The sequence below is a fragment of the Lynx rufus genome, unplaced genomic scaffold, assembly GCF_022079265.1.
Source record: "Lynx rufus isolate CCGP_SWC_20201006 ecotype Redwood Valley unplaced genomic scaffold, mLynRuf1.p SCAF_5, whole genome shotgun sequence".
Taxonomy (NCBI): Eukaryota; Metazoa; Chordata; class Mammalia; order Carnivora; family Felidae; genus Lynx; species Lynx rufus.
The window spans coordinates 103,845,484-103,917,572 of record NW_025814867.1 but is presented as its reverse complement, the minus strand read 5'-3'; the positions used below and the strand labels follow the sequence as shown (position 1 = coordinate 103,917,572).

At 37.2% G+C, this 72,089-nt stretch overlaps 1 protein-coding gene across 1 annotated transcript; it reads right to left on the bottom strand.

Annotated features, from left to right (window-relative positions):
- Positions 1 to 11,645: 11,645 nt before the first annotated feature.
- IFT57 (intraflagellar transport 57) lies at positions 11,646 to 65,038 on the bottom strand. Its single transcript, XM_047098624.1, has 11 exons — positions 64,726 to 65,038; positions 62,084 to 62,246; positions 61,145 to 61,263; positions 58,669 to 58,759; positions 54,099 to 54,167; positions 37,634 to 37,756; positions 17,998 to 18,069; positions 16,985 to 17,116; positions 15,564 to 15,626; positions 13,821 to 13,887; positions 11,646 to 12,828 (listed from the first exon to the last, which is right to left on the bottom strand). Exons 1-11 carry the CDS (start codon positions 64,935 to 64,937, stop codon positions 12,650 to 12,652), a joined length of 1,290 nt encoding a protein of 429 aa, XP_046954580.1. The 5' UTR covers positions 64,938 to 65,038; the 3' UTR covers positions 11,646 to 12,649.
- Positions 65,039 to 72,089: the final 7,051 nt, after the last annotated feature.

The window sequence follows — 72,089 nt, the reverse complement described above, 5'->3', positions numbered from 1 at the left end:
TTTCTCATCCATAAAAGGGGATGGCCAAAGAACACTTTTTCAATGCTCTGCAAAAGCCGATTTGGAAACCAAAGGCTTAACTCTTTTCTTTTCTCTCACTGTTAAGCCTGTATGTAGAAATCAACCACATCTAATTTAATCACACCTGCTTCTATTTTGATGATAAGATCAGATTATAAGGTAAGGAATAGAAGCCCAGGGAAGGAAGAAGGTGGGCCAGAGGTGGTGCGTTTGAGCACACATTGAACACCTAATACGAGCAATCACATACATTATCCCATTGTATACAGCCTCCCCAGAGGGAGGAATCATTTACCATCATTTTACAATGAAGCGAGTTTCCTTTTTGAAGGTTTGTTCCAATTACAAATCAGTGTGTAAAATAAAACTCATACACAAGAAATGAAGAAGGAGGAGAAAAAGGGAAACATTGGAAGTTTATTCTCACTTACTTATAATTTATTTGATTAATCCTTCTTAGTTTCCTTCCTCTGGCCAGTTCTTAAAGGTAAGCATTTCCGTACATTGATTTTGTATCCTGCAACTTTGCTGAATTCATGTATCAGTTCTAGCAGTCTTTTGGTGGAGTCTATCGGATTTTCCATGTGTAGTATCATGTCATCAAGGTAAGCATTTCCAAAATCGTTGGTCCCTTCCCCAGTCTCAGTTTCTGCTTGAGGTACAGCCTCCTGGTAGATGATTCCCATCTCTGGTCCTGATTCTGCCCTACATTCTAGAGCCACATCAGCCTTGCCCGCTCCCAGCTAGCCACCTGTACGTGAAAACGAGTGGGGCTGACCTGCTAATGGCCAACTGGTGTGTATTGGGCTAAAGTCACTCCAGCCTTGTCCATAATCCCAGTGATATTAGGACTAAATATCATCTCCCCAAACCAAGAAATAAGAAATCTGACGGAAGGGAGCCGTTTTAGATCAGCAGCACCTTCTGGAAATAATACTTGGAGGCTGCTGACAGGTTTCTGAAGGGCCATGAGGTTTTCTGGTATCTTGGGCTTTGGGGATTTCCCTCCAAGGTGTGGTCACTGCAGAAAGAGTCCCACCCAATATCCCTACCTACTTCCGCTTTCCCTACCAGCCCAGGCCTGAGGAACACCAGATCCTGCTCTCACTCTCCGTGACCTGACATTACCTAAGTTAGCGTTTGGTATCATACTAACTCTCTCTGATCCCTGGCCTGCAGCCCCTGGATGACACTCAAAAACTGCCACTTCCTGATTCCAGACTGGACTAAATCTTGACATCCCTGGGCAGACTTGGTCTTTGCCATCCTAGTCCCCTCCAAGGAAATAGAAGCTTGGTCCTTTTCTCATATTCCGTTTTAGTTTCTAGGCAGTTTCCTCCACCATCTCCCATTACAAAATATCCCATGCCAAATTTGACTGACAGTTTTTGCAGCTATTTTTTTGGGGGGGGGGTTTACTTATTTATTTTGAGAGAGAGAGAGAGAGAGAGAGAGAGAATACATGAATGGGGGAGGGGCAGAGAGAGAGGGGAGAGAGAGAATCCCAAATGGGCTCTGCACTATCAGAGTGGGACTTGATGTCACAAACCGTGAGATCATGACCTGAGCGGAAATCAAGAGTTGGACACTTAACCGTCTGAGCCACCCAGGCGCCCCAGCAGCCGTCTATTTAAGTGTATCCACATGACAGTTTCAACATGCTTCAAATACAACAGGGTTCAGAGCAGCTACGGTCTCTGTCCTGACCTTGAATCTGGCTCCTCCTTCACATGTATTATGTAAGAAGGGTCAAAGGGAGCAGGCATAGAATAGTGTAGTTGTCAACACCACTGCCAAACTTCCTTGCATTTCTTCACTGATGCTTCTCTGCACAGTCATGCCTGACATCCTGTCTCCCTGCTCTTCTCAGCTCCCTCTGTACTTTTTGTGTGGCAAGAATTACTAAGGTTGCTACTAACTGAGTCGTTTGGGTCCATTTTTTCCTTCAAGGCACTGTGATGAATCATGTATTAACTTCCTTGCGACATAGTAGCTGGTCAATAAATGATAATTGTGATTTTAAAAATTATTGCACTCTAACCACCTTGATTTACTGTTACCCTTCAATGTCATATCATATATCATTATATTTCTCAGATTGAAGGTTTATGGTATAGTGCCTGAGTCCACTACTATGTGGCTTTGGGCCTGTTACATGGCTTCCCTGGATCTCAGTTTCATATCTATGAAATGGAAATATTAACTCACTCAGGAGCAAAATAAAATGTGATAATATAGATAAAATGCTTAGCACAGTGCTTGGCATCCATAGTGATAATGCTAGTCATCATTACCATCTTTGTGCCTCGGCTCACGTTGGCCCCTCTTCCTCGAGTGCTGCTTCTCCTCTTTTCCATTTTGCAAAATTCTGAAAGACCTGGATGAAACATCCTTTCCTCTCAGTGGATTCGTGTCTCCTCAGTTGTGTTGCACTGTATCCAGGTCTGTTATTAGGTTTTATTGTATCATGCCTACTTGATTTACCACTTCTCCTGCTTGATTCCTTATCTTGACATTCAAAATCTTCCGTTTCATCTTCCCTCTTTTCCTCCTGGTGTACCTTTAATCCTTCCTCTTTGTCACCTGATCCCTTAATGCCCTTCTGCACCCCCTGACTTTGTGTCTTTCCCTCTGTGTGTGTGGCATGGCCATTCCTCTTTTAACTTGCTCCTGGGTTTTTACTCATCCATCAAGGACCAACTCTATAAATTCTTCTTTGTTTTCTCCAAGTTAGAATTACTTCTTCACCCAACTTCAGTACCATTCAGTTTATTTCTCTATTATGAGACTTACCAGTATAACATTTTAGTTAATGCATAGATCTTTCCCGTTAGACTGGGAGCTCTTGACGGGAGAGATTATGTCTGATTATTTGTTTCCTTCAGCACCTACTATTATGCCCAAAATATAGTAGTTATCAATCCCATTTTTGTTGTATTTGTATTCCATGAGTATACTAAATAGCATCTGCCTAAACCAAGTGGTCGGAAATATGAACGAAGGTAGCACTTCCAGATCATCAGCACCTTCCGTAAAGCTCATGGATTGCTGAATGGTTTCCAAGAGTCAAATGAATAAGTAGTTTAAAATCTGTCACAATCTCTATCTGAAATAAAATATCCAGTCATGAACGTAAGTATAGGCTAGCATTTAATGACTAATGAAGCCCAGGAAGCATAAGAGAAATCAGGTCATATGCAAGGGAAATACGTCAGTGAAACCAAGAAAAATGTAATAAACTCTGGCTACGATTTTTAGTCTCTGTGTATTATGTAGAATCATTATTGAAATTTATGGTTGTGGAAAACTGGCCAGTTTCAGTTTCAGCATGGTTGAGTCAGGGACATTTCCTGTTATCAATAGGAAGCTGCTATACAATTAAATGGATCAATGATGCAGTGAACTGAATTAGTTGTTTTTTTTATAGCAAGTAATTGGACTAGTTGTGCATTCTACATTTTTTTTTCAGTTGTACAAGCATGATCTTTGAATCTATCGTGAGGGAGGATGCTTGGGCTGCTTTAGCCTATTGATTTGAGAGGCAGTAAAAGGAACTGGGTTTAGTTAGAAAGGCAGTAAAGTTACATCAATAAAATGGTACAGGGGATGCACATTTGACACACTGAGTGGCTTTATGGAGACTTAATGATTTTTTAGAACAATTTGCAAATCTGATCTAATTCAATTAGTACTATAATAATCTACCTTAAAATATGGCGGAACATTCTGTTATGTATTTACTGCATTTGGTTCTGGTCTAGAGAACATTATGATACTGCCTATAAGTGGTGTGCTGGTAAACCCGCTTTTTGTTTTGTTTTTGTCTTCTTTTTAAAGCCCTAATTTTTAGTGTTTTCCTATTTCCATGGTGTAAATACTCCCATTATGTGCTGGCTTTAAGCTACCAACAGTTTAACAACTTCTCTCAAAGTTTCTAAATATCTGACAATCAGCTCTTAGGAATTGGTACACCTTTGCAAATTATTTACTATAGGAGAGCCTGCTAAAGGTTTAAATTTGCACAATTTTAGGACTAAAATCATTCAGAATATTCTAGTCCTACTCCTAACTTTCCACAAAACAACAACAACAACAACAACAAAAAAAACCTGACACTGAAGGTAAGTGATGTCCTAAAAGTCATGCAGAAAGTTACTAGCAGACTTGTGGTTGGAATCAAGGTGTCTGGATTCCCCATCCACTATTCTATGCAAAAGCCTTTGTATAGGGACTAGAGAAAAATAAGTACTCATTGGGCATGAATGGAAATGTGACTGTATACTGTTGCTTTGGGATTCGGATAGGAAGCATACGTGACAGGAGCTGTGAACATGAAGTTCCCATAGAGTTGCTCCAAGTGCATAGAGAACCAGTTAGGAAACTGAGGTTTACAATCTTGGTTTGAAAATGGGCAAGCCACTTAACCTTTTTGGACATTGGTTTTATGATTTTTTTTAATTGGCAGTTTTTAATATTCGTATGTCTCAAACTCTAGTATCTTTTAAATAATCTCAGGTACCTATTAAAAGTCACCCCAAGTAGGGCTAATGTTAAGATAGTCCACGGGCCAAACGTTAAGAAACACTACTTTAGGGGCACATGGGTGGCTCGGTTGGTTAAGCATCAGGCTTTGGCTTAAGTCACGATCTGTGACTCACAGCTCATGAATTTGAGCCCCACATCAGGCTCTCCATTCTCAGCACAGAGCCTGCTTTGGATCCTCTGCCTCCTTCTCTCTCTGCCCCTCCCCAACTTGCACATGCAATCTTTCTCTCAAAACTAAACATTAAAAAAAAGAAAAGAAAAGAAAAGAAAAGAAAAGAAAAGAAAAGAAAAGAAAAGAAACACTAGCTTAGATCTCTTTTAAAGAGCTCTTCAGACCTAAGATGCTTTATCTGTTTACTTGTAGGCAGGGACAATTTTTGCAGTGATAGCTCCCCAAAGTAGTTCTTCGATTAGCTGCATCAGAGTCATCTGAGGAGCTTTTTCTTTTTCTTTAAAATGTTTATTTTTTTGTATTTTAAAAAAATTTTTAATGTTTATTTATTTTTGAGAGAGACAGAGACAGAATGCAAGTGGGTTAGGGGGAGAGAGAGGGGGAGACACAGAATCTGAAGCAGGCTCCAGGCTCCGAGCTGTCAGCACAGAGCCCGACGCGGGGTTTGAACTCACGAGCTGCGACATCATGACCTGAGCTGAAGTCAGACGCTCAACCGACTGAGCCACCCAGGTGCCCCTAAAATGTCTATTTTTTATATTTTTTTTTCAACGTTTATTTATTTTTGGGACAGAGAGAGACAGAGCATGAACGGGGGAGGGGCAGAGAGAGAGGGAGACACAGAATCGAAACAGGCTCCAGGCTCTGAGCCATCAGCCCAGAGCCCGACGCGGGGCTCGAACTCACGGACCGCGAGATCGTGACCTGGCTGAAGTCGGACGCTTAACCGACTGCGACACCCAGGCGCCCCTAAAATGTCTATTTTTGAGAGAGAGAGGGGGCAGAGGGACAGAGAGAGAGGAAGTCAGGATCGGAAGCTGACAGCAGAGTCTGATGCAGGGCTCAAACTCATGAACCATGAGATCAGAACCTGAGCTGAAGTCAGGTGCTTAACCAACTGAGCCACCCAGGTGCCCCTCACAGTCATCTGAGGAGCTTTTTAATATATCTGACTTCTCAGTCCCACCCAAGAACTATCAAAGAACTATCAAGTAAGATTGAGGGGTAAGAGGGCTGGGAATTTTTTTTTTTAAGTTGCCTATTTGATTTTGATGTCCAAGCAGAGTCAGAAACTTCAGAGGTTGCTAGCCTAGAAAATGTTTTGCAGGGTAAGAAAGTTGTAACTAGTTAACTCTGACCCATAGAGATGGGGCTATGCACAGGAGCTTGGAGCCTCTCCAGTAGCATCTCAAGTAGGGGATGGGAAGGAGCAGGTGATGGATTCTGGGGTACTGATGGTCAACTGGAAAGGGTCCTTGCAGTATGAAGCAGTACAAGGACAAAGTATGGAGGGGCCCAACACAGCCCTGAAATAAGGTGCTGATGGTGAGTCAGTGAATCACAAATTTGAACTTTGCATGTCTGTATCAAACGTGCACAAATATGTAAATCTAACACTTGGGACACATTATTTAGGACACATTTAGATGAGCCCGGTTCTTATTCTCCTCTCTCCTGTATTTAAAAAAAAAGTCTTGTCAAAACAAACAAACAAACAAACCAGTGAATCCAAATTGTTTTCACTCTTTAAAATGCCATTTCTCCTTTTAAAATATAAAGTTTTAGGATTTAGACTTGGTTGTTAGGCACATTGTTTTGAAAAAGGTAAAGCTATGATAATGGTTACTATTTGACCACAAAATAGAGCAGTACATTCTAACTACTATAATTATGTTGTTATTAAAGACTACTTTAAAGGAAAAACAAAAAGCTGTTTTGGCCAGCATAGAAGAGTTTTAAGAAGAAAAACATTGGGCCATGTAATCCTAGGTTCTCTATAAAGTCTCCCAAATCTTCAAAGTCTACTGACATTCGAAGAGCATTGCATGCATGTTATCATCCATGCAGGAGAGTTGTGAACCAGGGTGACATGGGTCTCCTCGTCTTCCTAACAAAAGGTTGAAAATAATCTTAAGTTTGTATACTGATTTTCACATGCTCATTTACCTAAATCTGCACTCAAAGAATGTTCTTGGATGAAAAGGTGATTACATATTTAAAAAATAATAATAATGGAACTATATTTGCTATTTGCAGATTCACAATGCAGATGAGAAGTTCTAAAGGAAATGAAACCCGTTTTTAACATTTTCAAATTTACTGGTTACAGAAATTTGTTTTTGTGTAAAACTCATGGGAAATGCTGACCTAGATAAGCTAGAGGGCAGGAGAAAAAACTTCTTAGAATTGTCAAAAACTATTCCTTATGAATCAATGATTATGAAGATATAAGATGTGTTCAGTGGGCCATATAATTTTATTGGGGAGTTCATATTATTTTAACAAGTTGATTTTCTTTTTGATTCAGGGACAGGCTAATTTCTATATAGAGCATATAATCTCCAAGAACCATCATTTCTTAAGCTTTATATTTTAAAATAACTTCAGCTTTATAGAAAAATTGGTAAAAAAATACAATGGAAAGGGTTTAATATCCAAAGTGTATAAAGAACTTAAACAATTCAACATCAACCCCCCCCAAATAATCTGATTAAAAATGGGCAGAGGACCTAAGTAGACATCTTTTCAAAGGAGACATACAGATGGCCAAAAGACATAAGAAAAGATGCTTAACATCACTAATTACCATAGAAATGCAAATGAGGTAGATACCACCTTACACCTGTCAGAATGACTAAAATCAAAAACACATGAAATAACAAGTGTCAGTGAAGATGTGGAGAAAAAGTAATACTTGTGTACTGTTGGTGGGAATGCAAGCTGGTGCAGCTACTGTGGAAAACAGTATGGAAGGTCCTCAAAAAATAAAAAACAGAATTACCATATGACTCAGTAATTCCACTACTGGATATTCACCCAAAGAATAGGAAAACACTAATTCAAAAAAAAAAAAAAAGATATATGCACCCCTATGTTTACTGCAACATTATTTACAATAGGCAAGATATGGAAGCAACCCAAGTATCCATAGATAAATGAATGGATAGAGATGTAGAATCTATATCTATACACACACACACACACACACGCGCGCATGTGTATATATACACACAATGGAATATTACTCAGTCATAAAAAAGAATGAGATCTTGCCATTTGCAACAACATGGATGGACCTAGAGGGTATTATGGTAAATGAAATAAGTCAGATAGAGAAAGACAGATACCTAGGATTTCACTCATATGTGCAATTTAAGAAACAACAATAACAAAACAAACAAAGAAGAGACTGGCTAAAAAACAGGGTCTTAAATACCAAGAACAAACTGGTAGTTGCCAACGGGGGCACAGAGAGAGGGGACAGGTAAGATAGATAAATGGGATTAAGAGTACACTTGTCTCCATGAGCACTGAGTAATGTATAGAATTGTTGAATCATTATATCATACACCTGAAACTAACATAACACTATATGTTAATTATACTTCAATTAAAAGCTGCACCTCCTAAAAAAATACAATGAATTTCTATATGCCCTTCCCTCAGACTTCCAAAATGTTAACAATTCACCCATTTTCTTTATCACCCTCCTTCTATTCATATATATGTGAATATACAAACGCACACATACATTTACACTTTTTTTCTCTGAATCATTTGAGAGCAAGTTGCTGACAGGATGCACCTTTACCTCCAAATACTTCTATATATTGGTAAAAACAAGGATATTCCCTTACATAACCATAGTACAAATATGAAAACGTTAACATTAACTTGATACTATTATCCAATCTACAGAGTTTATTCAAATTTTACCTGTCATTTTACAAAATGTTTTTTCTGGTCCAGGAATCCAAACTGGAATGGTTTGTTGCATACAAGTATGTCTCTTTTGTCTCTAATTTGGAGCAGTTTCTCAGTCTTTCTTGTTTTTCATGACCTTATCATTTTTGAAGAATATAGGCCATTTTGTACAATGTCCCTCCACTGGATTCCTCTGATGTTTCCTCATGATTAGATTCAAGTCATGCATTTTCAGAAGGAATCACATAAGTGTGTGCCCTTTTCAGGAGACACCTGGTGTCTATTTGTTCCACTACTACTGATGTTAACTTTTGATCACTTAAAGTGGCGTCTGCTAGGGTTTTTCTTTTGTAACGTTACCATTTTTTTCTTTGTGGAATAGTTTGAGACTATGCAAATATCCAGATTTTCATTAAACTTTTACCTAGTGGTTTTAGCTTTTGTCAACTTAAATAAAGAGGTAAACTGAAGCAAACTCAAATGACCAGAAATTGAGTTTATTCAGGAATAGCAGAGGAACTACAATTCAAGACACACATGCAAGCTACAGGTGAATCTGTTGAGAGTTCAGGGAGGGCTGTATTTTTGAACAAGGAGTGCACAGACGGGAAGGCCAGAATCTGAGCAATCAGTTCACTGGCTTAAGGATGGGGAGAGACTCTTGGCATATGTTCACTGTTCAGGAGATAAGACTGGGTCTTCTAAATTTTTTAATGTTTATTCATTTTTGAGAGAGAGAGACAGAGACAGAGCACGAGTGTGGGAGGGGCAGAGAAAGGAGACACAGAATCTGAAGCAGGCTCCAGGCTCTGAGCTGTCAGCACAGAGCCTGATGTGGGGCTCGAATCCACAAACTGTGAGATCATGACCTGAGCCAAAGTCAGACACTTAACCAACTGAGCTGCCCAGCTGCCCTAAATCTGGGTCTTCTATAAATCAGGCATTTAGGAGAAATCATTCTCTCAGTTCTTAAATTATGTTCTGAGGGTGCATAGCATAAGTGAGAGTCCTGTTTCATATCCTCTGGCTTTATTTATTTATTTACTTATTTAGAGTGCCTGTGCATAAGTGGGGGGAGGGAGGGGCAGACAGGGAGGGAGAGAATCCCAAGCAGGCTCCATGCTGTCAGTGCAGAGCCCAACCTGAGGGTTTGATTTCACCAACCTGAGATCATAACCTGAGCCAATACCAAGAGTCAGAAACTTAACTGACTAAGCCACCCAGGTACCCCCTTCTGGTTCCATTTTAGATTGAAATACTTTCACATATCCTTTGATGATTCTTGCCTGAAACAATTACTATGGTAATCGCTAGATGGCAATTTCTAAATGTAGTATTCTTTTTACATTAGCTATCATTCTGTTGTAAGGAAGACCTCTCTTCTATTGATTCATTCATTTTGTCAACATTAAAAATAAAATACCCACTTATATTACTGGAAAAATGAGTGTATTTGGAAATAGCAGGGGAATTGCAATATGGGACATGCAAGCTATGGTGAACCACAGGCAAATCTGAAGAGACAAAGGGAAAGTCAGCTTTTACTAGGTTAGGAGGAAATTGGGGAGGGTTGTTTTGAACAAAAGTTCATTGCAAAGAGCAACAGTTTAAGGTTGTGGCAGTTTCTCACTGGCTGCAAGCAATGGTTAGTGCTTTGTTACTGGGCCAGGAGAGATTTTCCTTTTTTTTTCTTAAAAGCAGAAAATGAAATTCCTGTGTGAAAAAAATGTCTTTCCTTGTCAAGATAATTCTTATCTTCCTTCTCTCTGCTGATCATGCAGGCTGCAACAAGTGGGATGTGCATGAGAGCTCCCCCCTTCAGGGCTTTCTGATTCCATTTTAAGTGAGGTTTCCTTGATTAATTTTCATAATTTCTATCTGAATGGACTCACGATTTCTTGTTTTATTCTGTGGGCTAGAGTTCATTACTATCATTATGTAATGTCCAGTTGTCCCAGATTGGCTGGTAGGACACCCCTCAATCTGTGTCCTTTAGCCATTTTCCCATCATTCTTTGAGCCCTTCTTTACTTTCTGGCAGAACGAAATATTCCCGATTCATATTGTGCTTTCCCTGCCCCAGCCCAGAAATCTTAGTTTTTCTAAGAAGGCTGTTTTTGGTTTTTTTTTCAGTAGAAAAATTAAAAACCAAGATCTGAGGGAAACATTCTGTTACTGAGCTGTCACTGATTCTAGGCCCTCTTAGACACAGAAATCGTAAATGCATGCATATATGTACACATGTGTTTCTATATATTTATATATTTGTTAATCTGTATGTATTAAAAAACCATGAGTCCATACTGATGCTTCCAACTCCAATCTAATACCACAGGGTAAAAAAACCCCATCATTTACAGTTACTATCTCAAAACTGTGTCAAAACTCATAGGCTTAAAGTCATTAAATTTGCCATGTTGTGGAATAGGAACTATGAGACATTCTGGCACTGGGTAATGCCTGTCATCCACCCATTCCTTTACTAACCTGTGCTCCGTGTGCTAGGTACTTGAGTAGAATTATGGAAATGAAAAAGACATCCTCCCTCTCCTCAAGCAGCTCGGACTATTAGGGTAGAAGACAATAGATAATCCCAATGCAATACAATCAATTCTGTATCAGAGGTATTCAGTGTTCTATGAGAACACAGAGGAGGAGTAACCAGCTCAAATGGAGTAAACTGGATTATTTCAGAGAAGAAATAAAAATAGGTTGCTCACACTACTTATTGGAAGAGTTCTTAGATTACTGCATGTTTACACAAAGTGAAGAGTGTACTTTGCTTCTGAGCAAAAGTATATTTTATGGAGAGCTCTGATTTATTCAGAAGGATTCTCTGCAATTGATTGAATTCACCAAAAAACTGTGCAGCCATGACAGTACCTATGCGAGTAAGCTCCAAGGGACTCAGTGTTAGCTTGTGGGACCAAAGTTTGGGTTTCCCTCTTTCTTCTAGGCCCCACTCAATAACCATAAAATAAGGGAAGGAAAATTTTGGAGTTTTTCAAACTATTATCCCAAACTAAATGAACTGACTTCTTTGTCATTGTATTGATTATCACCCTCTTGGGTCATAGAAAAGTTTATACATACTCCTTTTCTTTTAACTAAACTTAAACTCAAGAAGAGTATGAAGAAAAATATTTGCGCGCGTGTGTGTGTTACCTATAAAGACTAAGACAAAAAATTGGGGAGATAAAATATTACGATAAAAATTGAAAAGGGGATTTTATTATTTTTGTTGTCCTATACAAACATAGTACTCTTATCAAAATTCACCAGATTTTCTTTTCTTCTTTTTAAAACATAAATGCAGGCTATCTTCTGGTTTGTGCTCTCCTCACCAGTTTCCCCCAGATGTTAAGTCTGGTCATGCTAGTATTGCTTATTTTAGCAATTTAGCAGTCCCAGAGTAGAATTTTGCTCAGTAAGATGTGTAAGGAAAAATCACTGACACTGGGAGGCTGATCTTCACGTGTCTTGCTGTCTCCCATTCTGCTTTAAATGATTCTTTAGTACAGCCGATACCACAGAAAAAACTAGAACTGAGACACGTATATACTTTTTTTGTCACTAGAGTCAAACATGCCTGAAATGTTTATTAGGTGACCTTAGATCAGAGAAGATACAAAATCATTTTAGTCATGACATACTCATGATAGATAATAAGCTTCAAATGTTAATAAGAACACTGAACTTTTTTCATATGCTTTTTAAAAGAAATGTGATTTTAGGTAACCATAAAGCTGAGGCAAGGGTAGTCTGGGTTCTTAAAAAAGAATCCCCAGCCATCACTAGCTGCCACTGGGCACAGAGGCAACTGTGGTCACTGCAGAGGTGGACCAAACTGAAGGTGCCAGGCTCGTGTCAAAGGTCCATGTGGTGTCAGCAGCAGCCGCACTACAGAAGGCATGGGTCATGGACATTGGCTTACATAAGGAACAGTAAGAAAAACATGCCACCAGGTGCGGGCTTTTACATACGTATTGATTAGTGAAAGTTTCTTTCAAAGTGAGAATTTTTAATCACCTTATTATGTTCAATTTAAAGGCTTTAACCATCCATTATCACGATACAATAGGTATGTGTACATATGTAAAAAAACACCCACTGAACGTGCTTTAATTGTGTTTTGAAAATCTATGCAACGTGAAATATACTTTGATATAAAAAAACAACTAATCAGAAGCATGAAAAACAGTATATTTTAATAAGAGCCTACTGCAGATTCTGGAATGACTGTCGCATGCATGTCCCTAGTCATGTTAGATTTCTCTTTCAGTTTTGATTGGAGTAATGTGTGTTCTACAACACCGATTCTGATGTCCATCTGAACAGTTTCTTGCTTCAGCTTTGTTAAACTCTGTTTAATCTTCACCAAGGGAGCTGCAGAATGAAAATAACATGCAATAAAAATGTATATTTGGAGTATCAGTGTATTACAGAATTGTATGACATTTTCCTCACTTTGAAGACAAAAATGGGGTTAAAAACACAGCCGACAATGTACTGGCATTCACACAGTTTTGCGGTGGTATTTTAAACACCTGAGATTTTTAGGAAGGGAAATGATGCAGCATTTGATGTGCTACGGCTGAATTTCCTTTCTTTTCTAGGGGAGGAGTTGTTAAAAGGGTATTTGAGGATGTCTTTTAATATTTTTTATGGGCTAGAATATTTGTCTGAAGGAAAACAGATACAACTGGAGAAAAAAGAAAGAATTACCTGTGAGACACAGATAATGGGCTCATTCAAACATAGCAAAATCTTCATACATCCCCTTTTAAAGGATCCCTCAGTATATACAATTAGAGCTCTAGAAAATCTTTCTAGAGCACAGAAGGGCCTTAGGCAATCACCCAGGGCCATGTCAAAGTCACTAGCTCATGATGGAGCATGATTAGTAGAGGATTATTAATTCTTCTCTATTTGACCCCTGCCCAGTCAGGTCTACCAGGGGGAGAGGAAGAAAAACAAAGGTCGTCCCGTCCCTGCCTCCAGGCCGTGTGGGCACGCACTTAGTGCTCTTTTGTACATAAAATGGAATAATGAAGCTCATTTGATGAAAGCAGAAAATATTATTTTCTAAAAACTGGAATAACAAAGTATATACTAAATATTTCCCACTCTATCTCTGAATCAGTGCAGTTTGAATCAAAAAATCTTAAATGAGAGTAAAAAAAAAAAATGACTCTTTTCAGCTGATTTATAAGGAAAAACTGATTATCAGATGCCATCTCTGTACCATGTACTTACCTCTCCTCAAATTCACTTTAAAAAGCAGATTCCCTATTTTCTAATACCATTTTGTTAAACAGATTTCTTGAAGACATATTCTCGTCTTGCTCATTTTCCCCTTAGGATGAGTGTGCACTCACCGCCGTCAGTCATGCTGCTGCCTTTTTCTTCCATTTCCTGCTTTACCTTTTCTAGTTCTTCTGTAACCTTTAATTGAAAAAAAAAAAAAAAAAGTCTTCATGAGCTCTGAATTTTAGTAAAATCTCCAAAATTACTGAATGATGTATTAAGAACATTTGGATATAATACATCTGTAAAGGGATATAAAGATCTTAGGACTCTTCTGGACATAATTAGAATAATAAGATAAAGTATGCAGACACACTAGGCTTTTTATCTTCTGAGAGTGCTTCTAACATTAACTTCACCAAATGACTGTCTCAGATTGTCATGTGACAATGCAAATGGTTCGGTTGTCATTAATGGCTTGTAAAGCTTGCCGTTATCCCCTTGCATCTACCATGCCAGTCTTTAATAATCAGTTACTAATTAAAATAGTATACACATCCAGAGAAGATTTTGGATTTCCGAGGTTTACTAGGTATCTTAATATTATAGTCTTATAAGAAAAGATGCCACTTTTTCCTGTACAGGACACTAAAAATAATGTTTATAACATATGGCTGCATATAAAAATATGCTAACTGCTCTATCCAAACCAAGAACTCCAAGAGGCACATCGTGCTGTCATATTGGCTCTTATCTGTACTCTACGTCATACTCAAAATTATACTACTGTAACTTCTATTAGCAAAATTCTAATCTAGTACGTTATGTTTAAAAAATCAAAAAAATTTTAAATGACTAGAACTAAGCCATACTTATTGTAACTTAGTAGGCTTTATTTTTATCATACTGGTGAGTAAAAACTTCCTTGGGAATCAAGTGCTCATTCAAGTAAAGCAAATTAATTTTTTTTAGGCACCTGCAATGTTACAACTGGGGATAACTACCTCCTGCAAAAGAACTAAATGGTTCCCTGGACTCCCTTCAAGTGTTAATTTACCTAACATTAAGTGAGCACTTTACTTCTACATAACGTTTTATTTGCCTAGAGGCACCACAGGATTAGAGTCTAAATATTTCTAAAGTTATATTTTTAGTATTTTAAAATAACTATTTATGCCTCAAATAATCCCTATAAAAGGAGCTTAATTCTATTATATAGAAAAAGCCCATGACAATTACACTGAACTGTAACCAAAGATAATCTTGTACACTGGTTACTGATCTTGTAAGATTTTTTTTTCCTCTCAGCTCTTCATTAAAAAAATTGGAATATATATTAGATCTTACTCTCTTGCAAGATAATGAAAATAAATACAATAATATATGCAAATGTTTCAGAAGTTCCCAGAAGGAAAAGGTTACAAGCCACTTCTAGTTTGTGGGTAGAGAAATACTCAGGGTCACACACATCAGGAGCGATCACTAAAAACAAATCTTATTATCTTACAGACTAACATTAAAACTTGTTATAAGCCATTTAAGCCAGTGCTTTACCTACGCTTCTATATATTAATTATAAATGTTATGTTTTTAAAAAGATTAAGGAGGGTTATAAATGTGCTAATATTATCAGCACGTCCTATGTTCAAGTGAATAAAACAACTTCAGGCATTTTATGGAAATAAGTAGTACATAAATACATCACTGGATTCACTGATAAGAAAACTAGGGATTTTCTCCTAAAGAAAAGGACTTAAAGCCACAGGAAGCAGTTACTCAAATAACGCACGGTTGTAGCAGTATTAAACTACCAATGGCTCTGAACAGCCAGGGCTCGGCTGACAGTGGGAAAAGGGCAAGGGCACAGTGTGTACCTCAGACAGGAGCCTGGTCCTCTCTGTTACTCCGCCATTACCCTGCTGGTATCGCTCCCTTGCCTAAGGGAGAAAACATTTTGTTTAATGACAAATTCAAGACAGAAGCAGATTACTTAAATATGACCTCTTTGTGTTTGCAATTTCTGCATATCATTTTATGACACCCCCCCATTTGTGAATACATTTGTGAAAGTGACATTTAACTGTAGCTATTTTATAGCGCTAATAGGCACCATGTACTTAAACTAAAGTACTATAAAATGATGAATGACCTTAACCTTCACATACTGATGGTGTAACTCACATGGGCATGGTGCACAATAAAAACTGTCCTCGGCTATTCCCAAACAGTTTAGGAGAGTAGCTCTTGGTCGATCTAATTTGCATGCTATGCAGAGAAAACCAGTTCTAAAAAATCAATCATAATAGAGCATCAGGATGAGCTATTAATAAGGATTAACAAATGGTATGACAGTATGGAATATGTTCTTGGGAACTAATCTAACAATTATTTAATATCAATGCTTGACAGATACACAGTGGTTTTAACCAGAGACTTTTACAGCATTTTGGAAGTAAAAACATCCATGGGTAGTTGTGTATATCAGGGAATCATTTGTTAAATAAATAACGTAATAAAAAAGTGAAGATTATTTTGTTTGGTCTTTGAGAACTTCTGAAAGTACAGAAGTTATCTCAAGTTTATTTCCATTTTTTTCCTTCTTTTACCCCTTTTTGCTGAAAGAAAAAAAAATGTCTTCAACTGACATTTGCAGGTGTTCTTACTAGTCTCCCTTCAACAACAGAAAAGAGGGGCATCACTCCCAAGGAAAGCCTTGAGATCCCAACTGGGGTACAAAGGACTGCTGCTTTCAAAGGATGAAGGTTTTATTTTATTTTTTTGGTGGAAATTCTAAAACCTTGAAAGGATTAAAAAATTTGCTCATTAAATTAATTAAACTGCTTGTCTTTGAACGTGTCTTGCTTTCATATTCCTTATTATGTGGCTGTAAGCCATTAAGGCAAGGATGTCTTTTCCCTCTGACACATGTAAATGCATACTATTCTTTTTCCTCCTACTCATACGGTAAATTAACGGCAGACTTAGAAACAAAACCAGGTGTCCTGACACTCTGTTCCTGTTCTAAGTAATGTTCCCCAACAATACATGCCTTCATTTATTTAAATCAAATGAAGAAACGCATTTAAAGACTTCTAGGAGATAATTTCTATTTCATGTAACATGAAGATGACAAGTTCTATTGCCTCACGTGGCTTCCTAAAGTAGGCAGAGAATCCATGTGTTGCTATTTGTGAAAAGCATTTCACGATTCTCAAATGAAAAGTGCTGTATCAAGTTTGGGAATTGGGGTCACCAACTGAAATAAATCCCTGGGGATCTATCATTCCTAAGTTACCTCACTCAGTTGGGCTTGAGCTGCACGATATTCTTGAACCAAGTGCTCAAGCTGATTGTTGATGTACTTTTCTCGGCTGCCGATCTTTTCCAGAGTCCTGCTAATTTCATTATGAAGTTTATCCAAAAATCCCTAGAAATTCCATAGGATTTTAGTAGATAAAAAAATTCACAAATATATTTTTCAAAAACAGTATGAGGCGGGCTAAATCTCCTTCAATCCATCCCACAAATTCTCAACCACTTGTGAAAAAGATAGCTTGTAATTTTCAATAGCAAAAGAAGTCTGTAATGAGAAATATTTTAGTCACACATGGCAGAATGTTAAAATAAAAAGGCACCTGGTAGTGTTAGTCAATTCATTAGTCCTTATGCATATCTATATTGTACGTGAGTGGAATCTGCTTTATAGTTCACAAAGTAGGTAATGGAATAGCATGACTTTCTTGTAGCACAGCTCAAAGACGACTAGAATGTTCCAGTTGGAGGAAGGTCCTTAAATTTATAGTTCTAGCCTGGGACCCATAACTTCTCATTCCAACTTTGCTTCTTTGTGACATCCTCCAAAAAGTCCTTATTTCTGGCCAGAGCAGCCGCAAGCCTATGGAAGTTGGAGGTTCTAAGCATTGCTGGGCTGGCATTCTGTTATCCTTTGGGATCCAGAGAGGAAAGAATGATGAAATGTTGAAATGATGAAATATATGTGTGTGTGTGTGTGTGTGTGTGTGTGTGTATGTGTATATACATATAGTGTGTATATATATATGTGTGTATATATATATAGTAGATATATCTCTAATGTGTAATATAGTATATATTATATTTCTTTTGAATAAAGTTACCTTTCTTTCTTTAGTTAGTTTAAGTGTTAGGGCTGTTGAAATGTAATATGGTACAATATGTAAGATCCTCTAAGGCAAGGATTGTCTTTTTTTCCTTTCACGTTTTCCTTTAGTAAGTGTTCAACAGATGATTAAAGTACATTGATTGATTCACCTGAAGTAATTCACATACCTTGGTCTCCTTTAGAGCAGATTCAATTCCACTTTTATGTTGGTGCATTTGGTCAACATGAATTCTCCAATCCTATGGGCACAAAAGCATATAAAAACAAGTAAAATATATATTTCCTTCTTTCCTCTACTTTTTTTGTCATCATATCCTTTATTTTAATTACTTTGGTTGTTGCCCTATTTCAGGTAGCAGTGTCCTATATATAGCTTGCAATCTGATTATAAAGGAATATGTGTAGAGCACTTTAGGATAAAAGGCTCTAAATAAATGTAAATTATTTTGTGTGTTCACAGAGTGATGTCTGACAATTTGAATATAAATTATTCCTGCACTGCTGGTGGTTAATATTTATGACTACCCATCAAAATGAAAAAAAAAAAATCTAATTACTAGAAAAGAAATACTTGTTTAAATAGTAACAACTGCCAGAGGCAACTCTGGAATCAAGTATCATATATCAAGGATTAGTTTGTCCCCTGAAAATTAAGCGGGGGCCCTCTTCAGGAAGACTTTTCCTTCTTAAAAAAGGAAATCTATAATGATTATTAGAGTTCATATATTTTGAGATAGATCGGAGTACTACTAGGCTGACCCAAATTAGTGTGTTAAAATCTATGCCAGTATTTTAATTACAAGATATCTTTAAAATTTTTTTGTTTACATTACTAAAGGTAATAATTTTAAGACTGGAGAAACACCCATGATGAGAAAAAATACTATGGTATAAGCTGAAGTGATGGAACCAGGACATTCCTCAATTACACATATCTGTTTGCATACCCTGATACTCCACTTTGCTATCTACACTATTTTGTGAAGAGAAAATTATATTGTGAATTGTCCTGTTCTACTGATTCCTTAACTTTGAAACATGGGCTAGTGACTATAGGGTAAAACAACCTTTGGATACTTCACACATACCTATTATAAAATTACAAAATATTAGAAAACCTCAAAGAGCATCTAGTGTCACCTTCATCATTTCACAGATAAACACTAACAGGCCCAGTGACAGAAGGGGGCACACCCAAGGCCCCACAGGTAGTGGTGCACCTGGATCAGAAGCCAAATGCATTCATTCCCACACAACACATTTTGGCAGCTCAGAGTTAATCAAAGGAGCAACTGGCTACTTGACACCAGTGAGGGTGCTACAGTGGAGAACAAATCAGCACTTTCTTTTGTCCTTAAGCATTTTTCTATCTCATGAGCAAAAAATATCTCAGACCATGAGAGCCGGAAAGGACCTTAAAGATCATCTACTCATCCATTTAACAGTCATCTGGTGCAACGTTTTCATTTTACAGTTGAGGGGATTGTTCATCACCCGTGACTATGACTAGACAGATTTGGCAAGGAAACAGGCCTCTCCAACTCAGCCAGTCAACAGTGGAACAGGGAGGAGACGACACTGCCTGGCCTGCTGCACTGGACCAAAGATGGTTCAGCCTCAAAAATGGAAACCTGTTTAAGCCCAAGCAAGCATCCTTATGAAAGAAAATGAACCTAAGAAGTTAAAATTATATTAGTAATTTTTCTTAAAAAGGACTCATCCTGCCTGATTCCAAAAAAAAATTTGTAAGCTTAATAAACGCCAAGCTTAAGTATTCCTACAGTCCTGGTAGACACGTATGTATATGTATAAACACATTATCTACCTACATATACTTACATATATAATATTATTTATAATTGATGTGTTTCATATAGTTTGTGTTCTGCTTTTTCTACTCAGCATTCTTTTTTTACCCAGCAAATGTCCTGTTCTGACAAAGTATTTCGAGAGAAACAAACATGCCTGGTCATGTATGGAGAACTACGATGATTTACACTGATGTTAACTCCATGGAGGAGCTGGCATTTCAGTGGAACCTTGAAGCATGGGTAGCATTTCAAAAGGCTGGAAAGGGGTGGGAGAGAAAGGGTATTTTAAGTTGAGGGAGTAAGAAGAAAAAACAGGAAAATAAATAGGGAATAAGTAGCCCAGACTGGCTAGAGTATAAAACACAAAGTTCTTGGGGTGGGGTTGTGTGGGGTGGGGAGGATGAATCATGAGGAAGCAAAGCTGGAGAGTAGGTTAAGTTAGATCGAGGGCTTTAACTGAGGAGTGTGGGTTTTATTATGTGGATAATGAAGAGTTATATTAAAGATTTTTGGTCTCAGTTTTAAAGACAGGTTTGTGTTTTGAGAAAAAAAATAACAGAGGGAAGAACTGATTAGACAGGCAAGAGACTGAAGGCAAGAAGGCAACCAGTTAAGAGGCCATGTAATGGTCCACGTGACAGGTTAGCAAGGTTTGCGGTAAAGCAGTGCCTGTAAGAATGAAAGGGGAGGGATGAATTCAAGGGACGTGGTAGAGACAGAACTAGCAGGAATTGAGGACTCAGGGCAAGTGTGCGGTGGCTAAAGTGGGGGTGGGGTAGTAGCCAGAAGGTGTCTTAAAGGTTTCCAGCCTTAGGAACTAAGAGAATGGTAATATCACAGTGTGATAAGAATAGAGTAGATTTCGGGGAGTCAAAATGGACTTTTTAATATGATAAGTCACTGGGGCATTTGTGTATTCTTACTGCCTTTTAAAGTGGGAAGCTAGTAATGATTTATCATTATCTGCCACACAATGTGAATGTTTGTTTTATTAAAATCTAGATGGACACATTTCCTGATGTTCAGTCATAAAAAAAGCCTTACAAATGTTCTAACCTTTTAACCCAGCAACTTCACCTCTAGAAATTATTCTCAAAGAAATAACTGGGGATGCACACAAAGATGGATATGTAAGTTCTTTGTAAAACAGCTCCCTAAATATTTAACTTTCTACATATTTGCCAGCAGAAGACAATTTAAACTAATTTTGTAATTTTTGTAAAGGAAAAATCATGCCATATGATATCATTTTTATAAAGCTCAACATGAAGCAAAGTTCAGTGATACACTGTGTGCAGATGTACACTTACGTGAAAACACTGAAAAAAGGAAGAGGAAGAGGAAGAGGAAGAGGAAGCAGCAGCTAATGACAATACACAAGACACAAGCTTGAGGACAGTGGTTACCCATGGGAGGGAAAGGGCAGCAGCAGAGGAACACAGGTGCTTCAAGGGCGTTGTAACAGTCTAGTGCTCAAACTGAGTAGTGGGTTCATGAATGTTTGATATATTATTGGGCTTCGTAATTATATATGTATTGTATACCGAAATGTTAAGTTCATGTTTTCAAAAAAATTTACTCAGCAAAAATGCATGCTAGCTACATATAGTAAAGTGGAAAAACATTCCCCACAGAATACACTGTTAGGTGTCCAATTTAGTAAAAATTAATATTTGTGCATATTTGTATGTGTGTGTGTTAGGCCAGGAATATGAACATTGATGTTTATGATTTTTTCTTTATCCTTCCAAAGTTTTCCAAATTTCCTACAAGACAATTTTTAATCATCGGGGAAAAATAAAGTCAAAAACCTCCTGGATATCCAAGAAGGTCTTGAAAGGGGTTTAAGATAGCAGAAAATATAAGTGATTATACTTGTAACATTTTAAAATCACAAATAAAAAAGACAAATATGTAGCTTTAAAAAAACTACAACTGTGATGGTTAGAAAGTTTACAAAGGCTTGTGGTAAGAATGAAGACCTGATGGGTTTTAAATGGTATGTAAGGACTTGATCCTCAAAATAAAACAGTAAAAGAAACTGTTCAAAATGATAGCAATTCTTACACTGGTAGTGCATCCATTAGGTCACAGTGCACTGGTATATGCCTTTCCTTATTTGAGACTCACACAGGTTTGGAGTGCTGAGTAGATTTCTCATCCCTTCTTTTTCACTTCTCTGCTTCCCTGTAAGAGCGTTCTGTGATTTGCTGGCTGGTTGTATACCACCCTGCTCCACTGATGCTGACCTTAGCCGTGTGATTTCTCATTGGCCAGTGCAACAGTGGTGGACATGGCCTATGCCGGGACTGTGCAGATGCTGTAAGCGGCATCCATCAGCTCTCTTACCCTTTCTTTCAGCCATGATAATAGACACACCCCACAGAGGGGTTATGCTTTCCAGCCTGGGTCTGGGAATAAGAAACACGGAACACAGCAGGAGTAGACCCACAGCTGAGCCACACGTGAGCAGACGTGCATCTTGAGTGAGCGTAAATGTATTATTATTACCGTAAACCACTGTCATTTGGTTTGATACACTGTCATTTGATACAGAAAAACTGACTATATATACATTTGTATAGGAGGAAAACCAAGAATCAGGTAAGTTAAATAACCTTTCCAAAGTTTCATGTCTGGAAAATGGAAAGCACTCCCAAACCAGTGAATTTCCACATACCATGTGATGAGGGAAACAAAGGCAAGAAAAATGTAGTTTAAATTAAATCTCCTACAGCTTGCATCCCAGATAGATACCAGAGACATGCGGCGTGTAACATTCCTCAAGGAGTTTATGGCTGCCTTAATGCCTTAGTGTTTACATTTCATTAAAAACTAAAAGCAACCTTATCTTACCATAGCTGCATCTCCAGGGTCCTGTAAAGCCCTGCTTTCAGCATATAGAGATTCCTCAGAAAAGTATGTTGTTATCTCTATCCCCCTCCCTCCACAAACTTAAAAGTATGTATTCAGTCACTCCTCACAATCCCGGTGCAGTTTTCTGCCCATGGGTCCAGTTCCCGTGCTATAAAATCACCTTTTTGCAACAAAAACGTCTCAAGAATTCTTAGCCATGTGCTCACGAACCCCACTTCAAATTTCATCACGATATACTGCTTTTCTTTGTGATAAAATGAACTACAGAAGAGTACCTAAGGCAAACCAGTAGTTCTTTTTGTTATATATCAAGTGGGACCACCTGGGCTGCTGGAGTTTACTGGTCACCGGTTCCGAAGCGCTCTAAGTGTGTTATTAAGCTCGTTTCTCCTTTCTATTGTAGTTGAGCTTTTCACTAATCCAGCACATTTACCCTCTCTGAGGAAATGAGAAAACTAATAATGCTGCAACATATAATTTCTTTAGACTTTCTATTTTTTAAAATCCCTTCACATAAAATCTCGTATACTTCTGTCACTTATGAGGGAGACACAAAGGTACTGTGGTAACCATAACCTCCTCCCCACTACAAATTCTTTAGTGACAAATTATGCATCTCCCTTTTTCAAAGCCTGGAGAATTACGATGACATCCTTGCAGATGGCGAATCACAGGATACCATAAAATCAAAATGTAGGAGATTTGGTTGCAGCCACGAAGGTGACTGGCAAGACTATATAGATCTCTGGGTTTTACTTCAACAGCACCTGAATGATTTCCTTTGCATATACCCAGACTCTTTGTTTCTTTGTCTGGGTCTCCAACTCAATGCGTAAAGCTCCTCTCTGAAATGGCTGCTGAGACAGAGACTGAACCACCAGCTAGGGATGGCAAATGCAACTTTTATCTGTGTATACATTTCACTAATTTACAACTTGTGAAATGTCAAACTCAGTTTCTTCCCCAAGTTTGAACTTCTTTATGTGTGGAGAGGCAGAGTGCCAAAGGACTCTTGACACAAAAAAGCTGAGGAAGGCACCTGTGATGTCTTTTCCTGGGCTCAGAAGTCCTTGCTCCAGCACAGCTGAGGCTCAAGGTCCCGGCTCTAGTGGCACCATGGCTGCGGCCCCCAAGAGCAGGAGCGGGGTGTCAGGATTCTCACGTATTCTGAATCGCTCTCCATCACAAAAACGTTACTTCTGCAATCTACCCTACCTTTACCCTCTATTCTCACTGGTTCTTCCCCAATTCTGTTATGAATAATTACTAATGGAATGTTCTGTTTTTCACTTTTGTTCTAGTAGATATAAAAATAGTTACGAGGGTTTCTATGGGCTTTTGCATATATGCACAGACACTTTGGGCTCCCTCCATTTAAGATGCCTCACCGCATTTTTCTCATTAGGCCTCTGTTTCAACTCTGAATTCATTTTCTCTGTGGATTTTCGAGATCACTCTGGGGAAGAAATCCTGTACCTCCATTTCACAGATTGGGTAACAAATTGATGTTGTATGATTTTTACCATGTCAATTACAAAATGAATAGGAAACCAAATGTCCTTTCTCTCACTTACAGATTTTCCATTACACTGAGCTACTTCTTTCATTTCCTTGCTTTGTCACCCAATTTCAATAAGGAGCACAAGCAACTGACAACTTTCAATTCAAGTCTGCACATAAAAATTAATGTTTCTTAGCTTGGTTGTTTTGCTACAGCATGGATGCTACAGGAGATTTCCTGCTTCTAATCTGCTGTGGATGAACAATCTGTTTAACCAACCTTGTTAGAATAATCTCTGAAACAAACTATATGTAAGTTCCAAAGAAAGATTTATCAGACTCTCCTATAAATAAAATACATAGTTTTATGTGATTTCTATTTTGGCTACTTAGAAGCCTTTTTCTATTTCCTTCCTTGGGGATAGAGTAGTAGTTCCCCAACAGTCATATCCAGTCTGAGATCTTTTTTACGTCTAATAATAGCTTCAAGGTTAACATTCAAATAATGTCTAGTATGTGTCAGGCACTACATCATCACATGTAACTCTCTTAAAAACTCTAGTAAAAAAAACTCAGACATTTAAGAATAGCAACAACTTTATACAAATACCAGAGAACAGGGGAAAAAAAAAAAAAAAGGAAAGCAACTGCCAACTTGTTTTATGAGGCCTGCATAGCATGACACTAAAACCTGACAAAGACACCTAAAACAGACGAAAAATTACAGATCAGTATCTTTTGTAAACATAGATATAAAAATTCTCAACAAAATGCCAGCAAATCAAATCCAGTAATATATAAAAAGGATAATACATCATGATTAATTTGCATTTAATCCAAAATGCAAGGTTAGTTTAATACTCAAAACTCAATCAGTATAATCCACCATAACAAAAGAGGAAAAAAAGAAAGAAATCCTATGATCATCTTCATAAATGAAGAAAAAAATCATTTGAAAAAAATCATTTGAAAAAATTGACCATCCATACATAATAATAACTCTCAGCAAACTAGGAACAAAAGGGAAGCTCCTCAACCCAGTAAAGGATAGTTATAAAAGTCAAAGTTAACATCATACTTAATGGTCAAATGTAAATTTTGAAAGCTTTCTCTCTGCTAATAGCACTTATATCTAATATTATATCAGACAAGATAAAAGAAATAAAAGGGATAAGGCCTGTAAAGAAAGAAATAAGAGGGGCGCCTGGGTGGCTCAGTCGGTTAAGCGTCCGACTTCGGCTCAGGTCATGAACTTGCGGTTTGTGAGTTCAAGCCCCGCGTCGGGCTCTGTGCTGACAGCTCAGAACGTGGAGCCTGTTTCAGATTCTGTGGCTCCCTCTCTCTCTCTGACCCTTCCCCGTTCATGCTCTGTCTCTCTATGTCTCAAAAACAAATGTTAAAAAAAAAAAAGAAATAAGATTGATGTTAATTGTAGATGATATAATTATATACACTGAAAATGCAAAACAGCCTATAGGACTATTGTTAGAATGAATAAGTGATTTTAGCATGTTTGCTGGAGATGTATACACACACACACACACAGAATTCTATGTTTATATACCAGCAACAGACAGAAAATAAAATCTAAAAGACACTATTTTCAGTAGTATGAAAGAACAACACATAAAACAGTGTCCAAATACAGACCTACACATACATGCTCACTTTTTATGACAAAGCAGTGCACTGGGGAAAAGATAACCTTTTCAGTAAACTGGGTCAGCTATATATATATATATATATATATATATATATATATATATATGAGAAACAAATACATCTTGAGTTCTGCCTCACACCATACATAAGAATCAATGCTAGGTGAATTGCAGATCTCAATGCAAAATGTAAGACAATAAAGCTTCAAAAAGAAAACACAGAATACCTTCATAGCACTGGGGTAAGCAAAGATTCTTAAATAGAACATAAGTATTAGCCACACTCCCTTCTTCCAAAAAAAGATCATTTTGAGTATATTCAAATTAGGCCACTGTTTATCATCATACACCAATAAGAGTGAAAAGGAAAGCTAAAGAGCACATATTTGCAATACATTATGTCTGACAAAGGATTCATATCCAGAGTATAAAAATAATTTCCATAAATCAAAAAGCAGATAACCCAATAGCAAAAGACAAAAGTGGATATCCAAATGCCAAAAAAACATATGGAAAGGGCTCAACTTTGGTAGTCATCAGGGAAATGCAAATTAAAATGACAACGAGCCCACAATGTATCTACTATGACAAAAATAAAATAAAATAAACTCTGTAGTGAATTCTGATAAAGATGTGGAGCAACTGGAACTCTCACACACTGCTGGGAGGAATACAAATTTGTAATAACCACTTTCAAACCCTATTTGGCATGTATATACACTGTGACCTAGCAATTCCACTCGTAGTGAAATTTCTACTGGAAATGTGTACATATGTTTACCAAATGACATCGTACAAGAATTTTCAAAGCAGTATTATGTGTAATATTATAAACAATTCACAGAAGCCCAGGTGTGGGATACTCTGGAAAGGCGTGACCTGGGCTAGGCAGCTCTCTGCCATCAAAGGAGTGGACAGCTAGAGGATGACTGCTGACCACACTCTCTGTGGTTGGGCAGCAAGTCCCTGCTTATAAGGGGATCTGGACATTTTACCTCTGTCTCCACCACAGGGAGAGAGACTCGGTTACTGATGTTATAACTGTAGCTGCAGAGGTAGAGAGAGGTAGGGCCAAGTCTGAGTGGCAGTCCAAAAGTGATTGGTCTCAAGATTTCAATGTGGAGTAATGATGTTCCTGTGGCATGTTTAATAGCCCATCCGTGGCCAATGACCAAATTCTTTGGGAATGTGATGGCAGGGAGTCACGTGATGTGAAAAAGGCTTGACAGTGGTGGCTGCATATGCCTAAGTTCACTGTAGTAAATGTTGCTGGGGTGGGCTGGTAACTCATCATGCTTTCAAAGCAGGAATGTGACCAGTGGATCTCCATCCTCCACCCAGAACACTCCCTTCCCTAACAACAGAGCATTAACTAAATTCTCTTTTGTCACTTTGCACAAGCAAGTTTGCAGTCTCTATTTCTTGTTCTAATTATTAATTTTTCAGCTTCACCACAGCTCACATTTGTGCACATATTTGTGTGTGTGTGAGAGAGAGGGAAAGCGTGAGATTGTCCATTAAGTATTTTTTTCATGAGATTGAATTACCTTGTTTAAATTTTAAAAAAATGTTTATTTTTGAGAGAGACAGAGAGAGAGCAAGCGAACACGAGCTGGGGAGGGGCAGAGAGAGAAGGGGACAGAGGATCAAAGCCGGCTCTGCACTGACAGCCCGATGCAGGGCTTGAACTCTCCAACTGTGAGATCATGACCTGAGCCAACGCTGGATGCTTAACCGCCTGAGCCACCCAGGTGCCCTGAGATTGAATTACTTTCTTAATGAAAAATGCCCATCAAGTTGTGAGATAATTACAAAATGTAGCTTTCCTGAATTTTTAAATGTGACATGTTTTTTTAATTGCCAGCAGCTTAGTTTTCTGTGGTATACCCTTTTAATATGAAAACATGAATTTTCTTTTAAGTGTTCAAAGAACTAAACATACGACTTAAGAGGAGGGGAGTATGTATGTATGGTATGTCGTATGTGTATATTTGTTGCAGGGAGTAGACTATTTTTCCACTATTGCTGGAAATACGTGTTTCCTCAGGAAAGTTCCTGCTTTCCAGATATTCCTCCTGTTGTAGAGAAAAATAGAGGGTAAGTAAAGGCTATCATAACAGTCACTAGTATTCTCATACCTGCCTGTAATTGAACTGAAACTGGAGATCTATAATCTCTAAATAAAATACCTTGTTAGTTAAATAACTGCCTTTCTAATGTGTGCTCAGAGATTATTATCTTTACTGACTACCATCTGTTACTAAAGTGTTTTCATATGTTGACTCTGACTTACTTTTCATGCTTATTCCATCCGCATCCCTTTTATATGGCCATAAAAATCTCCTCAGTGAGGGTTTCCAGACTTTAGAAGGAGTTAGAAGCCAGAGAAGATATCTGGCAAGGCAGAGTGGGAGTGAATGGGGCCCTTCTGAGAATACAGGAACACTCTTAGGCCACATCAGAATGTAATTATTTCATTGCGAGTAACCACAATGGATAGGCAGAAGAGATAACCTTGACAGTTGCTCTCAACTTCAGGAATCTACTAATCAAAACTTTGATCCCTTATTATACTCAAAAAACAAAACAAAAAACCTGAAAAATAAATAGAGCCATCTGCATATCTGAAGAACCAAGAAACATAAAAGATTGCCTTGGCATAAGGAAAACAGAATCAAATGTAATGGGATAAAGACTATGGGAGCAAAATGTGTCCAAATATTAAGAAATTTAATAATAAACAGTGATAGTGAGAACTCCTCCAATATCATTGATTGGAAAAATGAATCAAACCAATTAAAAATTGCATTTCATAGGGAGGTCCATTTGACAAATGGTTTCTGTTTCAATTTATATTCTACGTTAAGTAATTTAAAGGAAACATTAAATCATACTTTGCAATAATGAAATATTTAGGCAGTCTAGAAATTTTAATTATAATCAATATGTATTAATTCACTGCTCTCAATCACAAATGTCTATTTGAGGTATATCTGCTGTGAGGCATTAGTAACTTTCCTCTGCATTGTTTACATAACATGCAGTCTTTATTGCTTATTTCCTTAAAATCTGCTACCACTGTCGATGCTCCTTAGTTAGAGCTGATGGTAATCTCTAAAGCAAAAACACTTGTTCTCCTATTTCAACTTGTGATAAATGAAGCCTTTCCCCCGATCCAGTTGAAGCATTTATCACACTCAGGATAAATAGGAAGGAAAGCATCATCAACTATCTTTAAACAGAGTATCCTGAATGTTCAACAAGACCATGACAGAAGCAGCTAAAAATCTTTTCCAGTTGCTTGAGGATGGCTGGGTTTTTCTCCACCCCTTTGCAGTAGTTTTACGTATATAATTTTAAGCACAGTATTCTTTTCCACAACCCTGATATCTGTCTGTGACCCATATGCTAAAAAGGAAAAAAAACAAAAAAACAAAAAACCCCCCAGTTTTATCAGCTTAAGGAAAAGAAAAAAAAAAAAGAAATGGAGAAAACAACTATAACAAAATAACACCATGTTTTAAAAATAACACAAAAATCCAAAGCAATATTCTGTTTTTTTTGTAGTCTCCTTTAAAGAAAGCTTGCCTGTAAAAGTCCATCAGTGAATATTTCCCCTCATTCTCTCAGACAAACGTGGCAGTTGAGTAATCATGCAGGCTGCTCTAAAAATGTATGTGTCTAGTTAATTTAGGCAGTTTATTTTGATAGCATTCACCTCTTTTTGATTATAGCAGGTGTTTCAAGGATAAATTTGCTGAAAATTGTATTTTGTTTAAACAACAGCAGCATGTACATTTATGGCCTTACTATATTAAAAAGCATTTATTGTCTGGCAGCAATAGATACAATTACAAACATTTGTGACAGTAATTGGAGCTATTACTCCTGCATGGAGCCTCATGGAGACCAACTTATTGCCACCTGTATTTACATTTGTTACTGGTAAATGTAAGAGCTGATTTTTTTTTTTATTTGGTGCCTTATTTTTTAAAAATTATGTGAATATTTTTCAACAAAAGGTCTGTCTACCAGAAAATCTTTAAATATTGTAAATTTCTCTGTTATTCAAATAACAGGCAGAATCTCATTTTAATGACTAATATATACATAAAATGTATTCTTGTATCCCAGCCCACAGAATATATTCTACCTGTTTGCTCATGGATCCAAGAACCCTATCAATATAATATAGCCTTATCCAGCAACTAGAGTACAAGTCTTAAGAAATGCTCTTTATTTCCAAACTATTACAATTCATAAATCCCTGCAGGTCAGAAATATTAGAAAGCTCAATTTTATTAACATTCTTCTTATACTCTATCCAAACACAGCAATGGCAGAAGGTCAAAGCAAGTTACTCTTCTCCACTACTCTGGAATGAGAAAAATACCCCTCTTCTCTTGCTTCCAGACACAGATTCCTCTATAACAGTAAAAAAAGAGAAAGCCTACTATTGTACATTTTCTGCAGGACTTGGCTCCCAATTTGAAGAGACTCGGATCTAATACAGTAATTCTGTAGTCCCTCCAGGTTCATTTAAATGGAATTCCAGCCGCTGATTAATAAAGGCCTCTCTCCTCCCTCTTAGGTTTTAGCTCTCACAGTGACTGGACAGCCCAAGGGCTCAAGACTATTGCAACGATTCCAACCTTAGCACAATGACTCTTCCCGAAAGGTTTCTTGCTGTGAATTACCCAAGGCAACACCTTATGGTTTATTTACGTTAAAAGAAAATCCAATTGTTTGGAGCTGAAATTTAAAGTTTAAGGTTTTGTTTTGTTTTGTTTTTTTACAACTGCACCCTGAGAAAGTCAGACACTGAAAAGCAGGTAAGGATGTAAAAAAGCAGTTCAGTGAATGAATCAAACGCTTGAAATAATTAGAAACACATGCTGTAGTACTTCCAAAGCCTTTCAAAAAATATATAATCTCTTTATCTAAATTCTTGTAATGAACCTGAAGATTTACATAATGAGTAGGAGACATTTTGGAGGAATGAAGGAGGTACTTAGCCAACTATCTTTTAAAACAACAAAGCAGGAAACATTTAATTATAATTTGGAAAAAAATCAATTTAAGTCATTAATCAAAATTTTAATTACAATATCCACAGGGCATTAAAGCATGATAGAACATTTGTTCATTGCATTAAATACCTCATATTAAATCATTATAATACATAATTGTTTAGGAATAAATACTGTATAATTGAAGAAAAGGGCCTATGTAAGGTTTAGTTGAAAACTGATTTCACACTTTCTGCTCTTCCTGATTTCTGGGGAACAGGAATAAATATTATTAATGTTTACTTTGTTTCTATTATGGTAAAAACCCTTGAAAAAAGTCCTTCTGATAAAGACTGATAAGACTGATCATTAAAGAAGCCACTTTCCCTCAGTTCAATGGATGGCACTGAGAGACTGAAAGTACAAATAAACAACAGACAAAGGCCAGATCATCACACAAAAGAGAATTCTGACCCACAATCTGCAGCAACTAGTCCAGGAAGTCAAACCATAACCTCCTTGTGAAGTAAGCCCATGGCAGAGTTAGCAGCTGCCAGCTTCCTGAATGTTTCTCCCCAAGCCCCTGGCTTCCAATGCAGGACCAACCAGACAAAGTCACATTATCTTCCCCCACCCGGTCACCCAGGAGGCCCTGCTTCTAGTTAGTTCTGCCTCCAAATCTCCAGTCATATCTGAACATTTCTGAAGCCTTTGCTTTCTCCCACTATGTATCTTTTACCTTCTCCTGCCCGCCTTTAAGTCTCTGCCAAATGCAGGCAATGGTGGCTAACTCCCCGGCCATAGCAAGCTCTGCATAAACAGTCTTTGTCCTAATTTACATGGTCTCTGTTTATTTCCACACAGTCAAACATGGGCTTGTTTTTCCATAGTAACAAGAAAACTAAAAATGATAGGTGGATTGTCTTCAAGAAACAGCATTAAATACTGAATGATTCAAAATTAATAAAAAAAATACAGAAAGTGAAATTTATATGAATCTGCAACCACATCTTCTAAATCCCCAGAAATTATGGGACATGAAGAATTCTCATCTTCAACTACTGTTATTACTCCACTCGGCAACTGTCAACTGACTCACTTAAAAGGTTTTTAATTATTTTTACGTTTAATTTATTTTTGAGAGCAAGAGAGACAGAGCATGAGCCGGGGAGGGGCAGAGAGAGAGAGAGGGAGACAGAATCTGAAGCTGGCTCCAGGCTCTGAGCTGTCAACACAGCCCGATGTGGGGCTCAAACTCACGAACTGTGAGATCATGACCTGAGTCGAAGTTGGACATTTAACTGACTAAGCCACCTGGGCGCCCCTCACTTAAAAGTTTTTTTAAAAATTACTATTATGGATTTAAAAATATTTCAGTCATGAAGGAAAATATTATCCTTCAATAAATGTGACAAAGTGCTTCTACCTGCAGTAACCACTTGTTTCTTTAAAATGGCTAACTGGCTGGGGCGCCTGGGTGGCGCAGTCGGTTAAGCGTCCGATTTCAGCCAGGTCACGATCTCGCGGTCCGGGAGTTCGAGCCCCGCGTCAGGCTCTGGGCTGATGGCTCAGAGCCTGGAGCCTGTTTCCGATTCTGTGTCTCCCTCTCTCTCTGCCCCTCGCCTGTTCATGCTCTGTCTCTCTCTGTCCCAAAAATAAATAAACGTTGAAAAAAAAAATAAAATAAAATGGCTAACTGGCAGATTCCGTTTCTTGCTATTGGTCTGTATTCTCAGATCTCACAGTCCTTACTTATGCTTGCCCATATTGTAACCATTAGCTCTTGCATGACTCTCTCTGGCCATTCCTCCACCCAGATCTTAGACCTGGTCTGACCCCAACCTGCTGGGCTTGGCCAACCCATCTCTGCTACATGCCACTCAGCTAAACTTATGTCCATGATATACTATTATGTTTTATAAAAGGTATAATCTCAACTATATACATAAGAGCACATGGAAATAGTGGTCAATATATATTAAGTGAGTCTTCTGGCAACATTCTAAGTGCTTAAGATAGGTTAATTCATTTAATCCTTTCAATAAGTCTTTGAGGTATGTTTTATAATGAGCTCCATTTTACAGATGGGGAAACTGAGGCACAGAGTGGTTGAAACTTGCCCATGGGGTCCAATGGCTAGTAAGTGTTAGAGCCACGATTCATACTCAAGCAACCTGGATTCAGAATTTGTGCTTTTAACCAGTATGCTGTACTATCACTAAGTGAATAGGTAAGAGCCTGGGTGGTAGGTTCAAATATCACATCTGTGACTTACTAGGCAAAGCCAAGTTAACCTCACTTCACTGAATTTCAGTTTCCTCCCCTGTGGTAAAAGGTACCTGCATCTAATAAGGCAGTGGAAAGGATTAAGTGAGCTAATATATGTGAAATGTTAAGAACTGCACTTGGCACATGGTAAACACTTAGTAAATGTCAGTTATTATTATCATTTTATATATAACTTTACTAGGGAAAAAAACTGGAAAGATTTACCAAAGTGATACTTACATGAAACTGATTACATCCCCATGTAAGGATATAAGGCTTATGTTTTAAAATATTCCCTTAAATGATGGAAGCATTAGTGCAGAAATTTTGTTAAATTCTTCCTGAATACTGATACAGGAACTGAATACAAGACCTCCGTGACAGGGGCGCCTGGGTGGCTCGGTCGGTTGAGCATCCGACTTCAGCTCAGGTCATGATCTCACGGTCCATGAGTTCGAGCCCCGCGTCGGGCTCTGTGCTGACGGCTCAGAGCCTGGAGCCTGTTTCAGATTCTGTGTCTCCCTCTCTCTGACCCTCCCCCATTCATGCTCTGTCTCTCTCTGTCTCAAACATAAATAAACGTTAAAATTAAAAAAAAAAAAAAAAAAAAAAGACCTCCGTGACAGAACACAATATTATAGTAACAATACTATAATTTAACAATAATTAACATTTATTATTAGGCATTAATTATGTCACAGACACTGTTCTTGGTGCTTTACAACAGCTTTGTGAGGTAACTAATATGATTAGTCCCATTTTACAGATTAGGAAAAGGAGGGACAGAAAGGTTGAGTAGCTTGCCCTGGATTGAACATGTAATAAGAATATGAATTGAAGGTGCCAAGGGAAGATGTGTGAGATAGGCTCCATCTTCTCCTGGTCTTTGTGGCTGCCACAGTTCCACTAAGCTCCTGAAGCTTTGGCTCAGTAAATCAGGAATTGATAGTGAAACTAAACATGGAATTGACAGCTTCTATTTCATAGCACACTGCCTAGCCCCTTTCCCCTTGAATTGTTTCCATATTATTTTTATAATTAAAAACAAGAGTGTATTTGAAAAAGACTCAGAGTTTAAGATAATTCTTGACCAGTTACAGATTTAAATTTAGTCTGATTATAGTCACAGATATTTGCTCTTAGTTTTAAATTCCACCAGAGTCCTTACGTAACACTTGTCACCACTCCTGGGTCTAATAAAAAAAATTAAAAAAATAAAATAATAAAAACAATAAAAAAGAGATAAAAAGAAGAAGAAAGGGAAAGAGATATAAAGAGAAAAATGAACTAAGGAGGGAAGGAACAAAAAGTACAAGATATACAGTCTTAGTATACTAATAATACTCGTAGACAATTTGATTAGGTGGCACTCATGTCTACTCTAGTTTAGCTGTCCTCAGACTGCTAAGGAATGGCCTCCAGAGCCTTACTCACTTGGTCATAACTGAGGCATTAACTAGAATGGAATGACCCAGGACTTGGCTGGCTTTGTTGACTTTCTTGGCAGAACTTCTGTGTCTTTAGACACATTATTCCAAGTTGGGGCAATATGAGTTGGTCTCTGGGTATATAACACTCTAGAAGGAATCACCAGGAGCATTCTCTAAACCAACTCTAAAAAGGGAACTACTAATATAGTCCATTGAAGCTAACATATGACAAAAGTCCTTCACCTTCAGTTGTGGAACATATCATTTGCATTTTTGGCAACATTTTAATTTTCCCAATTGTAATTTAAGCTAATATTAAAATTCGTTTGCATTCTTTGAAAACTGGCAACAGTAACGAGTGCTGCCAGAAAAAAGAATAACCTCGTCTTACAATAAAACCTAATTACAACATTACAGAGAATATAAAATAAAATATCAGTATACGAGAGCATCTCATCAAAACAACAAAAAGAAAAGGAGATTTACTTATTATTTATTTATTAATTTTTTTTGTTTGTTACCTGCCAAGAAGCACACAAGCACTGAACTTGTGAGGAAAAAAAGCAAAACAAACATTTGATCCAGTGCTAAAGAAATATGGGACTTATTTACTGCTAACACAAGGACATTTTAAAGAACTTTTTAATGGATTTAAATAATGGAGGCCCTGTATAGTTATCTCCCACATCTCTATGCTACTTAAAAATTAATCTAATAATGATCGGTAAAACACACTGATCTGAAAACAGCTCATTTTCCCTCAAACACAAAGTTGAAGTCTCCAAATGTCCTAAATAGCCTGTGTCGAGTGAAAGGTAATTATTTTCGCCAAAAGTAAAGGAGAGGGTTTGGTTTTGGTTGAGTCAGGAGTGGAGGAAGAATGGGATGTAGCATGAACCTGGAGTCAAACTCTTCTGATGAAGGAGGATGGTGAGCCCATGAGAAACCTTGTACGTGACCAGATTATTTTTATTTCTGTGACATGAAAAATATCTCTTTATTTACTAACCCTTTATTTTCTCAAATCAACATACAATTTCATTTTTCTTAAGTAAGCTGAATAAATTGACCCCAAACCTGCATTTCCTATTTGATACCTCTGAAATACTTAGAAGAGTTTGTGAAATACTAGGCACAAAGACCAAACGATCTAGAAAAGAATTCTGAAAAAAAAAAATCAGATGTAACGTTAGATCAGCATATTTTACCACAATACTGAGATTGAGCCCATCGAGCCCTGCATCAGACAGCACAGAGCCTGCTTGGGATTCTCTCCCCCTGCTGTCACCCTTTTCCAGCTCACACATGTGCACATGTTCTCCTCTCTCTCTCTCTCTCTCTCTCTCTCTCTCTTTTAAAATAAATAAATAAATGTAAAAATAAAAAAATTACCAATGCTATCAAACAGAAAAAAATGGAAATAAATAATTTTTTAAAAATCTAAATTCAAAATGATATTCATATAAAGAAAAAAGCCCTCAAAACTTTATGTGACATTTTGGAATGTTGCCTGTAAAATCTGACTTTTTATTAATCTGGCACAGTATATCCTCATAAGATCAAGGCTGGTAATGTATGGCACAAGACTAAGAGTCCAACTTTCACCTAGTTAATTCTTCTCCAATCGGGAGATCACTGATTCTCTAAGAACCCAGGATTCTGATTACTACAATACTAGTTTGTAGTAGAACTTAACCTGTACTTAGTTTTGCAAAACTGTATGTGTTAGCTGTTACATTTATATTCTTCCTTTATTCAGTTACTCCTGTTATGTAGAAATCAATGACTATGCTTTAAAAAACACTCTTGTGTGATCGATCCTATTAGGTTCTAAATGAGATACTGGATGTCAAGAGTTAGTTAGCTTGAAAGTTAAATAAATTAAAGGTTTCCGTATGGAATTAAGATGTACCTGAGAGTTCCTAACTACACAGTTATTTTAACATGTCATTCTAACTAGAATAACAATAATAATTTTTAATTTTATGAGTTCTGCTCTTATAAAAATAAAGAAGTAGAAATTACATTTTTACCAAAAACTAAAGAATTAGAAGTTACATTTTTACCAAAAAAAATTACATTTTTGCAAATTACAACTTTTAGCAGAGGTTGAATCAGTGAAGAAATCTGATTCTTTCTTTGCATATCTCATATGTAAATATGTATTAACACAATATAACACAATTGTAATAACACAATATGTATTAACACATATTTACATATGAGATATGCAAACAAGAATTTACCCCTAATGTAGTCAAATAATGGCTACATAATAGTGTCTGGGAAAATACATGGTAAACAGGCTGCAGGATTTGCCCACTTACCTTTAAGTTTGTTCCACAGCTGTTCAGTCTAGCAAGACCTTTGCTGCCTTTATCCTATTGTAGGACTGCCCTAGGAGTCTAGGCTACTTCTTACCTTCTCCAGGACACAGTTTTACAAGCCCAAATCCAGACATTCTAAGAATAAATTCATTTCTAAGGCACTCTGAAAACAGCAATCTTTGGGGGTAGATTCAGGACCATATTTTCGGAGTAACAAGCTTCCCTAGAACCTTGTTCTGTAATGCTGGTGCTCTTCTCCTGCCTCCAGGGATGGAAACTCGTTAGTTTCTTTACCTAGATGTCTCTCTCTCCAGTCTCTTTTGTAGACATTATTATAGTATTAATGAGGATAGGATTGTCTAGTCACCTGATAGTTTTTTCTGACGTTCTTGTAAAAGGAAGCAGAAACTTGATTATGGGCCAGTTCATTCATCTGGCCCAATCTCCAAAACTTAATGCAAATGCTTTGATTATTTTCTTATTATCCGACTTTTAATCATATGTACTGAATAGATTATGTAAGGCAACTTCCAGGATGTCTTCTGTTCTGCCATCCAGCAGAGCTCCAAAACCATTTTCTAACTATAATCAGTTGCTATACAGTCATGAAATTCCAATTTCATTTACTATTTACCTAAACAAAATAAGATTTCTAAGAAAATACATCAAAGTATATTAAGAAAATACCCCTCAATCCCAGGGAAACATGACGTGTTCCAAATCACTTTAAAGATCTATTCCTCTCTTTCCTTCTTTAATATTATTTATTCATTCAACAACAATTTACTAAATCTCTGTTAAGACAAAACACTGGAAACCGAATCCTACCCGCTTAAATCGTTCATATAATTAGTAGTGCCTCTGACCCTGAAATTGCCTTATGAAGATCCATTTGAAAAACTGCGTTCTATCTTCTCTACCTTATTGTCAGTCCTAATCGTGACTTTCAGTTGTGGTAGTACACGTTCCACTTCGAGACTCCATTCCGCAGCATCTGTTGTGGATTCCAAAATATCTTCTTGTTTGGCAGACTCGTTCATATCCTAAGAAAGGAAAGATATCACAAGATTGAGAGTTTATAAAAAGAAATGGTAAAATTTTGAGGCATTTTAGCAGGACTGCACAATTTATATCAAGTATGGTAGTGTTAAAATTACAGTGACAGAAGAAGTTCTTATCTGTCCTCCTATCCATGTTGAAAGAAAACAATGCTCAAACCTGGTAGAATAACAAAATAAGTATTTTCAAAAAGAAGCAAATATAGGATTCAACCATTTTGACAAAAAACAATGCTTTTGAAATATCAGAGTGAACTCAACGGGAATATTGTCAAATCAACAAGCCATTTAGGTATGTTAATTGGTAACAGTAAAGGAGATACAAACATTCACACATTTGATAAGAAAACATTGTCTCAGTTTGAATTTTTTTTTAAGTTTATTTATTCTGAGAGAAAGAGAGAGAGAGAGAGAGAGCAAGCAGCAGAAGCAGGGGAGGGGCAGAGAGAAGTAGAGAGAAAAAATCCCATGCAGGCTCCGTGCACTATGAACACAGAGCCAGATGCCGGGCTAGACCCCACGAACCATGAGATCATGACCTGAGCTGAAATCAACAGTCAGAGCGCTTAACTAACTGAGCCACCCTGGCACACTGAATTTTCCATACTGAAATATAAACGTCAAATCTGAAAGACAAAAAAGATAAGATCCCAGAAGCCAAGAGGCCATTACTTAGACAGTTTTTATTCATAATTTAAGTGATATTTTGGTTAGGTCAAACTATAATGTAGTTTAAAAATGTAACTTAATATAGATCTACTTGAACTCAAATAGGGTGGGGCCACATTTTTGCATTTGGTTTCTGCTGTTGAATGATAAAATCAATTCATGTCTGTTTTTGAATTACAAAAGGAAAACTTTTTTTTTTCATTTTCCTAGGCTTTCACATGTCAGCATTAAGTATGTATAGATCTGAAAACATAAAGAATGTACAAATTAATGATTTAAAGATAAAGCCTGGGGTGCCTGGGTGGCTCAGTCTATTAGGTGACCAACTCTTGATTTCGACTCAGGTCATGATCTCACGGTTCATGGGATGATTGAGCCTCGCTTCTGGCTCCTGAACTGACAGCGAGGAGCCTGCTTGGGATTCTCTCTCTCCTCTCCCTCTGCCCCTTCTCTGCTGTCACGTGCAAAGATAAAGCCTAACACATTAGTTTTGGTAGCAACTTTTCCTTTAAGCTTCCTTCATAAATTGTAAGAAAATGTAATGAAAACATAAAAAAATTTATTACCATACGAAAAAAAGAGATCCGAAGACATAAACAGCCAAATACAATGTATAAACCTTATATGGATTCTAGTTTGAACAATCTATGAAAAGATGTTTTTGAGACAATCAGGGAAATCTGAATGTGGAAGAGTATTAGAGGATATAAGGAATTATTACAAATTTTATAGGTATTATAATAGCATGATGGTTATGTTTAAAAACAAGGCCCTATAAATAGAGATAAATGCTGAACTATGTATAGGTAAGTGGACATGATGTCTGAAACTTACTTAAGACACTTTTGATACTTACGGGCAAAGGAAAAAAGTGGGGCCTCTGGAGGAATCATGGCTGACAAACTATTAACTGCTGAAGCTGGGTAATGTCACATAAGAGTTCACTATTTTGCACTTCTGTGTATGTTTGAAATTTCTCATAATGCAAAACTTAAAAGTAAAAGATTATATAAATAACCTCATGGTGAAATTACATTCTCAATGTGAATTTATGTCACTTAAAGACATTTCTTAAAATGAAAGCTCATTAGACAAGTCTTTCCAATCCAGTCTAACACTAAGTATAAGAATAACCTTATATCAGGATTTGTATTTTGGTGGGAGATGTGGGAGATTGAGGTCTTTAGGGGCTTTAAAGTCCCGACTGAGTCTCTAGAGCACTGTTGGTATAAGAAAGTCTCTCTCCTACCTCCTAGTTCATGTTAGCAAGTCCTGAACAGATTCAGAGTCTTAAAAGGAGCATATATTGCTTTTTGTTCAGAAATTCAGGGGGGCTATATAGTTCTAACCACACAATTAGAGGATGGATAACTAGTATATGCTTTTACATTTTACAATATATAGTCTGAATTTATTCAAGTACATTCTACTTTAAAAAAAATAGAAGTATAAAAAAATATTAGCATTAGTTTAAGTAAAATGTGAAAACTAAGTGAAAAATGTTCAAGATTCTGTTTTAAATATTAAAGTACTCACTTTAATATAGAAACATTGTATTACTTTGAGTACTAGCAGAATGCTACCACAGTATTCACAAAGCAGACATGTGAACTTTTCTGAGACATGTGTGACAGCAGAAGAGACACGGAGTCTCCCAGTTGAAACCTAAAGCCATGGGGAAAGCTCTCCATCATGTAACTCCACCCTGGCGCCCACAGCATGCATATAGACTTGGAGGAGCCAGGGGCTTGCTCACTCACTGGCCTACCCCAGTACCTGTACCTGGCTCTAGGTGGCCCAATTCTGACTGGCTCCTTTTCTGGGTAGACGGATGGGAATGGGGGTGGGATGCGGCGGGCGGATGTGTGCACTGCCAGTGTGCGTGAGCCCTGACATTTGGGGTGTATGTGTGGTATATACACAGGCTCACTCTTGCCAGGGCTATGGGGCCCCGCATCCCATTCCCACTGAACCTGGGTGGGCCAAAGGGGCATGACCTCTCAGCAGCAGTGTTGTAGGATTCGTAATAGAAGGTAGATGTTCTGATCACTGATTTAAAAATAAGATTGTTTTATGGAACCACCATTTGGGTAATCTGAAGCTGGGTAGTCCTGATTAAACCCCAGAGCCAGTGCTCCTCAACCCCATCCCTCATTTCCCCTCAGTCTTCCCTTCCCTATAGGAGGGTGAAGTCGGTGGAGTCCAGAATCACCAAACAAGGCTGGAGAAGGTACCCATCCACAGCCCCACTTTCTTCAAGCCTGAACTCAGAGGATTGTTCAAGTTGTCCATAACATACTCAAAAATTTTCCTCAAGGAAGGGCACATGTTTCTCAATTTCCCCAAGGCAAATGGGTCAGCAATGGCCCTGTCTGACTCAGACTAGAATCTAAGAGTTAGTAAGATACAGGGGTACACTTACAAACATTGCATTAAGGCATCCCAGTGCATAAACTACTACTTGCTTTATATTGGGTCCTTTAGTAAGTTGCATTTATTCTTCCTAAGTTATTATTTGGTTCCCTTAAGCAATGATTTGCAAACTCCTACTTCCAAAATCCTAAAATGGTTTAATATAGCAGCTCAAATGTCTTCACTGCCTCCTAGGCCACAGTTAATATACTGGGGGGAAATGGCCTAGTTACTAAATGAAGAAAGGGCAAAAAGAGAACATTAGGCTTGGTAGAGCGGCATTAACTTAATCAAACTATACAGTCTCCTTCTATTTCCATATTTGCACATCTATTTCATAACCTCGTTCCTCAGTCACATTTTCCTAATGCCTAATAAGTGGATACATTAACTGAGCAAGGCCTACATATGAAGTAGAAATCATTTTAAAACTATTCCATGCCTTGGTTAATAACTTGAGAAAACCTTTCCTTTCCAACTGTACCTCCATTTAACAAATGGTATTTTATGTGGAGATATTAGTAAAAAGAGAAATAAACTGCTGTTTTCATTTAATCAAAAATTTATATCATCATGACAAAGTCCTAGTCCCTGTCTGAAACAACACTAAGATAAAACATACCTCTTGGGAAATTGCATTTTCTAGTTAATGCTGAAGAAACAATTAAAAGCTCAATGAGACACAGGCTACCCAGAAGTCTCATTTATAATTAATTAATTTACCAATAAGCCATTTGTAAAGCTCCTACAACATGCAAGGTAAGAATCCAGGTACTGTGTTTGGCGTAGAAAGATAAAAGGATTTAATCCCTGCCTGCAAAGAGTTTATAGCCTGCTAGCGAGAATCTCAGGCTAGTTTATGGAGGTAATAAATGGTCCTGAGGGAAAGAAAAACTTATGAAAACTGATCCCAAGACTGTCAATGGAAGAATTGAAGATAACAGTCTAAACCATCCTATAACATAAACTTGGGCTCCAACAGTGGGCATATCACCAAAGTCAGTTCAAGGATCAAACATGCAATGTTAAAAGCCTGCTCAGAATTCTGTTCCAAGAAGTAATCTCTCCTTCAGGTAATATAATGGGATGGTTAAGCATCTGAAAAACACTATATTCTGTATATCTGTTTATATATGTAAACACATAAAATTGGATGTGTGTGTGTGTGTGTATACACACATAATTTTATATGTATGAATGTATATATATACATAATTATATATACATATGTATATGTAATTGGCTGTGGTTAGTCTTAATGGTTACAGGGGTAGGTAGAATAAGGGAAAGCCTCACATATCAGTGAAGGAGGCTAAATAAATAAAGCCCTTTGCAGCCTGAGCTGCTGGATAACCTATGTAGTGCTGCAAAGCTGTTCTGTCACACTAGGTTCAGTGGAATACAAAACTTGATATACCTTCAAAATATCTTCACCTCTTAATTAACCCTGGGGACTCCAGGTAGACCATGACTACCAACATCGGAAGTAATGAACCTGATACTAACAGAGGGGGACTGGCCCATTAACAAGTCTTAATAGAGAAAATGTTACAGGTGATGCAGTAGAAGCACTGATTGCATTTTTGGTATAATCTGATGAATTACCATCTTGAGCAAGGAACTTAAAAAAAAATCTCTTTGGGGTAAAACTATTTCTAATATGTAGTGTATGCTCATTATTGGAAAGCCCTATAAAAGAAAGGGGGCTAAACATTACTGGACAAAGCAATGTTGACGAGGGCTTCCTGACACCAGCAATATATATTCTTTTGATCTCTGCTATAGTAACAAAAATCTGGTACTATAGGATCTTTTTGATCGCAAGGGTTCAAATTAGGTTGGGCAGTTAGCTCTAGTTAAGACATTCCACTGGGAATGAAGAAGGAAGAAAGCTATGAGTAGGGTAGAGTTTCTAAAACTTGACTAATCATGGATACCCTACAATACTTCCTCTAATCATTGACTAAAGAACACCTTGTCTGCTAAAGGGAACATATATGGCTCATCGGAAGACCCAAGAGTGAAGCTCAAGACTCAGGCATCCATGAGAATTTGTTTCCTTGGGAATGGAGACCCTGCATCAGAAGTTATAGAGAGATCATAAGTTCAGATGACAGCTTGGCCAAGAGAACCTAGATCGTGAAGGCCTGGGCAGAAACTGGATCCACAGACTTCCAGGTGAAAATGGGAGATAAAAGGAGGGTCAGAAGATCCTAACACTGATCTAATGAAGCAAGACAGCAAATGGAGGCACTTGAATCTTCAATTACCAAGCCTGAACCCCTACCTCTTATAAGAATGAGGCACCACCATCAGACTGGATACTGGAGACTAATAAATGCTGACATTTACTGACTGTAATTTAATATTTTCATGATGTCCTTTATTGTATTAATTCTGTAATACAATCGTTCTCTAGGGCTCTGAGGAAACTGGATATGACTGATCCTACATCAAATGACCCCAGATGGCTATAATTTTTGCATTCTTATGTCTGCTTTTAAAGTTCTCCTGCAGCCTCTCTTGTTATCAAGATGCCAGTGATCACCTCTGGCTGTCTGCTTGATTGCCTGTAGCAACTCCTCCTCCTCCTCAACTTCTGGAGGCTTAGAAACCTAGCATCCAAACATGTTGGAGTCTAGGCAAAATAAGAATACAAGGGAAATACGTGAAAACTGGTGAGGGCGGTGGTAGTGGTGGTGAGGTTGGGACTATTCATACATTTTTTTTTTTTAAATGGAGGTGGTTATACTTATTTTGGTTCCTCAGAGGGCTTTTTTCCAACCTTCCTAATTTGATGCTTTGGTTCAGATAGGAAATAGGATAGGTGGCCAACAAGCTAAGTGCTAAATATAATATTTATTATACATTACTATGTATTAAGCAAGGTTTCTCCTAAGGGTATTTAGTGTCCCTCTTTCTTCCTTTTTAAGTTGTTTAAAATGTTTATTTACTCTTTGAGAGTGAGAGAGACAGAGCATGAGCAGGCAAGGAGCAGAGAGACAAAGAGACACAGAATCCGAAGCAGGCTCCAGGCTCTGAGCTGTCAGCACAGAGCCCGGCACAGGGCTTGAACTCAGGAGCTGTGAGATCATGATCTGAGCCAAAGTGAGATGCTTAACCGACTGAGCCACCCAGGTGCCCCTAGTGTCCCTCTTTATCATTGATCAATAAAAAGCTAGAGGGATAAATAAGGTATCTCAATCAAGAAGTGTTCCCTTGAAATCCAGTGATTTTAACAAATCATATTTAAAGCACAGAGCTAAAACCTTTCATGTCCCTACAAGTCAATTCTTCTTCATGATTAAAGAAGCATAAATCATGAGTCTGATTCACTATTTTCTTTTCAAATTAGGTTTTAAATGATTTAGCACTATATTACTATGAAGAAAAATGTTTAATACGATACAAAAAGTATTTTCAGATTTGTTCTGAATAACTAAATTAAACCTTGGCTGTAATCCATCAAAAGAAAGAGACATGGTAGCCTCTGTCTTTACATATACGAAGTTCATAAAAGTTTTCAATTCAATTTTGAGACTATCAAAAGAAATTTTATTCTGTTATCACGTGAACTAAAATTTGAATAAATTATGCTCACAAATCAAAAAAAGTTTAAAAAGCTCCCTAAATTAAAAAAAATCAATTTAACTTACTAATAAGAAATCTGAAATTATTTTTGAATGAGAATGCAACTTCCAGTATTATTTCTGTTTAATATCTCAAACACCTGTCTTTGCTACTACTTTAGCTAATTTAATGTCCATTAAGTGCTAAGGTAAAATCAGTCCTGATTTTTTATTTTCTCAAGATAAAACTGAAAGAAAGTACCCCAACAAGCATGTATGGAAAAACTACCATAGACATTATAGTTGGTGTTATAGAGTATGCCAAAGTAAGTTTAATTCTTTATGTAATGAATTTCTATAAGGCTTCTTTTCTCTGAGATGGCAACCTAATACATTTGAAGAGCTCAATTCATACATCTACTAAGAGGGACATGAAAGTCTAATTAACTGTCAAGATTAAAGAGTCTCAAGACTCAAGGAAAAGAAAACTAAAATGTCTTAAGAATTGCCACAGTATGGTGTAAATGTCAAGAGGATGGGTCTGGAATCCCATCTCTGCTCAAATCCTACCTCCACTGCTTCTTAGGTATTGGTCAAGTTATAAAACCTCTATAAATCTCAGGGTTCTCATCGGTAAGATGAGGATAATAGTACCCTTCTCATTGGAAGGGTTGTTGTGATGATAAAATTATACATTTTAAAAGGTTTGCACAGTGCCTGGCACATAGTAAGCCTCAATATATTTTAGCAGTTACTATTACTATTATTAATGCCAAGCATGGTTCTCAATGCTTTCACCTATGTTAAATGCCCAATAATAGCACCATGAATCAAGGGACTCTTATTCCCACTTTTGCAAATAAGAAAGGTAAGGTATAGAGCAGTTAGCTAATTTTCCCAACGTCACATCATTAGTAGAGTGGCAGGGCCCAGGGAATGTTACTATAGAACACAAACTCTTACATACCTTATCAAATGCCTATCAATCCTTGTGTCATACAGGTTACAACTATGTTTCCCCAGTTTATCACTTGTCTTTTAACTTTATGGTGCTCCCCACCCCACTCTTTCATATATAGCCTTTAATTTTTATGCATTCAGATTTATTAGTGCTTTTCTTTTATGGTTTTTAGTATTCTTGCCAGGCTTTATTATGTCAATTTCAACCCGTGAGTATAACACTTGTCAGTCATGTTCTTGTTTTCATACCTTATCATTTTCTAATGTGTTGATCCATGTGGGGTTTATTTGGGTGTATGATATGAGGAAAGAGCCCAACTTTTTTCACCAGATGCACAGCTTATTATTCTATCACCAGTTAATTAAACAGTCCAGTTTTCCCCCCACGTATTTGCATTGTTTCCTATATTATTAATATCACCATATTATTTGGATTATTTTATGAACACTATACTACTTCATCAATCTATTTCTGGGTCTGTATAATTTTTTTTAGACCCACAAATAAATTACACAAATAGTACAAAGAATTCCCATATACCCTTCATCCAGATTCACCAAATACTAGCATCTTACATAACCTCAGGGCAATTATGCATAAAGTGATATAGTATTTATATCTGGGTGATGAGATTTGGGGATGTTTTCAAATTTTTCTTTGCACTTTTTTGTGGCTTCATTAAAAAAAAACAACAACAACAGGTATATATTACACTTTTAAAAAGAAGTGTTTTCAATAAAAGCAGGTAAAAATAAGAAGTTTGATTAACTTCCAGAAACTAGCTGGTATAGGTGTAAATGCTTTAGGAATTCGAATGAAAGGGAGAAGTGTGTTTTAATGGAGACGATGAGATCTAAGTTTAACCTTATAAGGATGTATGGAATGCAAATAGGCAGAAAAGAGACAAGCCAAGTGTTTATAGTCAGGAAAAGCATCATAAGCCAAGATACTGAAATAGAAATGCACATGGCTTGTGAACACCACATCAAGAGCGACTGGGGGCTTAGAAAGGCGAATACTGGGGAGCCAAAAAAAGAGTTAAATACTTTGTGAAAGACCTTAGAAGCTAGGGTGAGGAATATGAATTTTGTCTTCTAAGCCAGAAGGGAGGCCAAGAAGAGTTACAAGCAAGGTAAAACAACTTTATTTAGCCAACAAATCTTTTTTTTATGATTTTTAATAAATGTTTCTTTATTTTGAGAGAGAATGCATGTGTGCACAAGTGCTAGTGGGGGAGAGGCAGAAAGAGAAAGAGAGAGAGAGAGAGAGAGAGAGAGAGAGAGAGAGAATGAATCCCAAGCAGGCTCTGCTGTCAGTGCACAGTCCAACATGGGGCTCAATCTCACAAACTTTGAGATCATGACCTGAGGAGAAGTCAAGAGTCAGATGCTTAACTGACTGAGCCATCCAGGAGCCCTGTATCCAACAAATCTTTATTTGGCACCTACTATATGCCAGGTACTATTCTATTTCAGGGACAGTAATAAAATGATAAAAATCCTCATGAAAGAACCTTCTAGAATGTTCTAAATATGTTTTATGAATAGTTATGCGTTGTAGATTTGTGGGCCACAGAATTGAATGGGACTGGGGCAATTGGGAAAGTGTCACTAAAAAGACAGAATTTGAGCTGAACTCTGAAGGTTTAAGAGTCAAGTAGAGAAAGGACGAGAAGGTATTTTAGATAGGGGTCAAAGATGAGAGCAGATATGCTCATGAGGTGTTTGAAAACTTATGAGAGGATCCATTTATCTGGAAAAAAGTTACTCCTGCAGAAGAAAATAAGGTTGGCTATATGGACAGTTGTCAAACTGCTAAGAGTCTGGAAATCCAGACCAAAAAATTATTGTTTTATAATCTATATAAATTGACCTATAGGCACTGAAAAGCCATCAAAAGTTACTGAACTCAAAATGACCTGATAAAAGTCATTTTGGTAAGCAAGATAGAAGAATAGGGTGAAAAATATTTTACAAAAGGGTGAGGGTAGGATCGAAGGGTAAGGATCAAAGACAATTCAGGCCATTATTGTTACATAATCCAGACAGGAGATGAAGAGGACTTGGCCTTGAAAGACAGCTGAAGGGATGCATGTGAGGGAGATTTCAAAGTCAGCATCTGCAGGTCTTAGTGTCCAACTAGATGTCCTGGATTAAAATGAACCATTAGACAAACAGCAAAGCACCAACACTGCTAGAGATGGATGGGTGGGGTTTGGTGGATTTAAAGAATATAGTTTATAGAGGACGGAAAAAAGCACACATTCTTGGTACCCATCTAATATACTGAATTACATAATAAATATCTGCTATTGGCATTGATTCAGGAAATATAATCTACCCATTTATAAAATGACAGCTCTCAAATGAACCCTGGAAAATATCCTACTAACTTTTCATCAAATTCCCGAGTCATTTCTGTAGGGGAGACCTTACGTGATAGCAGATTTCGTCTCGTGGGCCTTCAATAAGCATCCATGTGACAGATTATGAAAATAAAGACATGACATCACCAAGGCTTCCCAAATTACATAAAAATGAAAACTTCTTGATAACTTATATCCTATGTAAGCTTCTTACTCAAAAATACTCATGGTAATCTAGAAACTTATTTGTATCGAGAGATGGGGGCTTTTTCTACTCTCCTACAGCACATGAGGATGTTGGTAACATTCCAATCTCTTAGTTCCAACCTCTAGGAAAGGTGAAAAATTATATAAAAGAGGAAATGCATCAAGCTAGTTAGGTTATATTAATTTCAAAACAACCCTGGGAAGAATTGTGTCACCACTGCACAGATAAGAAAGCGGAGTCACAGGTTAATTTACTAAGTGTCTAGTGACATGCAGTCAGAATTTTTTTTTGGGGGGGAGCGAGTCAACAAGCAGGGGAGGGGTGGAGGGAGAGAGGGAGGGAGGGTGGGAGGGGGAGAGAGGGAGGGAGGGAGGGAGAGAGAGAGAGAGAGAGAATGAGAATCTTAGGTAGGCTCCATGCCCAGGGCAGAGCCCAAGGTGGGGCTTGATCTCACGACCCTAAGATCATGACCAGAGCTGACATCAAGAGTCAGGTGCTCAACTGACATGCAGTCAGAAATTTAGCCAAGGCTTACTCTTCACCATGGAGCCAGTGTTGAAGGTATGGACTCAGATCTGGAAAGGACCTTGAAAAGTCCTTGCTTCCTACTCCTTTTTAGACTCACAATAAAATCAGGATGGAAGGAAGAATCTTTCCTATTCCAAGGGTGGATTCAAAAGCTACACTAAAAGATCAAGCAAAACTCTCTTTTACACCCAGCAAGAACTGCCATTTGAGCTCCTTCTGAGCAGTGTGGAGTACAGCTTCTTTTCTCTAACCTACATTTTCTATTCACCTCCAGATATAAAACTGATGGGGTGGTACAGGTTAGTTACCAGAGAAATAAAAGCATTTACTCAGTCATAAGGCGTTCCATCACGCTCAGACATGTGGTGCTTTAATTGTTTCTCCTGTGAAACACCAACCACAGACTTCTCACAGTCACAACACAGGAGGACAAACACTCAAATGTTTTAGGAAAGGAGAAGAAAAACCATTTTCTCCAAGCAGGAATCAGAACCAGTGGAAACCCAGGGGGCAAGTTATATTTCAGTACAGTGCTTTTCTCCTATGTTACTCAGAAAGGACATTGTGTCAAGGAGTGAAATGTAAATCCAATGTAAAATGAAGAAAATTTAAAGTATTTAAGATATTAACCAAAGTAGATCCATCTTCTTCCCTTTTTGATTACAATATTGTGGGCTTGCCACAATGACACTCAAAAACTGAGATGACATTTTTATTCTAAGCCCAGATTTTTGCTTCCTTACAGCTTTTGCTTTTTAAGCTAAAAATTCTCTCATTCTTGGTACAATGAATTTTTTGCTAAGTAATTAAAAACCAATTGTGTTTAAACCTTTTGAGATAGTTGGTTTTATGCTGTCTAACTCAGAATTTGGTTTCTAAAACCTCAAATTTAGCATCTCAAGGAAGAATGGTATCTATGGCATGTTTGAAAAAATGTTTTGAAATGAAGTGATGGACATTTAAAAATAGAACTCGAGCGCACAGCTTCCCTCCCATCTTTTTTCCACTGGGGGAGGAGAATGACACATCTGTGTTATGCTGCCACAACACTGCTGCTATGACTCCACTGAGCTTCAGAATGGAGGGGAGCAACAAAGACCACTTGTAATTACAGTGTAGCTGCCACAACCGTGCAGGCAGTTTCCAGTTAACATACTCGAGACAGAGCTAGAAATGGCCTAAACACCTGCCTGACACCTTGCCGCCAGGGCCTTCCTTTCCTGCTCCCGCCCCTCACATCTCTGAAATTCTACTGTCCCCCTACCCATCAGGGACTCGGCCCAACTGTGAGATCTTTAATACGACACCAGTGTCTTCCCCATGACCACCCCCAAGGAATTTTTGGCTAAATTTTGGATTTCAAGACAATTCAGGAAATCAGAGGGGCAGAGAGAATGTAGAACTTTGTGGGCTAGCCTTGAAGACTAATATTTATATCTTTTTTTCTTCTAAGAAAAGCTATATCAAAATTCAAATAACCTATAAATAAAACCTTGGAAGATAGAGCAATCCCTTGCTAATTGTAAAAGTTATTTTCTTGCAAAGTATCATATTTGACAAAGCCATAAGGGGTGTAAGAGAATTAGGGGGGAGAGCACAGAATAAAGTAACTTTAAAACGTACTTTTTAAACCTGAGAGTAAAGAAATGTTCTGAAAAACAAGTGCTTCCAAAACAAACCAGCTTCATCACTGTAAGCATACACCAATGATCAGAGGAACCATTTTCTTAGAACAACATTTTCAGGGTTCGTGAAACACTACTGCTATGTCATGATCCAAGTAGACACTTCAAAATTTAGTCAGTGGGTACATAGTATCTCTTTACAAATTCTTCTAATTAGCAGCTGCAGGATTTAAATATGTCGTGGTAGTCAGGAAGATGGACCACCAGGTCCCCTCTCAAGGACAGACGTGGCCAGCAGACAGCTTGCTGCTGTCAGCCCCCTCAGGCTGTCTTACCTGCAGAGAGCCACCTCGACCTGGCCGCATGTCCTTCCCAGGGCAGCCTGCCTCCAGTGACGGGGCCAAGCAGGCAGCACTTGGTCCAGAGCTCTTCAGCAAGTTGCCCCAGGTTTTGTCAGGCCTGAATCACAGCTAGGCTTCTCTCCCAGCCCAAGTCTTCTCCCTTCCTTTCATAATCAACATCTTGCACCACAAACCCTGTCTCAGTGTCCACTTTCAGAGAACATCATCTGCAACACATCTTTTCCATTTACATTCTCTCTCGCTCCATTTACCACAAATCTCAAGAAGATGCTGTACAGGCTCATCTTCTTGCATTATCACGATCCTTAAGAGCAAGCACACTTTTTAGTATCTAGGTATCACTTTATTTAGTGAAAGAAGGGAATATAAGTGGATTTCTCCCTGCATTATCATACCTGGTACATAGAAGAGGAAGTAATTATAGTTGAGCAGTTCTTTTCTCTATGAAGGTTAAGCTATACCTTGCCTATAAAATTGTAAATGTAAAACAGCATTCATTTCTGCACGTATTCCTTCAAGATTAGTCAGTACTGAGCAGTCTCTACACACCCGGCACAGGTGAAAAAGTAGTAAAGAAAGCTCCCACTCAGAGGAGAGAGCACTCTAGTGACTGAGATAGACAATAGATAGAAATTAGTATGTTGCCAGGGTCTTTAAAGAAAAATAAAGCAAGGTGAGAGAACAGAGAATGATTGGAGAAGCATCTATGTTTTCAAAATCACAGGTAGAGAGGACTGTTATAATCCATAAATGGCTAGAGCGGCACAGTCACATCTACATTTAGTATATCAATTTCCTAGAGAGTACATGTCATTTTTATTCTAGCAAAAAACTCACTGCATGCAACTTTGCTAAAATAATATTTCCTCTGCATTGTGAGTCCACCTGCTGCATGAAACATAAAATCTTAAATCTATGTTACTAACCTATATAGCAGTTCTGTCTTGGGGAAAGAGCAGCCTAAGCCATCATAAGGTAGAGTCAGATACAGCTGTCTCAGGCAGATGGCTTTAGTGGGCAACATCATAAGCATGCCAGATTTTTTAAAATATGAAAGGGTTTTCTGCCTCATTAGAACTTTGTGGCTGACCATCCACAAACACCTGGTGTTCAGACTTCTTCCTCTTGTGAAAATACAACATAGCCTCAGCTTGAAGAGGTTTATGTTATATAATACTTGTCCAAAGAATCTAATACCTAGATAACTTACAAAGGCATAGGTAGGGGAAAACTTAAATAGTTTAAAGTAAAAACTGAAATCAGGACAAACAGGGACTTAGAGTAGTGATAGAGGCAAATTAAATTACTCAAACCCCTTCTAATTCTCAAACTACTTTATCCAGAGGGAATCCCAGGTGGCCTTTAGAGGTTCTATTTATACTATCAATGGAAGAATTAATAACACAAATGACAGTTTCGTTCTGAGAATAACTGTATATCCATCACTTTTGTTTTTTTCCCTCATACTTTAGGAGAACTTCATCATCATCTTCAACACTTAGGAACATCAAGCACTACAGTGTCGTTGTTTAAGATAGGAATCAAACAAACCATACCTACCTGCTGAACTCTTGTATGGTATAAAGGGAAAAAAGTAATACTTGGGAGTTTAGAACAAACAATTCAAATTCAGCTACTGCAGTCTTATTAGTTTTTTAAAAGAGTAAACTGTCCAAAGATTATAAATTTCAGTTTTTGTATCTGTACAATGAAGATAACAACATCTACCCAAACCCTTCACAAGGTCAATAAAGGATGTATTCTAAAGTGCAGTTGACCCTTGAACAACGCTGGAATTAGGGGGGTGCTGACCCCTACATAATCAAAGATCTGGGACTCACTTTTGACTCCCCAAACCCTAACTTCTAATAGCCTACTACTGACTGGAAGCCTTAGTGATAACATAGTCAATTAATACACATTTTGTATGTTATATGCATTATATACTGTATTCTTACAATAAAGACAAAAGAAAATGCTATTGAGAAAAACATAAAGAAAATACATTTATAGTATTGTACTGTATCCATTGTGAAAAAAATCCATGTGTAAGTGCACCTGTGCAGTGCAAACCCGTGTTGTTCAGGGTCAACTGTACTTTGAAAACTATAAAGTACTACCAAAGTACTGTTACAACTGGAGTTTATCTGTTTGAATTTCAATGTTAACATATTATTCTGATATACTATATCAGATTATATTATATTCTCAGTTTTCAATTGAGCAATAAAAATACACTAATTCATTTAAGAATGAATGAATGAATTCATGTATTTGGCATCTTCTGTGTTATGCTATGGAGAATATAAATGTATTAAAAGTCAACTCACACATTCAGGCAAGTTAGCCACAATATTGTACGTTATGTTTTATTGCATCTCAAGGTGGGCAGAAAACACACATATCATTAACAATTATAAATAATGCTGACTAATGATACTAAGGCAGTAAATGATAAATGAAGAGATCGTCCTGGGGTGGGATGGCCAAGGAAGTTTCAAACTTGTTTGTAGAATTTAGACAAGAAAAGTTAAATAAAGGGCAAATAAGAATATTACATTCCAGGAGCACCTGGGTGGCTCAGTCAGGTGAGCGTCCGACTCTTGATTTCAGCTCAGGTTGTGATGTCACAGTTCATGGGATTGAGACCTTCATCAGGCTCCATCCTGACAGCACAGAGCCTGCTTGGGATTCTCTCTCTCTCTCTTTCTCTCTCTCTCTCTCTGCCCCTACCCTGCTCATGGTCTGTTTCTCTCTTTCTCTCAAAAATAAATACACTTAAAATAAAACAGTTAAAACATTAAAAAAAAATATTCCATGCATACCTTTTTGAACAATTAAGTATCATTTATTTGAATATATATATAATAAAATACAAAAATCCTACATGTACTTTTGAAATATCTCATTGAGGGGCTCCTGGGTGACTTAGGTGGTTAAGCCTCCGACTTTGGCTCAGGTCATGATCTCTTGGTTCGTGAGTTCAAGCCCTGCATCAGGCTCTGTGCTGACAGCTCAGAGCCTGGAGCCTGCTTCGGACTCTGTGTCTCCCTCTCTCTCTGCCCCTCCCCTGATTGTGCTCTGTCTCTCACTTCTCTCAAAAATAAACATTAAAAATAATTTTTTTAAAAAAAGGAAACATTTCATTGAGTGGGTTCTCATTTATAGACTACATTTATTTCCTAATTAACATAAGCCAACACTGACTTAAAGCAATGTCTGACTACTTTATCCATATACCAGTCTTAAAATAATCCATTTTAATTTCAAAGAATTACCATTTAAGTATTTTCCTATAATCAAGACCATTCAATACTAGTCAATTAGAATGGAAAATAACTTGAAATCAAATAATGTCTTTCTATAATAAAAATGACAAATGAGTTATTTTCAGTTTATATGAGAAGCAGTATGTGGATTTTCCATGGTACAGATTAGAGGCTGTCTCACTCAACCCTCCAGATTTTTTATTTGCTATAACATTTTATATATAGGAAACAACTTTTGAGAGCTACTTTTCACATCATGCACAAAACAATGGCAAACAATGGTTTCTACTTGTGTCAACTTTCAGCAGAACAAGTATACTGATTGTTTGTTGGTCCTGTGTGTATTCCATGTAACTTACCAAGCGATATGTCTGGGCCTTCAAAACGTTGAGATCAATAAAGTTTTCTTCATTGTCTGTCTCCTCTTCCTTAGAAAAATAAGAGTTTTAAAAGTTAATAATTACAAAAAGTTACAATTTAAAAAATGTATTTCCAGTTTTTACATACACAATATACTAAGCTCAATATAAAGACCAATGCAGGAAAGGGTATTTAAAAGCCTGGTAGTGTGTGTAAACTAGGGCATAATGTTATTAACAGGTCATCTGTTTTTAGAGGTTTTAATGGTGCCTTTTAAAACAGGGCTTTTTAATAGTTACTGAAAAAAGAAAAACAAGGAAGAAGGAAGAGCCATTACTATAAAACTAGGGATAAATAAGCATAAGAATAAGAAACAGTGCAGAGTGGTATATATGAAATAGAAAGATAATGGAAGGAGTTAATGTCAATTTTGAGTAACATGACTAAAATGGACAAAAATGAAGTTGACAGACACAGAATATTCTCACCTGCACTGTGGACCAATCCCATTAATTCATATTTTTGACATCTCATCTCTTCTATGTTCAAGTTTAATAAATTACTAAGTTTAGTCATTAGTACTCTTTGGCCCATGGGCCCTAGGTCTATTTAAAGATATTAAAATATTAAATCTATTTAAAGATATAAATATATATTTGAGATACTAACCTTGTATCTTAGATATTAACTATCTTCAAGGATAGTTGATGTAGATTCAAAGTTGGTTCTGACCCCTGGGCCAATTGGTGTGGGCAGTAGGGTCAGAAGTGACCCTTTGAGAGGCAATCCCCTCCCCAATATACAGTAAATATGAAGTTTTGAGCAGGTTCTAAAGCATGAAGGTCAAAAAATTAGCTCCCCTTTCTCTTCAAATGTCTCTGTGGTGATAAGTGACATAGCGGGTGAAACAAATTTAACAATAACCCAGGCTTAAGGACGTGGTAATACAGCGAATGGAGCTTGGTCCTCAAAGGAAAAAATTATTTGGTGGACACTTCCACACATACAGTTCTACAAAGCTGCAGTGGTAGATTTCAAAGATAATCCAGATCTTTAAGAATTTATAAGGATATAAGTCAGTGGTTCTCAAAATGTGGTTCTGAGACCACAGCATCAGCATCACCTGGGAACTTGTTAGGATGCAAATTCTAAGGTCCCATCCCAGATCACGCTGAAACTCTGGGGGGTGGGGCCACTAAGGTAAGTTATGAGAACTATGCTAATCTTTGGGGAACTGGAAAGATTTTTGTAAAATATGAGCCAATGTAAATGCAGAGTATAAATACACTCAAGTGACATTTACTTTTTTATGTTTACATTTTTTTACATTTACTTTTTTAGGGAGGAGGAGCAATGGAGCATAGAGGTGTACACAAAATTGATGTAACTGTTTACATCTTAAATCTTAACCATAAATGCAGATGCACACCTTTGAGACGTGGCTCAGTTTATTCTGTGTTTGCACTAACGATGACCTACTTAACAACCAGAGTAAATGACTGAAACGCCAATGACTTGATGCCCATGGGAGAAGAGACAAGTTTATTATGCTTTTACAATAACCTAATCAGTACAGTTTACATAGGGGATCAATAAATACTTGTTGAATTAGTACTGGATTAAACACTAATAGGCAAAAGGCTTTAATAGTAGGCAGTCAAAAAAAAGATTTGTTACTAAATATTTTTAAGACAGTATTCAAAAGCAATTTGAATATAAACAGACTTACCAAAAAAGCTTTAAAATAAATGGAGTATTCTGATTTTGGTTATTTAGAAGACACTGAACAATTTCCTACTGTTTCTTTGCCTAGTATATACCCTTTTAATTCTCTAACTGCCAATTACTAAGTATATGATTATATACAGCAGGTGAAAATATTGTTTTGTGACCAATACTTGTTTTACCTTTTTAAGTTATCAGTGTGTCCTACCTTGATATGACAAGTCTAAAACTGAAGGATTCTAGTTTCTAGATGATTATAGCAGAATTTTACTCTGTCAGAAATTAATCTTTTCCATCCTTGAGCCACCTCAGACTCTGGCAACAAAATAATGTAACATCCCCCTGTCCAAATGCTTTTTGGCACTGATCTCCTTAACAAAAGGAATGGGAGAGGTAACTGAGGGCTCCTTAGAATATGATTAACAATAAGAAAAAGAAAGAAAGAAAGAAAGAAAGAAAGAAAGAAAGAAAGAAAGAAAGAAAGAAAGAAAGAAAGGGAAAAAGAAAGAAAGAAAAAAGGAAAAAATTCAAGAGACTTGACATAAGGGAACTAACAGCCTCAGGCCTTTGAAGAAGGCCTTCAGTTTGGTCTTATGACAGTAGAAGGACTTTACCTTATAGTTGGGAAGAAATGTGCAAAGAGGCTGCTTTCTAGTTTGTATCTCTAATTTACATACCTAATGATGCTGCTTTGGACTTCAAAGGGTTCTCAGAAAAAAAGCAGCTATAATTTCTACAAGTTACACAGCAATTTACTGACAGCTGATTTGGTAGTCAAATATTTAATGAACATCCACTTTGCACCAAGCACTGTACAATAACGTAGAGGTACAAAAAAAGTGTAAAATTGGTTTCCACCTTCAGAGCTTTCTTTCTGGCTGGTAGGTTTTTGTACCTTTTTTTTTTTTTCCCTGACTGGCAGGTTTCAGTTATGTCTCTGAAGCTAAAAGTTGATGCGCTAGGACCAGGTTTCTGTTCATAAACCATTAACTAATAAACAGTTACTAAAAAGACAAGATGAGGAAAATACCTGAGTAAAATTAATGAGGTGAACAATTGGCAATATGTGAGAACTTAACATTCTCTGGGCCTGAATGAAAAGATCTATTACACAAGAAAAAAGTCTAAACTCCTTAAAAATGGCGAAAATGATCTGGACTTGGTCTATCTTCCTTGTTAATCTTATCACACACACACACACACACACACACACACACACACACACACACACACAACCCCGCCTCATTTAGGAGATCTGGCCCCAGTGGTCTTTTCTCAGATCCTTGATCAAGCTAAGCTCCTTCCTGCCTCAGAGCCTTTGTACATACAGTTCCACCAGCGTCTTGCCCAATAGGTGCTCAATAAAACACATGCAGAATGAATATACATTAACCTTAATTTTTTAAATGTGTCATATTTAAAAAGATACCTATTAAATTCATTAGTTTTACAATGGTCTTTTTCCTTCTATAAATAACAGAATGATCTTTTTTATATTTACAGTTTAAAATATTTATGCTCTGATAAGACACATTAAAAACTTTGATAATACAAAGAAGCACAGAAAAGAAAATAATCATCCATAATCTTTCTATCCATATGTAACTAATGTTGACATATTGTTATTTTTTCTTTTTTTGTATATTTTACATGCTTGAATTTATGCATACAGCATAAGTTATCATCCCTATGTCAATAACATTTCTTTGTAAACAATCTTAATGGCTATACAATATTCTACTATTTGGATATAGTCTACTTTATTTAATGGTTATTTTTAGCATTTGCTATAAAATGATGCAGTGATTAATATCTTTATAGTATATAATCACATAATAAATTAAGCTGAAATATAGAATATACTTATTATCTACTTATTTAAAAATTCACCTTGAAAATGTAATTGGTTTATGACAGTAAAGTACACTTTAAAAAAGGGTTTTTTCCTGCTATTTCAATTTCAGATCACAGTATACTTCCTAAAACACCATGGTCAATCCATCTCTGGTTATGAGAAAGTGTTCTTTGTCTCTACCATGTTAGTTGTCTAATATGTTATAGACTTGATTATTTAGTTTCAGAATATAAATAGAATGTTAAGAATGGTAAAAGCCAAGATACTGCCCAACAATTTAAATAATGTTGGTATTTATAAGTGTTTTTAAAAATTCCTAAAGGATGGTACTTATTCTAATTTTATTTTTTAAAAAAAATTTTTTTTTCAACGTTTATTTATTTTTGGGACAGAGAGAGACAGAGCATGAACGGGGGAGGGGCAGAGAGAGAGGGAGACACAGAATCGGAAACAGGCTCCAGGCTCTGAGCCATCAGTCCAGAGCCCGACGCGGGGCTCGAACTCACGGACCACGAGATCGTGACCTGGCTGAAGTCGGACGCTTAACTGACTGCGCCACCCAGGCGCCCCATACTTATTCTAATTTTAGAAGCATACAGAAGTCCCTGAGAAATGAATACTGTTCTTATGAAGCAGAATATATTAATCCTAAATACTACTGTTCTTTTTAAGTTCTTTATTATTTATAGCCCATTTAAAATCAAGAATGGTTGCTAATAAAATGGTTACTCATACAACTAGCAGTTCACTATTTCCTGTCTATAGTTTAAGAACCTTGACTATAATTCAGACCTCAGTCATTAGAAACCATGAGCATTAACTTAACCAAAAGTCGCAACAACTGATACTGGGTACACTATTTAAAAGCTTTTCTTCTCTAGAAACAATGAAACAAAATATATTCCTGAAAATGGAAATCTGGGGGAATTAAGGGAAGGGAAAGAAATCCAAAACAAAAACAAAAACAAAAAGTTCAGCAACACACATACCACAAATTCTTCATCCACTTTATTTAATGTTAATTCTGCATCATCTTCTGGGACAGCTTCTTCTTCTAATTCTTCTACTGGGTATGTTGGTCTAAAATAATAAAGCTTAGTATGAGAGGAGAGTTAAAAACAAAACATTTTAGCCTGACAAAAAGGTATAATGTGAATATTAAGAATCCCTTCTACACCAGATATTATCCTTTTCTACCTGCCTTCCATAATCACCATTACATGTTTGATGTACTCTTTCTGAAACTTTCTATGTAAAGAAGCAAAAATGTTTCTCTCCAAATTTAAAGAATAAATTTACACAATTAGGATGGTAACATGCATATAGTTACCCAATATACTTTTTTCACTTACTAATATACCACATTTAAGTACATATACATTTTTCTCTCCACCCCCCCCACCCCCTGACACTGTATTCCATTGAACTGTTAAATAGTACCATAACTAATTTAATTAGCAACTATGGATGAACATTGAGGTGATTTCTGGTTTTTTTTACTAAACAATTTTACAAAGATCATCCTTGTACATTTATCTTTACGTCTATCAATTACAATAAATTTATACCAGTAGAACGAATAGCTGGGTCAACAACTTTGTACATTGTATTGTTTTGATGTGTATCACCAAAAACCAACTTCCAAAATGTTACCCTACTTCACATTCCCAAAAACAGTGACTCCATTTCCACATGTTCACCAATATTGTAAATAAATGTTAATCTTTGCCAATCACATACATGAAAAATCTCTCTTGTTTTATTGCATTTCTTTCACAGGAGAATGATTGAACACTTTTTCATGGTTTAATCAGTTATTGGTGTTTCTTTTCCAATGAAATGTCTATTTATGCCCTTTGCCCTTTTGTATATTAAGAAAATGGGTGCTTTGCTTAACTTGTGTTAAAACTATTTTTTCCAGTCTATTACTTACATAATCTTGGCCATTCAGGATTTTTACAATTCTTGTTTACGTAGACTTGGCAACCTCTTCTTGCATGGATCCTAGCTTTTCCCTCACATGACACATCTCAACCACCTTTGACTTTTTAGTACTTCTACAGTTTCATTTTTCACATTTACACCTTTGATCAATCTGAAATTTATTTTGATGGAATAAGAAAGGCTCCAGCTTATTTCCAAAATCTAATCAGTGGTCCTAATACTAAGACTTGAACAATCATTTCTCCATCAAGATTAGTGACATGTATTTCCCATATTAAAAATACCCAAAAGTATTTAGGTTTATTTCTGGAAACTTATTTTAAAAATCTATACCTCAGACGGGTTAACAAAATATAAAAATCAACATTTAAAAAATAAATTTCCTATTTTTTTATTAATTAGAATTAGATAATGTCTAAAAGGCAATGTTCTTCTAGGATTTGTTTCGACATATTTAATAAGTAAAATAGTCATCTATAAATATGTAACTTCTATGTAAATTATACATTACATAGCTGACATATTCTCTGATGCCTATTTTCAATATTTTCCCCTCTTTTCCCTCCCCATATATTTAGAGTCCTTATAAATTATCAAAATCACAATACGTGGCCAAGAATTAGATATGCCTACAAATAAAGTAAGTACAAAACTGAATAATGGTTGAGAAACAGATCACTTCAGGTGAATTTAGAACACACTGGACAATAAAATTAATATTTAAAAATGCCAAATGGAGTATCACATCTCATAACTTTCTTGGAGTCCAATAAAGAAGTAATCTGAATCATATAGTTATTCCTTATACCGCACCAACTCATAATATTTAGGTTGAAGCATAAAATTGCCATTTTTTAGTTCATTAGATGAATATTAGTAATTTCATATGGTTTAAAATGATGTGAGCATCTGTGATATACAAAGTGCTATGCTAACTGCTATACAGTATATATGAAGAGTTCATAGTTTCTGGCAAGAGAGCCTGACCTGAAAACAAATGAGTTTAAAACCAAGGGATAAATATGATCATAGAAATATAAACAACACATCACTGTCAAGTCAGAGAAAGAAGCAATAAACAAGATCTAAGAGAGTGTCAGGTGGCTTCTTCAGATGGCTATTATTCTTGGCCAGTATCTATAAAAAAAGGGAAAATCCCATTTTAAAGTACTATATTAATTTCCGTTTTTTCCTTAAATCTACAGCTATCAGTTACCACCATGTATATTCCATCCTTGTGTATATAAATAAAGAGACCTTGAAAAAATTTCCTACATTGATGAAGATATTCATTTACAGTTGAACCTTTAATAATTATTTAAATTTGAATTGGGCAAGAGCATGATAAAATCAGATATTCCAGTTTTGTCTATACACAGACATTTTTAATCACTTGTGGCATTTTCAGTTTAGAATAGTCAAGAGGAAGTACTCCCTGTCAGTTCAATTAAACAGCTCTGAACCCACAGAGGAAAAAGCTATCCACATAAAATTACCATTGTCAGGTTGGGTAATTTTTACCTTTTCCAGGTGAAACCAATATATTTTAATGCTTCTTCAGCTAGACAGTCAAGAACATAGCATATATGTTCTCCAAATCCTGACTTTAATTTTGAAGGAGGAAAATCTGCAGTTCTACCCTGAAATACAAAAGATATACAGTGTCTTATTTGTTATTTATATTCCATATGTCAAAATATTTTAAGCAAAGTACTCCTGAAAAAGTATATTACTTCTCTATTTCTCAAATATGGTTTAAAATAATGAACTATATTGCTTCTTAGAAGTCCATCTTTTCTATCCATTGATACATACACTAAAGGAAAATGAGGATGTTTTATTGTCAAAGGTATCAAACTGAAAGGCAATAACCCCATGACAGAACAAGTAACTGATCCTATTAGGGTGAAAACAAAAACAAAAACAAAAACAAAAACAGTAAAGCTACTAGCTTGGTATCCTATCATTAAACAACCATAGGAAGGACAGAATGAATCACTTGTCAAAAGTTAATAACATGTATACCAAAAGTTCTTACTGAATGCCCCCCAGGAAAAGTCAGAAATGAAAAGTACAACCAACCGCTATCATGGTCTATTAAATCAAAGTTCCCTTTCAAAATACAATGTTTCAGCTTCCTACCAGCATATTTTAGGAGAACTAAGTATCCATAAATTTACCTCTGAGACATAACAAGATTAAGAAAAATATTATTACTTTGGGCTACAAAGAGTACATTGAACATTTTTAGAAGTGGCATTAATATTATAATACCAACCATTCTGAGGTTTTATCTGAAAAAATCCAAATATAATTTTACATACGTATGTATTGGGTGTATATAGATATTGTTATTCATAGACAATTCATCTAAAAGGGTAGCATCTGTGTTGTTGAATTACCAATATTAAAATTCGTAACTTGACAACATTCTGAAAGAAGACAGTTATTTACACTTACAAATGATCGAAGCTCAGATAATATGTTAGATATAGTTGCATTAGGGTCATCGTATTCTTGAGGTTGCTCAAAGGGGCGTCCTGCTTTGTTAATCAACCAAGCAGCAAGAGTGCAAAACATGTAGAACTGTTCACCAGGGTTGGTAGGCAGTGCAAAATAGTGTCTGTTTCAAAACAAGGGGGGAGGATGGAATATGAAATATTTTTTAATGGCTTTAATTTCAATTTAACATTTTTAAATTAAAAAAAAATCTGCAATTCACCCTTTGAAGTTCCCAGTAATCCACAACACTCATATTAAAGTTTTTAATCAACAGGACTAGGGTAATTACTACTGTACACAAAATATTACATCAAAGAACTTACACTCAAGTAAATGCAGGGCATGTTAAAAAACTGATCATGTACAACTTTTGCCAAAATCATTTATGTCAGGAATAATTAATAAGAGAGTACCTCTTGAAAATGGTAATTTGGAATTAAAGAGAATTTCAGAGTTTAACAAAAGACCTTAATGATTATTCACTATGCATTTTTACATTTTTTACAATGTCCCTGGTATCTTTACATACTGTTCCTAACCTATCGGGTATGTTAAACAGTTGTTCTCATCTTGGCTGCATAGCTGAATCCCCTGAGGAGCTTCTCAAACTATAGCTACTGGACCAAGCATTGCTTATTCCCTCATGAATTAAATCAGAACTTCTGGGAGTAGAGCCCCAGTACAAGTATGTTCCAAAAGCTTCGTATATGGTTTTGAGATGCAGCCAGCCTCAATAACCACTAAGTAGCATATCCACAGTCTAACAAACATTTATTGACTTTTGCTAAATCCCTTAGCCTACTAAAAACAGTCCTATGAAGATCAATATGATTTATACTTAAATAGGTTAAGAATAAAACTTGCTAACAACATTTCAGTCAGCTGATCAAAGATCTAATTTTGCCCTTTATGTGCAGTTATTGCCATTATGTTCATAACTGTATTTATAGCTATTATAACTATTTTAAATAAGAATCAGCAGTCTACTCTTTCATGTTTTCCAAAGTTTGTCCTGCAGGGTAAGTGTAAATGTTTTGAAAGGTAAGAGATGGCTGGGAAGAAAAAGGTAATGAAGTTCTTCCAGGTATATGTTCACAACCCCTTCAAAGTACCCACTGCTAAAAATTCATCTTTTCCTTACTGGCTGATGACAACTCCATGACACAGGACTGGATACTGAAAGATCCTCCAGACCTAGTAGAGCGGTTTGCAAACTTTAGCATGCATCAGAATCACCTGAAAAGCTTGTTAAACACAGACTTCTAGGCTCCACCCCTAAAATTTCTGATATAGGAGACCAGGGAAAGGGCCCGTGGAACTGCATTTCTAATAAGTTCCCAAGTGATACTGCTTTCGGTCTGATGACCACACTCTTGAGAACCATTAAATTAGGATATTGCCACTCAAATCCATGACTCAAAATAGCCTGCTGAACTCCTGAGGAAATAGTACTGAGGTTGTATCACTAGAGCCTTAAAGCCATTTTCTTTTAGTTTGAAAAATATACTTGGGGGCAAAAATGCATTTTTATCATAGAAAATGTTGGTTATTTATATTATCCTGTTTAATTCATTTATGTAATAACTCTCAATCTCACAATTTCTATCATGGATCAAGCAACACTACTTTTTCCTCTAACTTTTATTATAGACCGACTTAGCAATATGGGCAGTTTACATAGAGCCTACATATCTTAAAACTCAAGTTATTGGAAGAGATCGACTAATGAGATCAAAACTGTCATGGGAAATTATTTTAGCCAAGCTATACCCATTCAAAGAAATCACTACAGATTTTTAATCTAAATTGCACTTTACACAATAAACAAATCTAAGTATTAGCTTATTTATCTGACTATCACTAAGCTACACTAACTGGAAGAGAAAGTGCTAGCTGTGCATTACCCTCAACAACTAATGGCATTGACTTCACGATATGATGGACTGTTCCCCACCAGAACAAGGGCAGAATTTTAGGTTGTATGATAGACACAATTCCAGTAGCTGTCGTTTCATCTGTCTTTTCCACTTCTTAGTTTCTGAGAGTACTGTTACTGCAAAGGCAGGAGTCTTTTGAACCATAACAATTAATCAACAAGTTTACTTACTGCATATAAAGTCGAGCAAGGTCCTAGGTACCCGCAGTTAACCACTTGTAGAGACAAATTATCTCAGAGGAAAACAAAAACTAGAAGCAGCTAAAATGATATTCATCTTTGGGAATGAGATTATGGGTGATTTCAGTATTTTTTTTCTACACCCTCTCGTGTTTTTTTGAGTCCTCTACAATAGGTTCTTTTACAACTTTTATAATCAGAAAAAACAGTTTGCGTTTTGTGGAGGTGCGTGGGTGCTTTAAAGTCTAGGAAAGCCGTCTTCCAGTCTTTTCTGCGTTTCTGAAACTTTACTCTCTCTAAAAAACACCAAGTCTAAACTCTGTGAACTCCGTGGCCTCTGTCGCCAAGTTCGGGGGGGAAGTGCCCCTTCCTGCCTAGGAAGATGGAGGCAAGTGCAACTCGCGTTCAAGGTTCCCCAGAAGGCGGAGGAGGCATCTCCCCGGGCCTGGCCGGCTCCCAGGCGCTGGAGAACGAGGGCACCCACCTGGACGGGGGCTTCAGGTTGTTCTTCCGGAGGAGTTCCTCCTCGTAGTGGAGTAGCTTCAGCTTCTCCACCAGGTCCTCCATCACCACGAACATGTGGTAGGCCGCACCAGGCCCCCGCTCCACGACCACCTCCCCGGCCCCTTCGCCGCGGGACCGAGACACCCCATCCTCCAAACCTGAGGGCGTGACCACTGCCGTCGCAGCCGCCATCACAGAGCAGGCAGAAAGAGCCCCGCGTGGGCTTCGGCCCACAGACCTCGGCCGCCTGAGCCGCCTGCGTTGCCGCAGACGGGACCGCCGCGACCGGTTACCAAGCGACCGCCGAGCAACCCGTCTCCAGGGAAACTAGACTCCGCCTCCTTCCCGCCCTGTTTTCTTCTAAATTCCCTCCAACCAGGGCGGGCTTTCTGGATGACGTCACGCCGGACAGCGCCCCGAGCCTCTGGGGAGGAGATGGCTGAGAGGCAGTCCCGCCCCTCGTGGGGGCGTGGCGTTCCCCTCCCCCCCCCCCCCCCCCGTCGGGTGCACGCCTCCTGGCAAAGGAGGGGCGGAGCGCATTTCTGCTGAGATCTCCCTGTAGCTCTTAGCTGGCTGGGAGCTGGTTGGGCTGTTGGTTACGGACCGCTGCCCCGCGGGCGTCTGAGTTAGCCGCGGGTAGCCTTGAAAGAAATCAAACAGAAAGGAAGGCGTGCACTGTTGAAGGCTAAGGTAGCCCACGACTATGATTTCCTTTTTCTTCTCAAAATTGGAAGTTTTCGAAGTTGCAACAATAGTGTCGTAGGTTTCCCTTCATCTCAGGAACTTTCCAACAAGAGGTTTCTGTATTTGCTGCATTTAACAGTACAGTATATTATAAACCTTGAAATATTATAATTCCCGGTTGTTACTCTGGCGCTAGAAAAAGGAAGGGGTGGAGGAAAAGAAGGGCAGGAGATGAGCAAAAAGGAGGCGTTGGGAAGGATTTGTTCTACCTCCGAAACATGAATTCTAAGTTCACATCCCGTTGATTAATCTGTTTCAAGCCCACTACATGTAGCATAAAGTTTTTAGGTTCCTTGTTAAAAATCATCAAGATAAAGGGGATTGTCTTGAATTTCTCTGTGCCACAGTTCTGTGTTGCTAAAGTTACTACTGTACTCTGCAGCTATTAGAAAGACATAGCTGACCACAGCTTTACAGTTTTCAAAAAAGGCTTGTGTATCAAGCAGTTTTCCAAAAAGCTGCATAGAAAATGAGGTAGATGGTGGATGTGTGGAGATTTCGTGGGAGAAGAAAATGTGTAGGAGGAGGCTGAAAATGTGTTTGTGTTTATAATGTGATTTGGGAAAGATCTCTGATGTATTATACCTGCTACTGGAGAATATGGAAGACTCACATTTTTTGACATAACTGAAGTTTGAAATTTATCTGTAATATATTTTTGTTCTTGTTAGAAAATGGGTGGAGGAATACTTTTCACTTTAATATCAGTCTAGACCTAACTTCTCTCTGATACTAATAACGTGAAAAATCAGGCAAATAAATACTTTTTTCCACTTACCAGAGAAAGGAAATACATACAATAATTTAGAAGTAACTCAAAGAGCCATAGATAACTTTATTTTTAATTTTTTAATTTTTTTTTTTTTGAGAGGGAGAGAATGCATGTGTGTGCACATGTGGGGGTGAAGAGGAGGGGCAGAGAGAGAGGGAGAGAGAGAATCTTAAGCAGGCTCCATGCCCAACCCAGAGCCCTTGGGACTCACTCTCATATCTGTGAGATCATAATCAGAGCTGAAATCAAGAGTCAGATGCTCACTGGACTGAGCCACCCCGGTGCCCCAGGTCTTGCTTTTTAAATGAATAACATTTTACTGGCCTACTGCAAGTCATTAACCAGTTGATTTTAATAAAGATAGGTTGGAGGGGCCCCTGGGTGGCTGTCAGGTAAGGGTCCTACTCTTGACATTGGCTCAGGTCATGATCTCACAGTTTGTGAGTTCAAGCCCCACATTGGGCCCTGTGCTGGTATCCTGGAACCTACTTAGGATTCTGTCTCCCTCTCTCTCTGCCCCTCCCACGCTTGCTCTCTATCTCCCTTTCAAAATAAATAAAAATAAACTTAAAAAAATAAAAATAAAAAAGGTAGATTGGAAAGTTGGATTTGACTATACTCCACTACAGATTTGATCTTTTTCTTTGCTAACTTGGAAGAGTGTTTCTCACTCATACATCCCCACCCCAGCCACCACATATCTGGGCAAGGGATGCTATGGTAACTTTTAGTAACTTTCAGACTGCAAGATAGATGTTATGATTGGAGAAAAAAATGGAAGTTCAGGTCCATGCCTGTGGCTGTTTAAATGACACTCAAAAAGGCTATGGCTAAATTAGTTACACCTAGGGAGACAGATGTTTACTCAAGGCATGCTGCCTGCATAAGATGTTTTGACATTTTCAGAAAGTTAAATATAGTACTCAAGATGAAATAGCCAAACATTGTTTTTTGGCTAAGAAACTCTCCAATAACATATGTATTTTGACTGAAGGGGAAAAAATCCCACCTGTCCCAGAACTTAGCCATTTTCTTCTCAGGTACAATACTGACGCATCCTGGCTCAAAAGCAGTATGAAGAATTATTTTTCCCCTTCATTGTTGTGAAGAAGAAAAAAAGACTAAATTATAAAGTGTCCCCCAGTAAGTGTGGCCCAGAAAGAAACAAAAAAGCCAACTGTACAACATTGTGTGTTTTCCCACAGAAAAAAAAGATGGGAAACAACACCGAAATGTCATTACATTTTTATAAGGCCCAGGGATTATTTTTGCTGACTCTTTATTTGCCCACAATAGTTGATAACACTTCTCTTTCCCTGGCGGAAGTAGTTTCCTTCACACATGTGAGATGCACACTTAAATCCTCATCTGGCTGTTTCAGCCACTTAGAAACTTTGGATTACATTTTTGTTAGCAGTTTTGCAAGAGTAGCTCATATGTTGACCAGGGAATTAGAGAAGAGCTTGAAGAGAAAGGAATGTTGATGCATATTCCTACTTCCTTTTAAGAATCTTAAGAGATTTATCCCTGGCTCTATGTGTTGACTACAATTTTGGCCAGGCTTCTGACTTTGATTTTTATCTCTTGCAAACTGTGAAATGATTGGAGGTAATTTTTAAGGCCCTTAAGGCCTTTTTGTGAGTGAATTAGCTGATCTCTGGAAACTGAACAGTATCTCTATCAAAGGTGATTTAAACTAAATGGATTTCCCTGAAAGATGCTGAGCAAGGCTGGGGGTGAATAGGAGTCAGGTTCAAAGATGGAGGAAAGCTTTCTAGCTACATCTCCAAATATAAGAATGAGTCCTTCAAGAAGACTGGGCATGCTTAAAGAACAACGCTCTTTCTGTTACAGTTGGCTTAGTACCACCCATTCAAGATGTTAAAAACTTAGAAAGGCACTAATTGAATAAAACTTTCATAGTCTGACAGAAAGTATCTGCCAAAAATCTAAAAAGAAAAGAGTCATGTTTAAATGTGAAGCATTAAAGGCAATGCCTTTAAAGTCAAGAACAAGATGAAGATACCCACTCTTCTAAACTGTACTAGAAATCAGAGCCAGTACATTGGAAAAAGATTAGTAAGTATTGCAGAAGAAGAAACTATTGCAGGTGATATGATTAAGTAAAAACTCCAAGAGACTTTACAGACAAGCTATTAAGGCAGCTCAGCAAGTTTGCCTTATGCAAGACCTAAACGAAGAAAATAGTTACTAGAAAACCAAAAACCATATATAGCACCCAGCAATAAGTCTATCATTATCATTATGGGGAAATTGTTAAACTTCGTTGAAAGTCATGGAAAAATCCAAATAGGGATACAATGTTCATGAATAAGAAAAATTAGTTATCTTTAACCCCATCTTTAAACTCAATGAGTTTTTGAATAAAATTACAAGAGGGCTGACACTGAAAATCATACATAAGAGTAAATTTAAAGAAGACTGGGGAAGGAATCATGATATCAGATAGTAGGTTTCCTAATCAAAGTGTAATTTAAATTAATTACATCACAGGAATAAAGAGAAAATAGAAAATCTGGAAATAGGTGGGAGTTTATTTGGAAAGTCAATATACAACAAAGTTGGTGTTACCAATTAGTGGAGAAAGATGGACTATTCAGTAAATGCTATTGAAGCTATGGGTTATCCATGTAGAAACAAAATTACATCTCTGAATTCCAGCACATAAATTCCAGATGGATTGAAGACATAAATGTGAAATACTCATAGGATGTTTAGAAGGGAACAATGTAGGGAAGGATTTCTCGAAGGAAATAAAGAACAAATTTTAAAGGAAAGAGAAACTCATTAAAATTTAAGAACTTAGATACAAAGAAGACTATATAAACAATGAAGAAAAGAGGTATTTGCGACCCGTATAATATCAATGGATTAGTCTCCAAAATACACAAAGGTTATCGCAAGGCCTCTGTGCCATGTTGGAGGATTTTAGATGTTTTCTTAGAGGTCAGGATTTCTTAGCCTTTAACACTGTTGACATTTTAGGCTGGATAACTCTTTGTTGTTGGGTGCTGTTATGCACATTGTAGGATGTTTAACAGCATCCCTGGCCTCTATGCACTAGATGCCAGTAGTATCCATCCATAGTTGTAACAAAAATGTCTCCAGACTTTGCCACCTGGGCCTTGGGGAACAATATCACCCCTTGTTGAGAAACACTCCTCTAGATGCATGAGTTGAAATAGGAAATTCCTTTATAAGGACCAGGCATGTAAAGGGAAATGAGTAACTAAGCAATGTGGCTGGGGGGAAGGGGAGGAGCAGGGAGTGAGAGAAAGACTGGTGAACTAGAAAACTCATGCACCATCTCAAGGAGGGGGCATTTTTGTCATGTAGGAATTTGACCTAATTTTGTCATGGTTTATGATTTTGCAACAGTCTAAATCTGGATTTGTATGTCAATATGAGGTCCTAATTAATACTCTCTTCATACAAAATATTATTTCAGGGGCTACTTTAGTTGTTAAAGATACTTATTAATGCACTGAAGTTCAAAATTGAGAAGCCTTGTTCTTACCTTTTATTTTGATAGTCAAATCTTACTCCATTTGTAAATGTAGGAAATTTGTTATAGTCAAGTTTAAGGAGGGGATTTACAACTTAAATTTCTATAGAACTTTTAAAACTGTTCATAAACTTATCACATTTGTTTTAATATTGTCTGACAAACCATTCCAGGTGCTGTTAAATTTCCTGAATTTAAATTTTAAAAAGTGGTGGGAGGGAAGGGGAATATATTCTGTAAGTATTCCAATATTATTTGTAAACAAACTGCAATGTAAAACCAAGTCTAAATCAGTTACACGATTACATATTATAAACTGGAGTCACAAGTCAGTCTATTTATGTAATGAGCCAAATTTTCAAATATTAGATACTTAAGTATCAAAGATGCACAAATTATTCTTTAGCATTATTATTACTATTCGGGGTTTGACTTTCATCGTTAGTGTATTTAGTGTTGCAGTTTTCCAGGTTTAAACTCTACTCACCCGCCTGAGAACCAATCATCATCCCAACCTGAAACTGAGAAGTTTCCCATGCAATGTATCAAGAGATTCCTGGCCCAGAAGGTAGAAGAGATTCTTGCCCACCAAGAACATCAGTGGGACATACTAAGTCCTAACTTGCCATAACAAACTCCCTAATTTACAAGGGGAATTGTTTTTGTCACCCATTCCCCTAGGTTTACTTCATTTTCTAGTTCTTCTCTACTAATCGAAGTCTTCTAACTCAATTTAAGATTATAGTTAACTGCTTTAGCTAACTTTGGTTCTCAGGGTAGATAAATGTAATCCAATTATATTGTACATATCTCAAGGTTTTGCTTTGCCTCATGGTCTCATTTTCTTTGGAGAGAAACAATACATTTGTGAACTGAGTTCAGTTTACTGCCTCTGTGTGATGGAGATAGTTAATGAAAGGTGTAAGTAGGGGTGTGTGTGTTAGAGGAGGGGGAGTGAAAGACGATTATATTTGCATGTTGGAGTGTTCCAGCAATATTGTAGAGAAGCGACTATAGGAAGGTGAATGTTGATTCTGAAGGCTGTTTGTGTAGTCAGGTGAGAGATGGTCCTGAACTGAGTGGCAATTGGAGTAGTGAAAAAGTGATACTGAGATATTAGGAGAGAGATTCAACAGAACTTTGTAATAGGCATCATGAGGTGTTCTCTAGGGCATGAATGGCACTACAAAGATGCCCCACTTTAAGGCAAGAAAACTGGCCTTTATATCAATGTCTCACTGGTTCATTGGCTATGGGCTGTCCCAGACATCTCTGGGTGAGGTGGCTTCTATCGGCCAAGGGTAATTTTCTGGAGAAGGATGCAGCTGTGAATACCAAGTGGCCAATATTTATAACAACTGGGGAATGGGAAAATCAGTCTGGTAAAAAGAAATCTGGGTAGGCATCAGCAGCTTTTACTACAATAGTTTACATTAAAATGCAACACTTCTGAATTTCTTTATGTGGGATATGAACTGAAATAGTGAAGATGGTCTTGAGCTAACATTTTCAAAAAAGTAAGCCTGCGAAAGCTATAACCTATTGATCAGCTATAGTGTAAACTGTCAGGAAAATAGCAGATAGGTAACTGAAAACAATACAACAGTCTAGTTTTTTTTGGTAAGAGTTCTATTCCATCATATGTGATAGCAACACTTTGATTTGATACATACTGGCTACTAACAAGAATGATTGATCTGATTTTTCAGAGTTTTGAAGATTAAATAGAAATAGATTTATTCTTTAGGGCCAGATTAAGAAAATTCAATTTATTTTACAGGCAGGGATGGGATTCTTTCCCCCAAGGAAAAATTAAATTCAAGCAGAGTAAACAACACGCTTTCTTAATCGGGCTTTCTAGAGCCTAAGAAAAGCAAAATCTGCTAGATGCTACACCTTCATGGTACAACTCTGCATCTCAATGCATAGTACGCCAGTCTTTCTGATGACCAGTTTCTCAAATGGTTATTGGCACCTTGTTGTGGGTGGAACCTGGTGCCCAAACCATTACATGATAATAAAACATTGAATCCAATTGCCTTATTTTTGTTCCTAGCTATTTAGTAGAGATGATTTCTACTCCATATCTACATATTTTGCTTCATGAATATAAGAAGTAATACATTCTGTCTTTACATTTAGTGAGACTTTGATAATGAGATAACATTTTTTCCTTTCTTAGTGAAGGTGTGAATGTGAAAGCGCAAACTAATAGATCCAGAGATCACTGTTTTGCTTTTGACAGCCACGGAGAGTATTTTCTAGATTTTTTTTTTTTTTGCACAGCAAATATTTGCATACA

What these genes read in the sequence shown, in the direction of transcription:
- IFT57 (XM_047098624.1), bottom strand. Translation starts at nt 64,937, where the DNA reads ATGGCGGCTGCGACGGCAGTGGTCACGCCCTCAGGTTTGGAGGATGGG. An exon ending in GGACCAGGCTCCTGTCTGAG is followed by an intron (nt 13,888 to 15,563) that starts GTACACACTGTG and finishes TTTCAATTAAAG; the next exon opens with GTTACAGAAGAACTAGAAAA. An exon ending in CAGCAGCATGACTGACGGCG is followed by an intron (nt 12,829 to 13,820) that starts GTGAGTGCACAC and finishes TTCATTCTGCAG; the next exon opens with CTCCCTTGGTGAAGATTAAA.